General features: G+C 45.4%; 1 protein-coding gene across 8 annotated transcripts; it reads right to left on the bottom strand.

Annotated features, from left to right (window-relative positions):
• Window positions 1–21,254: 21,254 nt before the first annotated feature.
• Window positions 21,255–68,538, bottom strand: STARD8 (StAR related lipid transfer domain containing 8). 8 transcript variants are annotated; one of them, XM_053580004.1, is made up of 14 exons: window positions 68,366–68,538; window positions 41,348–41,419; window positions 32,184–32,265; window positions 31,166–31,229; window positions 28,587–29,995; window positions 27,805–27,978; window positions 26,845–27,004; window positions 26,171–26,369; window positions 25,541–25,751; window positions 25,177–25,291; window positions 24,713–24,937; window positions 23,203–23,420; window positions 22,925–23,101; window positions 21,255–22,750 (listed from the first exon to the last, which is right to left on the bottom strand). In XM_053580004.1, exons 1-14 carry the CDS (start codon window positions 68,472–68,474, stop codon window positions 22,633–22,635), a joined length of 3,333 nt encoding a protein of 1,110 aa, XP_053435979.1. In that variant the 5' UTR covers window positions 68,475–68,538; the 3' UTR covers window positions 21,255–22,632. The 8 variants fall into 8 exon arrangements, with proteins under 8 accessions (XP_053435979.1, XP_053435980.1, XP_053435988.1 ...); XM_053580005.1 differs by having other exon boundaries at window positions 41,348–41,416; XM_053580013.1 differs by lacking the exon at window positions 68,366–68,538 and adding an exon at window positions 61,667–61,701.
• Between the last annotated feature and the right edge of the window lie 3,551 nt (window positions 68,539–72,089).

The raw sequence follows: 72,089 nt of genomic DNA, 5'->3' as shown, positions 1-72,089 counted from the left end.
ACATAGCCTTTAGCGTGCCTGGCTTGGGAAATACTGGCTAAGCAACTCTCTAAGACTTGGCACCTGCACATACTTTTAGCCTCTTGTCTTCACTCATGCTCTCCCCTCAACTGGAATGCCTTCCTTGCTCCTCCCTATTTTCTGGCTAATTACCTTCCAAGACTTTTGAACTGCACTTCCCAGGAAGTCTATCCTGGCTTCCCCAACCACTACCCATCCCTCATTCTCCAAGTTTGGCTTAGGAATGTTCCTATCACATACCCTGTGCATGTCTCTGACTTTCTGTTACCAACATCTGTTTAAACTATTTCCATATTTTCCTCCTGTATGAGATTTTGAGCTCTTTGTAGGCAGGGTCTTGGGCCTTATCCAGCTCTGGGCCCAGAGTCCAGCATAGAGCCTGTCAGTTCTCAATGAATGCTGGATGGAGAGATGAGAAATACAGAGTAGGAAAGGCAGAAGGATACAAAGAGCTTGAAAAGGAGAGGGATAGCTGGGCATGGAGGCTCATGCCTGTAATCCTAGCACTCTGGTAGGCTGAGGCAGGTGGATTGCTTGAGATCACAAGTTCAAGACCACCCTGAGCAAGAGCAAGACCCCATCTGTAAAAAAAGAAAATAGCCAGGTGTTGTGGCAGGTGCCTGTCATCCCAGCTACTCAGGAATCTGAGGCAAGAAAATTGCTTGAGCCAGGAGTTTGAGGTTGCTGTGAGCTATGACACCACAATACTATACCCAGGGTGACAAAGTGAAACTATGTCTCAAAAAAATTAATTAATTAAAAATAAAAACAAATAAAAGGAGAGGGATAGAGCTAGACCTAGTGGCACATGCCCAGAGACTTTGAGGCTGAGGCGGGAGCATCACTTGGGTCCAGGAGTTCAAGGCTGTATTGCACTATGATTTGCCCTGTGAGTAGCCACTGCACTCCAGCCTGGGACTCCATCTGTAAAAATAAAGAAAGAGAGGGTAGAAAGAGAGAATGAGAGAGAGAGGAGGAAAAAGAAAGTATATGAAGGCTTATGTCAAGAATCCCTGGTCAGCAGATCAAGATGGCAGACCATAAAGATTATTCAGCTGAGCTCTCCTAGTATGACTGGGGAAAAACAGAAAACCCAGCATTGCCTGCCCTGGGGACCTTACCCAAAGTCATAGCTCAGGGAGCACAACGAGGAAGTGGTGAGCTGGATACAGTGTATGATCTGGAGTGGTGGAAATCTGATGAATTAGGCAAGTGATTGTGACCAGCTGGGATTAGCTGCCCCACACAGAGGTCTGGGATGGGAGGAAGCCTTTCCAGAGTTTTCAGTAACTGGGTGAAGCTGTGCATTGAGTGGAAAGCTTAGAAGAGTGGGTGGACTTAAACAGTAGATAGCAACCAGATTCCGATGCCAGTTGGAGTGGATTTGCCATAGGTTTGGGGGTTGGTTAGGCAGCCATACTGAGAAGGTGTCAATAGCCAGAGGGTTGCCATTGTGCGAAGGTCATGAGATGGTCATAGCAGGGGCTTAAAGTATGGCCATTTTAATTCCACCTGCCAAGATCAGAACTCCACTCTTGGGACAGGCTGAGGGACTCCTGCACCCTATGGGAACTGGAGTTAGGGGGCACTGTGAGATCTGCCCCTGTAGGATTCTTGTGAGCTTTGACATCCCAACTTGGCAGGGTCTGGATGCTGAGCAAACAATCAGACAATCACCAAAGGCAACTAAGTTTGGGATAAGAATCATGGATATTGCTGGCTGTGCTCTCTGACTCCTAAAAAACCAAAGCACCACCTGGTGCCCCAGCAACATATTGCAACATATTGTAATGAAAAGCAAGGACTTCTGTTTGAAACAAAGGAAGCAGAGAGAAGGAAAAAGGAGAACAGGGAGGTGAACGAGAAGAAAGAACACATGAGGAGGAACCAACAAAAAAAAATTTGGGCAATGCAAGAAACCAAACAGAGCAATTCCCACAAGGGACCATGAGGCAGCTACTGCAGAAGACTCCACTTAAAAAGAATTAATGGACTTTACAGAAAGGGAATTTAAATATGGATGATAAATACAATAAAAGGAATGGACAAGAAAATGAAAAGACAGAACCAAAAGTCAGACAAGAGATAAGTAGAATATACAAAGGATATGGAGGAGCTTAAGTAAATGAAGGAGACAATCATGGAATATAAAGAGGCAGTAGAAAGTATCAATAATAGGTTAGACCATGGAGAAGAAAGAACCTCAGAGCTATAAGATGAAATTTTCATGTTAACCCAGGTAGATAAAGAGGCAGAAAAGAAGAGAGAGACAACAGAACAGGAACATAGAGAACTATGAGATTCCATGAAGCATTCAAACATACAAATAATAGGGATTCCTGAAGGGGAGGAAAATTGTCCCAAAGGAATGGAAGCCCTACTGGAGACTATCATGAATGAAAACTTCCAAAGTTTTATTAAAGACCCTGACACACACCTTTCAGATGGATATTGAACCCCGGGTCACCTCAACTCAAACAGAGCCTCTCCAAGACACATTGTGATAAACCTATCCAAAGTCAAGATGAAAGAAAAAATTCTACAAGCAGCCAGGAGTAAGCACCAACAGACCTACAGAGGCAGAGCTATTAGGATGACAGCAGACTTTTCCACTGAAACCTTCCAAGCCAGAAGAGCATGGTCATCCACCTTCAACACTTTTTTCTTTTATTATTAAATCATAGCTGTGTACATCAATGTAATCATGGGGTACAATGTGCTGGTTTTACATACAATTTGAAATATTTTCATCAAACTGGTTAACATAGCCTTCACAGCATTTTCTTAGTTATTGTGTTAAGACATTTATATTCTATATTTTTTGGGGGGAGAGGGCGGATGCTGTCTGGAGCCAGCTTTCCACAGAGGCTGCTATCCAGAAGGAGAGTTAAAGGACAGAAGTTTAGCAAGTAAGCTGATGTTTTGGAGCTGAGCCAAGAAAGAAGGTGGAAGAAATCATATCAACCCTGTTGAGGCAAGCTGTGACCCCAAGGAAACAAAAAATAGGTACAAAATCCATTGCCAAGCAGACGGGGGTCCCCTCCCCCAAGATAATGGCTCACAGTATACTTTCTACATAAAAACAAGTGAGCAGGGTTCAGATCCCCTCCTATTTTAACCTACATGAGAGAACTCCTTCCCCAGAGAGCACTGGTGCACCAGTATGTCATTGCAATCTCCTGCCAGGCATAAAACTGTATAAAACTGTATATATTCTCTATCTGCAATTCTGAACTCCCAGCACTCCCCTCCACTCTCACCCTGAGGTCTGGAAGCCTGTCCCCCAGGGAGTCCAGATTCTTGGGCATTTTCTCCAGAGGTATGGACAAGGTGTTGTCTGTTGCTGGTCTATGCTGTTTCTGCAGCACAGGAATAAGGAGAGGACCACACCTTCAACATTCTTAAACAAAACAATTTCCAGCCCAGAATTCTGTATCTTGCTAAACTAAGCTTCAAAATTGATAGAGAAATCAAATCGTTTGTGGATATACAAGCACTGAGGAAATTTATCACAAGACCAGCTCTACAGGAAATATTAGAGTTATTCTCAGCACTGACCACCATAATGGACCACCAGCAAAGTAAACACCCAGAAGCTAAAGGTCAAAACTTAGCTTCCAAGTGGTGCAAAGGGTAAAACTACACAATGGACTCTGACAAAATAAGATGAATAGAACTCCACCACACTTATCAATTCCATTAATAAATGTCAATGGACTGAATTCACCACTGAAGAGGCACAGGCTGGCTGATTGGATAAAAAAGCACAAACCATCCATATGCTATCTCCAGGAGACACACCTAGTCTTGAAGGACATTTTAAGACTTGGGGCTAAGGGCTGGAAAACAGTACTTCAAGCAAATGGAAATCTGAAAAAAGGAGAGGTTGCAATCTTATTTTCAGATATGAGTGGATTTAAAGCAACTGAAATTAAGAAAGACAAAGATAGACACTTGGCAACCATGCGGCTCCGTGCCCCACATCCTCTGGGCCTCCATATGCCGGCCCCGGCAAGGGACTTGCTGACAGTGGGGCCCAATGACATGTGCCTGCCCCAGCAAAGGACTCCAACAGCAGCCATGCGGCCCAATGCCCCACACACGCGGGGCCTCTGCACACCAGCCCCAGCCAGGGACTCGCTGGCAACCACACGCCCCTGCGCCCGGCACCCACCAGACCTCCGCCCACACTGGCAAGGAACTCCAGGAGCTGCACAACCCATGTCCTCCCTCCTGTACCCTCACTGCCTACTCACCGGCCTGCCTGTCTGGCCAGAGACATTGGTAGCCGTGTGACCCCCACCCTCCCTCTGAAGCCCTCCCTGCCTCTGCGCGAAGCCCTCCTCCTGGCCAGAGACTGCTGGAGCCTTGGGCTCTCTGTGCTAAAGTTACCGGGCACCAGGCACTCCCAGAACCGTGTGCACCACCCCCCGCCCTGTTGCTGGATCCAGTGTGCCACACTCCGGAGCTGCTCCCACAGCCAGAACCCCCTGGCTGGGGAAGCCCCAGAGGAGCTACACAGGGTCACTCCCTAGAAAGATCCAGCAACAATAGAATGATCCTGCTGGGGTCTAATCTTGGAGAGACACTTCCCAATTCTGAAGGCGGCCAGAGGCAAAGGTGAAAAACAATGATGGGGTGGAATCAACAGAAAAATTCTGGCAATATGAATAATCAGAGTAGATCAACTCCACCAAGGAACAACAAGGCAGACACAACACAAGAGCCCAGGTATAAACAAATGGCTGAGATGTCAGAAATTGAATTCAGAATCTGGATAGCAAATAAGATCGAATTAGAATTCCAAGCAGTAACCCAAAAGATGTCTCAAGAATTCAACAAATTCAAAGACCAAATGACCAAAGATTTTGACACATTGAGACAAGAAGTTGCAGCCCTCAAAGATCTGAGAAATACAGTAGAATCCCAAAGTAACAGAATGCAACAAGCAGAAGAAAGAATTTCTGACATTGAAGACAAAGCTTTCGAACGCTCCCAAACTTTCAAAGAGCAAGAGAAATAGAGGGCAAAAACAGATCACTCTCTCAAAGAGCTCTGGGATAATTAGAAGAAAATCAATATTCAACTAATAGGGACCCCCTAAAGTGACGAAATGGCTTCACAAGGCACAGAGTCTCTTCTTCATAAGACTATGAAGGAGAACTTTCCAAACAAGCCAAGAGATTCTGAAATTCAGACAGCAGAGTTTCAGAACTCCAGCATGACTCAACCCAAATAAGACATCCCCCAGACACATCATAAGCAATTTCACTAAAGTTAATATGAAGGAGAAAATTCCGAAAGCAGCCAGATGTAAGAAAACCATAACTTACAAGAGGAAGAATATTAGAATAACTGCAGATCTCTCTGCTGAAATCTTTCAAGCTAGAAGAGGATGGTCATCGACTTTCAATCTCCTAAAACAAAATAACTTTCAACCCAGGATCCTGTATCCAGCTAAACTGAGTTTCATTTATGATGGAGAAATTAAATACTTTAATGACATTCACATGTTGAAGAAATTTGCCATAAGTAAACCAGCAAGGTAAACCAGTCAGGATATTCTCAGACCTATCCTCCATAAAGACCAGCATAAGCCTCCACAACAAAACTAAACCCACCCAGAAACTTTTGATAAAATTCTGACTTCCACACTCACAAAAGGATTAAAAATGTCCACCGGCCTTTTGAAAGGTTTATCAATATTCTCAATTAATGTGAATGGTTTAAATTGTCCTCTAAAGAGGCACAGGTTGGCTGACTGGATACAAAAACTGAGGCCAGATATCTGCTGCATACAAGAATCTCATTTACCTTAAAAGATAAATATAGACTCAAGGTGAAGGGATGGTCATCTATATTCCAGGAAAATAGAAAGCAGAAAAAACCAGGCATTGCAATCCTATTTGCAGATACAATAGGCTTTAAACCAACCAAAATAAGGAAGGATAAGGATGGACATTTTATATTTGTTAAAGGTAATACTCAATATGATGAGATTTCAATTATTAATATTTATTCACCCAACCAGAATGCACCTCAATTTATAAGAGAAACTCTAACAGACATGAGCAACTTGATTTCCTCCAGTTCCATAATAGTCAGAGATTTTAACACACTTTTAGCAGTGTTGGATACATCCTCCAAAAAGAAGCTAAGCAAAGAAATTTTAGATTTAAACTTAACCATTCAACATCTGGATCTAACAGACATCTACAAAACATTTCATCACAACAAAACTAAATACACATTTTTTTCATCAGTCCATGGAACATATTCCAAAATTGATCACATCCTAGGTCACAAGTCTAACCTCATCAAATTTTAGAAATAGAAATTATTCCTTGCATCTTCTCAGACCATCATGGAATACAAGTTGAACTCAAGAACAACAGGAATCTGCATATTTATACAAAAACATGAAAGCTAAATAGTCTTATGCTGAAAGATAGATGGGTCATAGATGAGATTAAGAAGGAAATTACCAAATTTTTGGAACAAAATGACAATGAAGACACGAATTATCAGAACCTCTGGGAAACTGCAAAGACAGTCCTAAGAGGGAAATTGATAGCACTGCAAGATTTCCTCAAGAAAATGGAAAGAGAGGAAGTTAATAACTTAATGGGACATCTCAAGCAACTGGAGAAGGAAGAACACTCCAACCCCAAACCCAGCAGAAGAAAACAAATAACCAAAATCAGAGCAGAACTAAATGAAATTGAAAACAAAAGAATTATACAACAGATCAATAAAGCAAAAAGTTGGTTTTTTGAAAAGATCAATAAAATAGATAAACCTTTTGGCCAACCTAACCAGGAAAAAAAGAGTAAAATTTCTAATTTCATCAATCAGAAATGGTAAAGATGAAATAACAACAGACCCCTCAGAAGTTCAAAAAATCCTTAATGAATATTACAAAAAACTTTACTCTCAGAAATATGAAAATCTGAAGAAAATTGATCAATACTTGGAAGCACACCACCTACCAAGACTTAGCCAGAACGAAGTGGAAATGTTGAACAGGCCTATATCAAGTTCTGAAATAGCATCAACTATACAAAAGTTCCCTAAAAAGAAAGGCTTGGGACCAGATGGCTTCACATCAGAATTCTACTAAACCTTTAAAGAAGAACTAGTGTCTATATTACTAAACCTCTTCCAAAATACAGAAGTAGGAATACTACCCAACACATTCTATGAAGCAAACATCACCTTGATTCCTAAACCAGGGAAAGACCCAAAAAGAAAAGAAAATTATAGACCAATATCACTATTGATGCAAAAATATTCAATAAGATCCTAACAAACAGAATCCAACAACACATCTCAAAAATTATACACCATGACCAAGTGGGATTTATCCCAGGGTCTCAAGGCTGGTTCAATATATGTAAATCTATACATGTAATTCAGCACATAAAACAAACTAAAAAATAAAGACCATATGATTCTCTCAATTGATGCAGAAAAAGCTTTTCATGTATCAAGCATACCTTCATGATCAGATCACTTAAGAAAATTGGTATAGAAGGGACATTTCTTAAACTAATAGAGTCCATCTACAGCAACCCACAGCCAATATCGTATTGAATGGAGTCAATTTGAAAACATTTCCACTTAGATCAGGAACCAGGCAAGGTTGCCCATTTTCTCCATTGCTCTTTAACATTGTAATGGAAGTTTTAGCCATTGCAATTAGGGAAGAAAAGGCGATCAAGGGTATCCACATAGGGTCAGAAGAGATCAAACTTTCACTCTTCACAGATGATATGATCGTGTATCTGGAAAACCCTAGGGATTCTACTACAAAACTTTTAGAAGTGATCCAGGAGTACAGCAATGTCTCAGGCTACAAAATCCACACCCATAAATCTGTAGCCTTTATATATACCAACAATAGCAAAGCTGAAAAAACAGTCAAGGACTCTGTTCCTTTCACAGTAGTGCCAAAGAAGATGAAATATTTGGGAGTATACCTAACCAAGGATGTGAAAGATCTCTACAAAGAGAACTATGAAACTTTAAGAAAAGAAATAGCTGAAGATGTTAACAAATGGAAAAACATACCATGCTTATGGCTGGGAAGAATCAACATTGTTAAATGTCTATACTACATAAAACAATATATAATTTTAATGCAATTCCCATTAAAGTTCCATTGTCATATTTTAAAGATCTTGAAAAAACAATACTTCATGTTATATGGAATCAGAAAATGACTCAAATATCCAAGACACTACTCAGAAATAAAAACAAAGCAGGAGGAATCATGCTACCAGACCTGAGACTATACTATAAATCGATACTGATCAAAACAGCATGGTACTGGCACAAAAACAGAGAGGTAGATGTCTGGAACAGAATAGAGAACCAAGAGATGAATCCATCCACCTACACTTATGTGATCTTTGACAAGCCAATTATAAACATTCAGTGGGGAAAAGATTCCCTATTTAACAAATGGGGCTGGGTGAACTGGCTGGTGACCTGTGGAAGACTGAAACTGGACCCTTACCTTTCACCATTAACTAATATAGACTCTCACTGGATAAAATATTTAAACTTAAGACATGAAACTATAAAAATACTAGAAGAAAGTACAGGGAAAACTCTTGAAGGACATGGCCTGATTGAATGTTTTATGAGGAGGACTCCCTAGGCAACTGAAGCAGTATCAAAAATACACTACTGGGACCTAATGAAACTAAAATACCTCTGCACAGCCAAGAACATAGTAAGTATAACAAGCAGACAGCCCTCAGAATGGGAGAAAATATTTGCAGGTTATACCTCTGACAAAGGTTTAATAACCAGAATCCACAGATTACTCAAACGTATTAGCATGAAAGGAACAAGTGATAGCATTTCAGGGTGGGCAAAAGACTTGAAGAGAAAATTCTCTAAAGAAGACAGGTGCACGGCCTACAGAAACATGAAAAAATGCTCATCATCCTTAATCATCAGAGAAATGCAAATCAAAACCACTTTGAGATATCACTTAACTCCAGTAAGATTAGCCCACATAACAAAATCTCAAAACCAGAGATGATGGCATGAATGTAGAAAAAAGGGGACATTTCTACACTGCTGCTGGGAATGCACACTAATTCATTCCTTTTGGAAGGATATTTGGAGAATACTTAGATATCTAAAAATAGACATGCCATTCAATCCTATAATTCCTTTACTAGGTATATGCCCAGAAGACCAAAAATCACAATATAACAAAGACATCTGTACCAGAATGTTTATTGCATCCCAATTCATAATTGCTAAGTCATGGAAGAAGCCCAAGTGCCCATTGACCCACGAATGGATTAACAAATTGTGGTACATGTATACCATGGAATATTATGCAGCCTTAAAGAAAGATGGAGACTTTACCTCTTTCATGTTTACATGGATGGAGCTGGAACATATTCTTCTTAGCGAAGTATCTCAAGAATGGAAGAAAAAGTATCCAATGTACTCAGCCCTACTATGAAGCTAATTTATAGCTTTCATATGAAGGCTATAACCCAACTATAGCACAAGAATATGGGGAAATGGCAAAGGGAGGGGAGGGGGGAGGTTAGGGTGGAGGGAGGGTAATTGGTGGGGTTATACCTACGGTGCATCTTAGAATGGGTACAGGCAAAACTTACTGAATGCAGGATACAAATGTCTATGTACAATAACTAAGAAAATGCCATGAAGCCTATATTAAACAGTTTGATGAAAATTTTTCAGTTTATATATGAAACCAGCACATTGTACCCCTTAATTGCACTGAGTACACAGCTATGATTTAATAAAAAAAGAAAAGAAGGAAAAAAATAATAATGGAAGCTGGCCATGCAATATGTAAAGATTTTCTGTATTATCTTTGCATTGTTTTCATAGATCTGCAATTGTTATAAAAAATAAAGTTTCTTTTCAAAACTTAACAAAAAAAGATGGACACTTTATATTGCTCAAAGGAACAATGCAACAAGAAGACATTTCAATTTTAAATATTTATGCACCCAACTTAAATGCTCGCAGATTTGTGAAACAGACCTTGACGGATCTGAGCAATATGATATTCCATAACATCATAATAGTGCCCTATGATAGAAGTGAGACCATCCTCTAAACCAATGGCTGTCAACCTTCCTAATGCAGTGAACCTTTAATACAGTTAAAAGTGGTCATGACCCCCAGGTTGAGAACCACTGCTCTAAACAGAAACTTAACAAAGATACAAAGGGCTTAAATGTGACCTTAGAACAAATGGGATTAATAGAAATATACAGAACACACCATCCCAAAGCTAAGGAATATACACTTTTCTTGTCAATCCATGGTATGTACTCTAAAATTGACCACATCCAAGGATACAAATCAAATCTCAGCAGAATTAAAAGAATAGAAATTATACCTTGTATCTTCTCAGACCATAAGGCAATAAAGGTGGAACTCAACTTCAACAAAAATATTCAACCCCACACAAAGACATGGAAATTAAACAACCTTATGATGAAGGATAGTTGGTTTCAGGAAGAGATGAAAGAGGATGTTTTTACATTCATCAAACATAACAACAATGAAGACACAAGTTACCAAAACTTATGGGATACAGAAAAAGCAGTCTTAAGAGGAAAATTTATTGCATTAGATGCCTACATTAAAAAAAACAAACAAACAAAAAAACAGAAATGCAGTGCATCAACAAACTCATGAACCATCTTATGGAATCGGAAAAAGAAGAACAATCTAATCCCAAATCCAGCAGAAGAAAATAAATAAAATCAAATCAGAGATTAATGAAATTGATAACAAAAGAATCATCCAGAAAAGTAGCAAAACAGAAAGTTGTTTTTTCAAAAAAATAAATAAAATTGAGAAACCTTTGGTCAAATTAACTACAAACAGAAAATTAAAATCTCTAATAACCTCAATCAGAAATGATAAAGGGGAAATAGCAACAGATGCCTCAGAGATATGAGAGATCATCTCTGAGTATTACAAGAAACTCCATGCCCAGAAATATGACAATGTGGAGGAAATGGATCAATAACTGGCATCACACTCTCTCCCTAGACTTAAATCAGAAGAAATAGATCTCTTGAACAAACCAATTTTAAGAAATGAAATCAAAGAAACAATAAAAATATCTTCCAACCAAAAAAAAAAGCCTTGGTCCAAATGGCTTCACACCAGAATTCTATCAAACCTTCAAAGAAGAGCATATACCCATACTGCAGAAATTATTCCAAAAAATTGAAAAGGAAGGAGAACACATTCTATGAAGCAAACATCACCCTGATACTAAAACCAGGAAAAGACCCAACTAAAAAGGAGAATTTCAGACCATTCTCACTAATGAATATAGATGTAAAAATTCTCAACAGAATCCTAGCCAATAGATTACAGCTACACTTTAAAAAAATCATTCATCACAATCAAGTAGGTTTCATCCCAGGGATGCAAGGATGATTTGACATAAGCAAGTCATAAACATAATTCATCATATAGACAGAAGAAAAAAAAAAAAAAGATGATATGATCCTCTCAATAGATGCAGAAAAAAAGCATTTTATAAAATTCAGCATCCTTTTCTAATTAGAACACTTGAGAATATAGGCATTGGCTTGCTGTCTGTAGCTCAGCAGCTAGGGTGGCTGGCACCGTAGCTGCTGAGCTATAGACTCCAAGCTGGAGCTGGCACCAGACACCACACTGGAGCTGGCAGGTTAAAATCCAGCCCGGGCCTACCAAACAATGACAACAACAACAACAACAAAAATAGTTTGGTATTGTGGCAGGCGCCTGTAGTCACAGCTACTTGGGAGGCTGAGGCAAGAAAATAGCTTAAGCCCAAGATTTGGAAGTTGCTATGAGCTGTGACATTGATGCCATGGCACTCTACCAAGGGTGACATAGTAAGACTCTATCTCAACAACAAAACAAAACAAAACAAAAAAAAAAAAGAAAGAAAAGAAAAAGAAAGAAAGAAAAAGAAAAAGAAAGAATATAGACATAGGTGGCACATTTCTTAAATTGATTGAAGCCATCTGCAACAAACCCAAACCCATAGCTAATATACTGAATGGAGTAAATCTGAAAACTTTTCCACTTAGAACTGGAACTAGACAAGGTTGTCCTATATTGCTACTACTACTCAACATAGTGCTGTACCTTCTAGCTAATACAATCAGGCAAGAGAAGGAAATAAAGGGCATCCAAATGGGGGCAAAGGAGGTGAAACTCTCGCTCTTTGCTGATGACATGATCTTATACTTAGAGAACCCCAAATACTCAACCACAAGACTCCTGGAAGTCATAAAAAAAAAAAACCAGTAATGTCTCAGGGTATAAAATCAATGTCCACAAATCAGTAGCCTTTGCATATGTCAATAACAGCCAAGATGAGCAGTTGATCAAGGACACAATTTCCTTCTCAGGAGCTTCAAAAAAAAAAACGAAAGACCTAGGAATATACCTAACAAAAGAGGTGAAGGACCTCTACAAAGAAAATTACAAAATCCTAAGAAAAGAAATAGCAGAATATATTAACAAATTAAAGAACATACCATGCTCATGGCTGGGAAGAACCCACATTGTGAAAAGGCCTATACTACCCAAACCAATCTACAGATTCAATGCAATCCCCATTATAATACCATCATCATACTTTTAAGAATTGGGAAAAAATATGGGTGGCGCCTGTGGCTCAGTGAGTAGGGCGCCGGCCCCATATACTGAGGGTGGCGGGTTCAAACCCAGCCCCAGCCAAACTGCAACAAAAAAATAGCTGGGCATTGTGGCGGGCGCCTGTAGGCCCAGCTGCTCGGGAGGCTGAGGCAAGAGAATCACGTAAGCCCAAGAGCTGGAGGTTGCTGTGAGCTGTGACATCATAGCTCTCTACTGAGGGCAGTAAAGTGAGACTCTGTCTCTACAAAAAAAATAATTGGGAAAAAATAATTCTTCATTTTGTATGGAATGAGAAGAAACCTGGTATAGCCAAGGCAATTCTTAGTAATAAAAACAAAGCTGGGGGTATCACTCTACTAGATTTTCTGCTATACTACAAGGCCATAGTGATCAAAACAGTATGGTATTGGCACAAAAATACATACATTGACATTTGGAACCAAATACAAAACTATGAGATGAAATTAACATCTTAACAGCCACCTGATTTTCAATGAACCAAACAAGCTGGGAGAGCTGGGTAACCACATGTAAAAGACTTAAACTGGACCTGTATCTCTCAGCACTTACAAAAATTGATACAAAATGGATAAAATATTTAAATCTAAGGCATGAAATAATAAAAAATCCTTGAAGAAGGTGTGAGGAAAACACTTGAAGATATCAGCCTAGGGAAAGATTTTATGAAACAGATTTCCATGGCAATTGCAACAACAAAAATAAACAAATGAGACTTAATTAAACTGAAAAGCTTCTGTACAACTAAGGAATATCAAAGCAAACAGACAACCTTCAGAATGGGAAAAGATATTTGCATATTATGAATCAGACAAAAACTTGGTAACTAGGATCTACAGAGTACTCAAATTAATCAACAACAACAAAAAAAGAACAAACAATCCCATATATCACTGGGAAAGAGACATGAATAAAAAAAGACAGACAAATGGCTAACAAACATATGAAAAAATGCTCATCATCCCTAATCATCAGAGAAATGCAAATCAAAACTACCTGAGATATCACCTAACCCCTGTGAGAATGGTCCACATCACAAAGTCTCAAAGTTGCAGATGCTGGCTGGCATGGACGTGGAGAGAAGGGAACCCTTTTCCACTGCTGGTGGGAATGCAAACTAATACAACCTTTTTGTAAGAAATTATGGAGAATCCTCAAAGAACTCAAATTAGACCTCCCATTTGACCCTACAATCCCATTACTAGGCATCTACCCAGAAGAAAAAAAAAATCATTTTATCGTAAGGATATTTGCACTAGACTGTTTATCGCGGCACAAAGTTCAATTGCAAAAATGTGGAAACAACCTAAATGCCTACCAAACCAGGAATGGATTAACAAGCTGTTGTATATGTATACCATGGAACACTATTCAGCCATTAAAAAAGATGTTGTCTTTATTAACCTGGATAGAGGTGGAAGACATTCTTCTTAGTAAAGCATCACAAGAATGAAGAAGCAAGAATCCAATGTACTCTATTCTAATATGAAGGCAGTAGATGAGCTAATACAAGGTGGGGTAAGGAATGAGCAAGTGGGGAGAGGGGAGGTGGGAGGAGGATGAGGGTTTATAGTGTATGGCACACCTCTTGGGGGCAGGACACAATTATAAGAGGGACTTCATCTAACAAGTGCAATCAGTGTAACCTAATTCTTTGTTCCCTCAGTGAATTCCAATAGAAAGAAAAAAAGGAAAGGAAAGGAAAGGAAAAAGGAAAGGAAAAAGGAAAGGAAAAAGGAAAGGAAAGGAAAGGAAAGGAAAGGCCTCAGAATGCCCCAGGTTATGTGTCATGCTAATGGACTTGTGTATACACACACACACACACAGAAGTCTGACAATTAAATTTGCAAACTCATCCTAGGAAAATTGCTACATATCTCATTGCTGAATATCAGTATGGTCACCTTTGAAGTGCTCCCCTTGGGAAGCTGTGCACTGATGCCAGCACCTAGTCTACTCTTCAAAGCATTTTTGGAATACTTTTTCTGGAATAGCCATTAGAGTTATTGTTGTATTACCCTTGACATCCTGAATGTCATCAAAATATCTTCTTTTCAACATTTCCTTTATCTTCAGGTAAAGGAAAATGATCAGGTGAGGAGGGAGAGGAATCCCAATAGGTATTTTCTTTCCCTCATAGACAGTGCTGTGTAGGCTGGTGCACTTTTGTGATGTAAAAGCCATGAGTTTTTAGCAAAAACTTCAGGTCATTTCATCCAACTTTATTAGGTAGCCTTTTCAGCACTTCCAAATAGTAAACTTGGTTAACTGTCCAGCTGGTATAAATTCATAACATACAATCCCTCTGATATCAAAAAAAGTTAGCAATGTCATTTTGACTCTAGATTTTGGACTGATGGAACTTTTTTTAGTTGTGAGAATTGGCTGGCTTCCACTGTGCTCCTTAACACTTTGTCTCAGGGTCGAAACACCCATGTTTCAACACCAGTGATAACATGCCCCCAAATATTTTCTTGCCTCTCCAAAAGGTATTGACAAACTTCGACTCTCCTTTGCTTTTTTTCATCAGTGAGCTCTTCAGAACCATTTTTGCATATCTTTTTTTATGCCAAGATTTTCAGTTAAGATTTTTCTAACTGTTTCACTATGGATGTTTACTTGGTCTGCTGTGCTTCAGCCAATGATTTAGATGAACAATTTAGTGAATTTTTGCAATGTTTTAATAAGTTCTTCTCATTAGTGATAACTCTCTTCATCAGAAAAAGTTTAATCCATTTGTACACTATGGTTTTCTTCATGGAATTTTCCCCATAAGCTTAGACTAACATGTCCCTGATTTCATTCATGTAGCCTTGAGTGTCTGGGTTAAAGTTCTAGTTCCTGTTTCTCAGACTCCCAAATCTCCATCCAGAAAAAGGGGTTGCTTTCCCCTCATAGGGAATATTTGAGGTTCAAAGGACATCCTATGTGGGAAAGTGCATGGCATGGTGCCTGGAATGGTAGTCACTCAGTATCCATGTCTTCTTCAGCCACCCTTCCCCAGGTTCCTTTTTAGCTCTGGTGTCCCCTTTCATCCCCACAACCCCTGCCTCATGTCCTCTCTGCTCTTATGCACAAATCTCTAACTTCATTTGGCACAAATTCCCTGAGCACCCTGAACACTGGCTTTTCTTGACCAGATCCTGTGCTGGACACAGGCCAAGGAGATTACTCTCACCTGACTCTGTTTTTGAAATCACAGCCTGGGCCAGGACACTGGCTTTTACGTTTCAGGTTAGTTTCATGTCACAAAAGTCCATTTGAAAAGTTCTTCACGAGCTTGGGGATGGATTAGTTAGGAAAGACTGGTTGAGACTTGCAGGTTGTAAGCCCTAGAGGGGTTGAAATAGGCATGCCAAGTGGGGCCTAGAGCACATGAGCAGATACAATGAACAGGGATTAAACTGGGCACTGCACTAGGTGCATCAACACACATTTTATGGGATCTTGTCAACTCTCTACCAAGGTAGGCACCTCTGTATCCACTTTACAAACGAAAAAAAAAAAAACTGAGGCTGTGAGAATAAGATGCTTCCTCAAGATCACACTGCTCAGAAGTGGCATAGACAGTATTTCAATCCACTTCTGTGTGGCTCTAGATGTTTTCCACCAGTCCTTCCTATCTCCCTGAGTTAAGCCTATGAAGGGTGTTAGGTAATTGCCCCAGAGAAAGCCCCTCCCCCAGAAAGCCCCTTCCTGACTGACTGACCAAGACTAGCTGTCTCACTCTTAAAGTTATAGCTACCTGCTGAAAATTTCAAACTTACGGCCTGCCCCTAACGGCTCTTCCTTCCAGAGCAGTAATTCCTTATTGGCTATTCTACCATCCCGTCATCATTCTAAGACTTCCCCTAACCAAACTTATATAAAGGGGCGTGCCCTCTCCCCGTCTCTCTTGGTCTCTTCTCTCTCTCTCCCTCCCCCTCTCCCTCCTCTCTTTCCTCTCTTTTTTCTCCCCTCTCTCTCTTTTCTCTCCTCCTTGGTGCTGCTCTGCAGCATCCCTCCATCACCAATAAAAACCTTTTGTACAAGCCTTGGTGGTCTGTGAGATCTCTGCCCGTTGAGTGCCACTCTTTCAAAGGGCACATAGATGAACCCTGTAAGGATCCTGACCCCAGGTTCCCCCAGGCTACCAGAAAGACTGGTGATGTCAATGGATCCCAAAGAACCTTAAGAGGAGGCATAAGCAAGATGGAAACCCTGAAAGAAATGCCGAGGACAATGACAACTCTGATGAGGGACAGATGAGATCTTTCAGAGATGACTTCATGGTCAAGACTTATTTGAGTTGAGTGTTGCCAGACCAATCACTACTACCTTGTCCTGCTTTGTCACCTTCATGGCCCTTGTCATAGCTGAAGGTAGTTTGTGTATGTGTTTATTCATTGTCTACCTCACTTCACTCAGCCATCTACAGGATGTGCACTAGGCTTGTCTATGTCACTCACTGCTGTACCCTCAACACCTCAACAGAACCTGGCATATAGCAGATATACAACAGCTACTTCTTGAATGGATGAAAGTTTGAATGGATGTGAATGAATGGATGAATGCATTGGTTGTGAGGGAAGGCAAGAGGAAGGTAGCAGTGCCACCAACAGAGACAGGACAGGAAGCTGATGAGCTTGGATTGGGCCTGTGGAGCTTGATATAGAGGTGGGGCCTCCTGGTGGAACTTTACACTCACTTGGTGGAAATACTGGCCTGAGTTCAAGGAAGAGTGATGTGAAAAGTGTCACACAGAAGCATAAAATCCCTAACAAGCAAGGTGAGGCATGGAAGAAAAAGAAGAAAGATCTTTGGGTAATGCCTGAGGTTGGGGTGGGGCCAAAGGAGAAGTGTTGGGTGACAAGGAAAGAAGGCCAAGGAACTGTGGTCAATGACTAAGGAGAGATCTCCAAGCATGGAGAAGAGCAAGGTTCAAGAAGGAAGATGTGGCCACAGAGCCATATTCTGAAGGAGGAAGTAGAAGGGAAACCAATCAGTAGTTAGGGTGCAAGGAGGTGACTGAGGCTGGGGAAGAGGCAGGTGTGTCTAGAATGGTAAAAGCTGAGGCAATGGGGGTATGGGGGTGTGTAAGAGGGTAGGCTGAGCCTTGGATGCCAAGAAGAAAATAATACACATGCCCACAGGCCCAGATGGAAATGACACCCAAGCCTTGCTTTTGTTCTGACACCTATTTTTCTGCTCCCAAATCTGCCTTGTGGCCTTCCAAGGCCCAACAGCCTCTGTTTTCATGTGCCTCAGATCTTTACGTACTTCATCTTTGTCAAATGTCACCTTTACCATAATCATGCTATGTGTATTAAAATGAAAGCTACCACTTCCCACCCCAACACTCCTGATCCCCCTTTCCTGCTTTAGTATTTTCCAAAGCACTTGTCATCTTCCAACATACTTCTCATATATCATTAACTTATTCTGTTTGTTGCCCCCCTAGAATGCCAGCTCCATGAGAGTAGAAATTCTTTTTTTTGTTGTTATTGAGAAAGCGTCTCACTATGTTGCCCTTGGTAGAGTGCTGTGGCATCTCAGCTCACAGCAACCTCAAACTACTGGACTCAAGAGATTCTCTTGCCTTAGCCTCTCAAGTAGCTGGGACTACAGGCGCCCTCCACAATGCCCTGCTAAGAGAGTAGGAATTCTTATGTTTCATTCACTGCCCTAACCCTAGTGCCTACGGCAGTACCTGGCACATAATAGACACTCAGTATTTGTTAAATCAGTATCTGGCCCACTGGAAAGGGCACCTTTGGATCTCAACAGACATGGGTTGCATCCCAGCAATGCCCCATACCTCCTAGTGATTTTGGGCAAGTCGTGTTAACTGTAAGTTCATCCATGTTTGAATTTGTGCAATCAGGACAGTGACTCTCAACTTGGAGAGACGTTCTTGCCTCCAAGGAATCAGTGGGAGGAGGGAAGGCAGCAGTAGTCTATGGGCTCTGAGATGGAAGAAGGCAGGGAAAGCTGAGGGGACAAGGGAAGAGACAAGGTCTGGGAGACCCTGTGGAAGGGAAGAAGCAGAGACAAGTGGACACTAAGACCTGGGGATGGGGCAGAGACTGGGGTCAAGTGTCCCAACAGCTTCCTAATGCCTGTGGGCCACGTGCCCACACAGACCAGTAGTGTGTCCTTGTGGCCCCTGCCAAGGCCTGGCTGTCTCAGGACAGGCACTCCCCCTTCACACTCCAGCGCCAGCTCCCACACCAGCTTTCTGCATCCCAACAGTTACTTCTAGTGTTTCCAATACCGTGCACAGCTACAAGCCCAACACAGACAGTATCTCCTCTGAGAACCTTCTGCTTAGCATCTGTGTCTGGGTTATCACCTGTACCATCTAACTGGGCAAACTTTCTGCAGTATGGATGCATGACTGCTTTGTGTCTGAGCCCAGCCTATGATCATCAAGTGCCTATGCTCTGAGTGTGGACCAGCACAGAGTGACCCCTGGATTACATGGGGTCCAGACCTAGGAGGAAATGCTTGGTCATAATCATGGAGGGAAAATTATCATTGTTTTGTAAATATAGCTCTAGAGTAGAGGGGGTAAGCCAATGGGCTACTCATGATTAAATGTTTGGATGCATGTGTAACTTTTAAATCCTTCTAATTTTCTAATTAATCATCAAAATTTTTAAAAGGGTAGATTCCACATAAATAACTTGATTTCTAGGTTGCCTGGAAAAATCAGAAGATGTGGCTATCTGGTACGAATCCATACTCCCACCTGTCCATAAATCCATGGGAATGGAATGGCTGCTGCCCCTTTAGATGGGGCATGTACTCCCCTTTATGCAACATGCTCTACTTATCTGTGCTACCTGGCTGGCTCCTGTAGAAATTTCAGTTTGAGACTCCTGTAGTGATCCATGAAAGGAATATGGGCAGCCTTATTAAAATCAAACACAAGCCATCCAAGTCTAAGCAATGGAACATTTTTGAAGGAGAACCACCAGAGCAGACAAGCCTTAAAGTCAGAGATGAAGGAGTGATACAGCATGAGGCCAGGGCAGGCACCTTTTCTGTCTTTTTCTCCTGCAGACCCTCCTTCCCCAGCTCATCTCTGCCTGAGCCTTACACTGGACTCTGTGCTGTGCAGTATTACTCATAAGGCACATAGCCGTAACATGTCCCCTTTCAACCTATCATATGCTTGAAACAATAATGAAGACAACTTATAATTACTTGTAAGGTGGAATAATTTCTATTTTAAAGATAAGAAAACTGAGGCTCAGAGAAGCCATGTAGCTGGAAAGGGATAATGGCCTTGGTCTGTTGTGTCTGTGCCTGGGACTCCAGGGGAGTTCAAATATCCTCTCATTTGAATTCAGTTGAATGAAACTTGTGTTATTACCATCAGCCTCCTTACTTTATAGATGAGTGGTTTTCCAAACATGGTGCCAAAACCTGGGCTCTTGTTAGAAATGCAAATTCTCAGGTTCTACCCCAAACCAAATCAATCAGAAACTCTGGGTGTGGGGCCCAGCAATCCATGATTTAATAGGCTTCCTGGGTGATGCTCACTGGATTTTGCAACTCATTGGAGGAGTTAGGAGCATACACTTTAGTATAAGGCAGCCTGAGTAACTAGCCATGTGGGCCACATGGGCTACTAGCCACATGACTTGAGACGATGACAAAGTCACAGAGATAGTAAGTGATAGTGCTGAGTTTGAATCCATACAATCTGGCTCTGGAGCTACAGAGTCAATCACCACTCATACTCTGCTGATGTGATTGATGGTCCTTACTCTGGGCTTCCTGATTCCTGGGAGGTGGTGTAGGAGCAGTCTGTGAGCTATTTTTTAATCTCTCAAAAGCCTAAAGTAAAACAGATTTTTCTTTCCAATGCGTTCAAATGCCCCAGATAACAAATTCTGGTTTCATGTATTGAATACAAACACCAAGGGCCCCTTTGAATTTCCCTTCTCCTCATGGACCCCATGTTTTAAACGATACATCAATAAAAAATATCATTAAGCAATTATATTTTTGCCAATTTTATAAATGCTGGAAAGATGTGGACCCAACCAATAGAACCGGTGTAGACCAAGTCCCTCCAGAAGTGAAGTGGCTTCCTTACAGTCACAGAACCCAGCTCAACCTCACTCCCAAGCCAACACTGTGTTACAACATGCTGCATCTGGGAGGCTGGGAAAGGGTGTGACAGCCTGGGCAGGTGTCAGCACTCAGATCTCTCTAGATTAGCTTATGAGTGGACAAGGCACCCAAGCCTCCTAAGTCTGGGTCTCCACTCTTTATCCTTTGTTTGCTCTGTGTTTAGAAGGGGAAGGAAGGAGAACTGAGCCAGGATCCCCTCTCCTGAGGATGCCTGAGATCCTATGCAGTTTGCAGCTTCCTGAGAACCCAAGCTCTGGCTTCTCCATTGTCTAACCTTCGCCCAAACAAATCATTCTTCAAAGAACTGAGCCCACCCCATTGTTCCTCAGATTCAAGAGAGGGTACGGCGAATGCTCACAATTTCTGAGCCCCAACACTGAGCCTTAGTTGTAACTGTCCTCAGTTCCTAGCCCATTTTCTCACCAAAAAGATAGCCACACAGACCAACAGTGTCTCTGATAATGCTTTATTGTTCTGCTGAAGGATCCAGCTGCCCTGGCTCCCCTGCCAGCTACCTGGCTCCCTATCTCTCCCCTACCACTCCTATATTTCAGAAATGTCTTGTGCTCTGAGGCATGCCAGACCCCTTCCCCTCCAAGAGAGTATAATACAGTCATGAGAGGCTGTATATGTGTGTACATATGTGAATATATACATATATGTATCTACATATAACACAAATACACATATATTCCAACTATACAGTATTTACAGTTACAAATAAAATAGACTTAAAAATTACAATGGTGGCTGAGACCTATCCCACGCCAGTATATTCAGCAGATAGAAAAATAAAGCACCAGTTGGCCTTTGAATTTCCATATGAACAAAGACAGCCTTGGGTGGGATTCATTAGGTTTTGCTCAAGCCCCAGCTGGCTGAGTAAGCCCAGTTCTTCTATCTACCTGTCCCAGGCTCCAGGAAAGGGCTATATGTTAGCCTACTACCATAGGCAAAAAGGGACAATAACATAGCTACCTGTTTCTTCACCACTCTCTGCTTTCGCTTGGCCTGGGTGGCAGAATCAATCCTGTTTGCTCTCCAGACATGGCAATGTGTAGCCAAAGGCTATATGAGACCCAGGGAGTGGCAGATCAAGTGGAAAGTCCAAGTTAGGGGAGACTGGTTCATTGGTTCCCCACACTCATATCCCAAGCTACCACAAATTATCATGTTGCCTATTAGGGGCCCATCAGTGCCCATTCTAAATCAGCCTCATAAATGTCAGCTTCATATTTACATATATAAAACAGCTCATAGTGTCTGGACTGTCCTGTGCTCTGCCCCTGTGTCCATCTGCTCCAGTCCAATTTCTCTGAAAAAGCCATTTCAGAGCTATCATTGGTTCCAAAGACATGTCCAGAACCTCCTGTCCAACCTCAAAAGGATCTTAGCACCAAACAGGATGGCTTGGCCTTTCAATGTATGGCACTGAGCTGGGACTACGTACTGCTCTTGACCTTTTCCCCACCAAGGAGGCTTTAGAGGCTACAGACTGAGTGGTGGCCTTGTAGGCAGGTAGAGGGTGGCAGCAGTCTGCTTACTATTGACACGATTCTCCTCCCTTGGGAGTAGGACATGTGTAGGGATGAAGGTGGAGTGGAGACAGGACACACAAATTCTTTCTCTCTCCTACATGTACAGTGGTGCTTTAGGAAATAAGGGGGCCAGGATAGGCAGCTGGAGCCATCTGGGACTGACTCAACCCTAGTAGCAGCATCTATTCTTAATTCCCCTCACTCCCTAGGTATCAGGAGTCTGGGTGGTTCCAACCTGGGGCCAGCCCAAGGCTCACAGCTTCGTCTCAGGGCCAGCTGCCTGCAGGGTGGGAAAGGAGTCCCGGATCTTTGCCACTTCCATGGCACACAGGTGCCCAAAGACTTTGTTGTACCAGTCAGGAGAACGGCCCCTAGGGAAATAGGAGAAGCCAGGCATGAGCAATGGGTTTTTTCCCAGAGCCCTCACCGGAGAGAAGGAAGAAAAGCCTTACTCTTAGCCCCAGTGATCATTGGCAAGGGACAGAAAAGTAGGGGCAGAGTCAGGTGAGGGGTCAAGGCCAAGAGGGTCACGACAGGGTGGGTACCTGAGGTCAGCGCGGCAGATGTGAGTGAGCCGGGAATGGCCCAGGCCACAAGGCTCCATGAGGTACTGAGAGGTGAGCATGAGAGCCCGCACCCCTGACTCTGGCACGGGTTGCTCAGGATCCAGGGACTGGGAGATGAGCAGGCAACCCCCTTGAGGCAGGTCAGAGCGCCACATCCTGTGGGACACACACACTCAGATTCCTAGTGCTGGTCCCTGCCCCACCTCCCTGGTCCCCGAAGCACAGTGGAGTGGAGTGGCAGCTGGAGAGCCCCTCACCGAAGCACCACAAAGTCGCGGCAGGGATGAGGTGCCATGCTGTCGGTGACATAGTGGTACAGCTCCACACCCGGCATTAGGGCTTCCAGCACCTGGGCCCGTAGCAGGTCCTCATCCCAAAGGGCCCGCTCCCGAAGAACGCGATGCAGCACCACAGCTGGAGGGGCAGCCACCTCTGTGGAAGCCTTCCAAATCCTCAGGGGATGCCCATCAGGTGCCTGCAAGCCATAGGGTGGGGACCAGGCAGCTGTCAGGAATGAAGAACTCCAACTCCACCCGCAAGTCCAGACTTCAAACTATAGGCCTGAGGTTCCTATCACTCTAGCCCCTGAGAAGGGAAAGCTGCAAAACTCTGCTAACCCTGGCCAGACCCAGGCAGGGCCATCCCTGTGCTCCCTGTCCTCTCTGTCCTTGCTGGATATTCACTTTTTAACCTGCTTGAGGGCACAAAGAAATGATGGGACACACATTCTGAGAGGCCTATTAGGCCTTACCATGAAATGGGCACAATGCTTAGAATTTTTGGAAATGAGCAGAAGAGATCATCCTCAAAAAATTCTCCATATAGCATGGAAAGTAACATGTGCACAACAGAAGCTGCCATTTACTGAGGCTTTCATATGTGCCAGGCAGCATGCAAGGTACTCTCACCCCAATACAGCAAGGGAGCTTGCATTATGACCATTTTATATACAGGACACATCAGGCTTACAATCTTACTCAGAATCATCCAAGAAAGAGCAAGGCCAGTGCCCAAAAGGGGACAGAGAGATATCACCTCTAGCCAGCTTCTGAATGAAAAAAGGCCCTGGAAGAGGGGCACATTTTTTTTGGAGCTGAAAGTGGCTCAGGAAACAGCATGCTTGTGGGCAGGGCAGTCCAGGCAGCAGGACAGCATGAGCAAAGCACAAAAGAGATTCAGCTGTATTGCTGCACAGGGACAGATGAAGCTATCAAAATAGTGCTAGATCTGGAATGGGGCTTTTGTTGATGGTCCCTGAGTAAGCTCCTTTGGTCTCTTTTCATTCTTGATTCTTTAAGGTACTTGCTTGCTAGGCTGGGTGTGGTGGCTCACACCTGTAATCCTAGCACTCTGGGAGGCTGAGGCAGATGGATTGCTGAGGCTCAGGAATTTGAGACCAGCCTGAACAAGAGTGAGATCCCATTTCTACTAAAAATAGAAAAATTAGCTGGGTGTCATAGCAGACACCTGTAGCCCCAGCTGCTGGGGAGGCTGAGGCAAGAGGATCACTCAAGCCCAGAAGTTTGAGGTTGCTGTGAACTATGTGCTGCCATGATACTCTACCCCAGGGTGACAGAGTGAGATTCAGTTTCAGAAAAAAAAAAAAAAAAGGAGGTATTTGTTCACTGGCTATCATTCTCCAAGAGACTGAGCAGGTCTGGCAGGGCAGCTCCATCCTGGCTCCTTCCTATAGGTGCCTCCACTCCTCTTGCCTGCACCATGTCCCATTCACAGTCCCATGGCAGACATGGATGGTGTAATGCTCACCTTCCTACAAGCCACGTCCGTATGCTGGGGCCCTGGCACATTCATCCAGCCCTTGAAGCGCTCAGCCGCATCGTGTAGCAGCTCCTGGATGCTCTCCTCCATGTACAGGCTCAGGCTCACCCCAGCGGCTTGGGCTTGTCGCAGCTCAACCAGGGCTGGGCCAGGAGGACTGAGCTCAGCTGCACTGTAGGAGCCACACAGTTGCAGCACCATGTCCTGGGGCACCTGAGAGGGCACACACACACAGGGCTGGGGACCTGTCTTGTCAGGTCTGTCAGGTTCACGTCAAGGGTGGTGGAGATGTGCGAGTACTACAGCAAAGTAGGTGAGAAACCTTGTGAGGGGGGAGTTGAAGTAGGAGCTTGAAGGCTTAAGTGTCAAATTGGGCCCTATCTCTGAGGTGAGGCATTAAGGTCAGCTTGATGGTCCCCTATAAGTAGGTACTATGACCTGGGGTTACTCACCTGGAAAAGTTTCTTGCAGTCACTAATCATGTGTGATAGGCCCTGGGTGGCAGCCATGTTCTCAGTGAGATCCCTGGGGCCTGGCCGGCTGACCAGGCTACACTTGCTCTTGATCCTGGATCAAGGGGGCATAAAGAAAATGGCACAAGAGCACAAGATAAGATGACTGACAGGCTGGCTCCCAGCTTCCCAAAAGCCACTATGCCTGCCCTCACCACAAGACAACCTGCTGCCTTTTGGAAGGGCCTGGTCTACAGCATCCAGCCAGCCCTAGTCTCCTGCAGGTTGGGCTGACCTCTTGAGGCCAAGACATGGGGCCCAAACCCTCCTTCCCTGGGCTCTGACATGTTCTGCCCCATTTCACCTGGGAGAAGGGCTATCCTTCTTGGAGATGTTGAGGTGGAAGATGGAGGGTGCCAGGCACACTGCCAAGTTGCCAGCTGTCATCTGGTTTTCCTCAGCAGAGGCAATGTCACTTAGGAAGTAGAGCAGGGTCTGTAGCACCTCTCGGTTCTCATCAGGGAGAAGTAAGGTGGCAGCTTGCGCTGCTGCCAACCACTGATCCTTGGGGAGGACTGTGAGGAAGCAATGGCAGAAGGGTCTTCCTTACTTCCCCAGGGGATCTGGCAACAAACCTCTTGCTTCCAAAAATTCAGAAGGCATAGCAGGCCCAAGGGAAGCCAGTGAGAGGGGAGAGAAAAAATTGCTCTAGGAGGTCTCTGGGGGCTAGACCTCGCTCTGCTATTAACATACAATGTAAACTTAGGTAAGTCCCTTCCTTTCCTTGGGGCCTCAGTCTACCCTTCCATATAATGGTTTTGGGGAGGCAGAATGTGGTTTCTCTCAGGGACCTTCTTACTTCAGATAATAAATTTTCCAACGAGCTTATGGGTCATGCTCCATTTGCCTCTACCAGGTTTATCTTCCACTAGCCCTAGGATCTAGGGAAACCAAGAATGGGGCAGGTTGCTGGGAAAAGATGCAGGTGACTCACGTTGGTAGATTTGTAGAAAAGTGGTGGTGAGCTTGCTGGTGAAGATGGGTTCAGGAAGGTCTCGGAAATACTGCTTTAGCAGGTCAGCCACATCATAGGCTGACTGGCCCTCATAGCAGACATTGTCAGGTGAGGTCTCATTCATTTGGCGTAAGTTCTGAATCCTGGACTTGACTCCAGACTTACGGAAGATGCCCACCTGGTCCATGGAGGGGAGAGAAGGAGACTGTGAGGTCAACTCTTGAGTGAGTGTCAGGCATATGGGCCACCCCACCCCTTTTGCCACTTGTATCCTACCCTGCCAGGTTTCCTTCTGGGCAGGGTAGGATACAAGTGGCAAAAGCAAAGAGAAGGATTTTTATACCCTCCGGGCCAAAGAGGAAGATAGAGATGAGTAGGAAAAAGTGGATCTAGGATAAGAGAGGCTCCTAGAAGACAGGTACAACAGAGATTTGGCCAGAAAGAAGCTGGCACAGATCTGGGCAGAAGACTTTGGACCTGAGGAATAGAAAGGAGCTTTGGCTCCATCCTTTCTGGGCCTGGTGAAGAGTAGGAAAGGTCCAACCCAGGGGTCAGGCCAGAGCAGTGCCCCTCCTCAGATTCTTAGCCTTGGGCTCCTCCACCCACACTACCTGCAGCACCATCTCTAGGAAGGCTACCCCAGGAAGGATCACCTGGTCCAGGCACTGGCTGCGCAAGTAGCGCATAGCTTGTTGAATGCTTTGTGGCAGGGGCTGGCCTGTGCGCTGCACATGGATGAGAAGTGGCACCCCAAACACATGCTGTCTCTGGTAGTCTGGTGTCTTGTTCCTCTTCATGAACTTGGGCACTGACCTGTTTGGGAGGAATGACAAGTGATTAGGTAGGGTAAGGAACACACCATATCTCTAGAGTCAACACTCACTGAGCACCTGCTTTGGGCCCAGCCCTAGGGAATCACAGAAGAACAGAGAGCTCTCTCTCCATCAAGGACACAACTGTGTCAACAAACAGCAATAATTAATGTGGCTAGGAGTAGGCCAAGAATTTTGGGGAAAGACTCATGAGGAAGGGGAACTATACTTAGTGCGTTAGGGAAGGCTTCAAAGAGGAGGAGATAATTCAGCAAGCTCTTAAGGGACAAAAAGTGTTGTCCCAGAGAAGAAATAGGAAAAAGGCATTCCAAGCAGAGAAGAAGAGGATGAACAAAGGCAAAGAGGCAAGAAAAAGAGCATGGCACATTCAGGGAAGGGCTACTACTCCCATTGGCCTATAAGGTGGCATTACTTGGAAGTGGCAGGCTAAAGAGCCAGAAGGAAGGAATGAGACCACAATAGGAAAGAATCACGGTGGGAAGTAATCTGGACAATGGGGAGCCACAGAAGGCTGTTTATTCATCTGAAGAGTGACAATCAAACTATATCTTAGGATAACCTCACTGGTGGCAGCATGGAGGCTGGACTGGAGAAGATACAGTTGGAGGACCCTAGGGTCCACCCCCACACTCCCATAGTTCCTCCAGCCTCCTAGCACATCACACTACTCCAATGGCCTGGGGTCTCTGCCTGCCTGCTCCCACCTCCTCAGGTGACTGGCCCTAGAGCCCTGGTCCTGAGTCAACAGTTCCCACCCACCATATCCCAGGAGCCATTTACCAGACCCAGCCCTGTTTGTGGGGCACAGTGTACTTCTCCATGAAGGCAGTGAGCCGCAGCAGTGAGCCCTTGTGCAGGACGTTGATCTGGCCTGCAAACTGCCGATTGATCTCCAGAGACTCCGAGTTAAGGCTGGGCCTATGAGAGTTCTGGAAACTATGCCAACGGAGCTTCCTGGTGGTGGGTGAAAGGGATGGAGAAGGTCGGAGAAGCAGGTTTTGCTAAACCATAGAAAAAGTTGTGTTCTTCTGGTCCCTTTTTCTCTCCCAAAAGAAAGAAAAGGCAGGGAGATGGGGCCACTTTCAACACTGCTACTAGGCCCCATGGTGAAAAAGCTTAGTCTTGGATACCAGGTCTGAGCAGGGGTCAAGAAGCTCTCAGGAGGTATCAGGGAGCTCAGGCCCACCTAGTGCCAATAGGCAGTAGCAGCCCCCACCCAGTCCAAGACTACTGTGGAGAGGCTGCCCCAAGAAACCATGGATGGCAAAGCTAGGTATCAGAGAGCCCTTCCTCTAATGCCCTCACTTGACAGATGAAGAAACCTAGGCCCAGAGAGAAGTTATAATTTCCTCAAGGCCATAGTAGAGGCAGGTTCTGAGCTTTAACATTCTGGTTTCCAGAGTTCTGTATTCTCTTCCTGAGGCTAGTTTTTGGAGGTGATCACCCAGCACCCAAGAACCTGCCCCTGGGCCTTGTGACTAAGCAATCAACTGGGCGTAGAGGGAAGAGAGACAGAGAGAGAAAGAAACAGGAGCCCCACCTGTACCCCCACGCACTCTCACCTGCAAGGTCTGGTAAGTGAGGCCCCAACACCTGAATCGCACCGTTCACAGGGCACTGATGCATGGAGTCCAGCCAGGGACCCTGCAGCCTCAGCCTCATTCATAGAGTTCCCACTACTATCAAGTTCACTAGAGGCCACAGTGTCAGAAATGAAGCGTCCTTCTTGCACAGACAGGTTGGAGGTAGAGGTGGGTTCCCCGCCTGAATGTGCTTCCTGTTCATTGTCCTGGACTGGGGCCTGGTGCTTGGCCTCTGCCGGTGCCAATGACTCAGCCTTGGCTGGGGCCTGAGCCTGATCCGGTACTACTGGCTGGACTTCAGCCTGGACCCAGGGTGGGGGCATCCCATGGGCTGAAGCCTCTTCTTGGGCCAGAGCCTCAGCCTGGCCTTCAACCTCAGCTGTGGCTATTTCTATTGAAGAAGTGGCTTCCTCCTCTTCCTCATCTTCCTCTTCCTTATCTATGGACCCCAGGTCTGGGTATAAGGCCTGAGACCAGAGTTCAACTCGTTGCTGCAGCCCCCACACATGCTGGAGAATGTCATCAACATGGGTGTAGCTGCCCCTACCCTCCCCCTCCTCCTCATCTTCGGCGTCAGCCCCAGCCAGTCCATGTTTAGCTGGGTACAGATCTGATAAGTTGTCATAGGTACTGGCATGGCTGCCCGTTGAGCCACAAGAGCCCCGGCGTCCCTCATAGCCCCAGTGCCTACCTGCCTGCCAATTCGCCAGGCGATGTCCATCCTCAGGACACAGGCTCTCAATGGACAGTGAGCGAGGGAAGGTGCCTGGTTTGTGGTCCCTGGGTACATATACCAGCCAGTCCCCTCTGTTTAATTGCTGATGCCTCTGGAACGTGGCCACAGGCCAAGCCTCCCAGGCCCTCTCAGTCCCAGCACTACTGCTACTGGCTGAGGTGGCTGCCCAGTTCCTGGCTTTGTAAAATCCAGCTGATAGGAAGCCACGGCAAGTACGGAAAGATGAGGCTTTGGTGGCCTTTTCTGAGGTGGTTGGCTTATGTTCAGGGTCTACTTGCCGGCTACTACCCTTTTCTTTCCACCTCAAAGATTCAAGGTGCTTGAGGAAGCTGCGGGAACAGTGTTTCTTGGCTTTGTCCAGAGGACCCTCTTGGCCCCGTGTGGGCCTAAGGAAGGACTGGTCACTAGGGCTGGGCAAAGAGTCTATTAAGGGCAGGTCTGCTGGCTCAGGTGGTAGATTCGCTGTGATGGCTGGCAGGGAGGTGGCGCTAAACTCAGTGAGGACACTCTCACAGCTTGAGGTCACTGGAAGGCCAGGGCTCAGTGGAGCCAGCAAGTCAGAGGACCTCACACGAGACCAGTGCTTACTTTCTTGCTGGAAGGCCCAGCGGCTGCTGATGGTACACTGCTCTTCCTCTTCTGACTCTTCATTCTGGAGAGAGTACCACAGGGTTGGGTCAGAGAAGCCCAGCCCTCAAGTCCTTGTTTGTGCTCCATACTCTGCTCCCAAACTCTTGGGGAACAAGGTAGAGGGCCCCATCTTCTGGTTGAGGGTATGGCCTAAGAAGGAAGAGCTAGCTCTGGGAGGGCTGGAGGAAGCAAGAGTTATTGACAGAGGCCAGATCAATGGCAACAGTCATCTATCACCTACCATTTTGCAGATAGGAAAAGGGAGACTTGAAAATGAGAAGCCACTTGACCAAGGCTATACAATTACATGAAAAATAAATCACTTACAGAGCCTTCCAAGTCACTAGCTATAGTCTTAGATTAGAATCACAGAACACCAGAGCTGAGAAGATTTTAGATTTTCTAATTCTTCTCTTCCTTTGCAAGGTTGGGAACCTGAGGCCCAGAAAGGGAAAGAGCCTTGCCCCATGTCACTCAGCAGTCATTGGCAGAGTGAGGACCAAGCCCCATGGGTCTCCTGTATGATAGTCCAGGGCTTTGGCAACTTGACTGCCCATACCTGACTTCAGGCCTCTTGAGAGAGCTACATACAGACAAAATGAGTAAAGCTTGTCCCTAGGAAAGGATGGGGTCATTAGGCCTGCATTCCAGAGCTAAACTAAGAGTCCTTCCCATTTACACAATCTCAGATTGGCAGAGTCAGAAAGGCCTATTAGAGGCTACTAAGCAAGCTCCCTCAAATCCTTATAGAGATAGGGAAAATGAGGCTCAAAAGGGAAAGACTTCATGGAGTGACTCAGGGATCCTAACCTTTAAGGCCACAGAGGCCATGATTGTTTTACCACAGTTTTCTGTCTCTGTCTCTTATTCAAGGAATTTTAGTCATCACAAAGTAAATAGTGGAGGCAGATGGATTTCTCTGATGAGAGGCCATTACCAGTAATCCCAGGAGGGAGAGGTGGACTGACAGGGGTGAAGGGAGGTCATCTTCCATTGCACTTGCTCTCAAACTCTAGCCTTCAGACCACACTCACCAAACTCAGCACCCTCACTGGGCCACTCCATTTGCACCCTCATGCTGGAGCAAGACTCTATTCTGAATATCCAGATTCCTGAAATACTGGAGCTAGCTTCACAAGTGTATATGCTGGGTTTTCTCATGGTACCTAAGACCACAGATATGATGACTCACCTGCTTGCACTGAAAATGAACCTCCAGTTTCATCGAGGCACAATTGTTCAAGGTCATCAGCCTCCTGCAACAAAACAGAAATGTTCACACAAGGTTCCCAATTCCCAAAGCCTTGCATGACCTACCAAGGCACTCCCAAGATGCCATCCACCACTTCTCATACGTAACCCATCAAAACATCTCCTAAGCCCTGGTGTTCATAAAAGTTTAAGCACCAGACATGATACTGGGAAGATTGATACTGTCTTCCAGGAGCTTATAGATTTGGAAATAAAGTACAGATATGGGATGTGTTCAAGATAAGAGCAGACAAGACACACAGCAGACACACAGAGGGTGAGACAAGAAATTTTGAAGCAATCAGAAAAGGCTTCCTGGAGGACAGAAACAAGATTCTGAGAGCAAAAGAAACAGGGATTCCTATCCCAGGCTTCCAAAGGACCCTGTGACAAGGTTAGAGATGAAAACAGACAGGAAGCAGATGAGTATAGGCAAGTGACAACGGGACCAAGGCTAATAAGGTAGCTCAAAAGCCAGATTGCAAAGAGAGCCTTGAGTGTCAAGCTAAAAAAGCTTTGCGCTTCCATCTGTAGGCACGTGACAAATTTTGATCAGAGAAGCACCCACCTGGAGCTTTAAAAGCTGACTCATAGCTGTCAAGAGGATGGATCCAGGGTGTGGGGGAACTATAAGACTAAAGCTAGTTAGGAGGCTACAGTAATGGACCCAAGGAGAAGCCATGGATTGGACTCAAATAAGAACTGAGTTGGTGTAAGCAGAGAAGGGCTGAATCAGAGGAATGTTTGAGGATGTGATAGAATCAAGGTCGATTTTGCTTTCTAGCTAGTATGACTGGATGGGTGAGAGTGTCACAGACACAAAACGGAATGAGCAATGTCACTGCAGAAGATAAGCTTGATTAATAATAAGCTGGGCTCCTGTTAGAGAGCACAAGGAATGGTTTTTACCATGAGGAATCCCCAAGCTGGGCCCTGGGCCTGGCTCTTAGCCCACCTACCTGCACAGAGCCCCCAAAGAGTCCTCGTCCAGAAAACCGTGGTCCTTCTTCACAGAGTCAATATCCAGGGGAAACAAACCTTCTGTGTGAAAAGAGGAGCAAATATGAGCTCAGCAGTAGATCAGAAACTCAGTCCCAGCAGCCCTCAAGCTGGAAGAGGTACAGCAGGGAGGAAGGGCAGTAGGAAGGTAAGAGTCAAGGCAAAAGGCAAAAAGCCAGGCAAGTATAAAGGGAGTCCAAGGAGCTCCCAGCTGGCAGTCAGGGGAAAGGGCTGGAAAAGGGCATAGGGGTTGAGCTGCAGAGATACCTGTCAGTCACTGAGGCAGGTCCATGCGCAATGGTAGATCTGAAACCCTAGGTAGCTACTAAAGCCAACTTGGACTCCCCCAGTTCCCTCTGAATACTGGGCTGCTCAAACAGGGAACCCTCTCCCTGGCCCAGGGAAAGCTGAAGGTAGTCATAGAGAAGGAGCAAGGATAGACGTGACAGCACAAAGCCAAACAATACCTCTACTTCCCCTACTGCCCAGAGAAGAGAAAGGAAGGAGCAGGGAGAAGGGGACAGAGAATCTAAAAAGCCCCACAGCTCTCTGCCTTGCTGGTAAATCAAGCCCATTCATTCATTTACTTATTCAACTAATACTAATTGAGCACCTACTTTGTGACAGGCACTGCACAAGACATTGGGCATACAATAGCGAATAAGAGAAATATAGTCCTTGCCTTCATGGAGCTTATACTCTCACAGGAAACAAACAATAAGGAATACATGAAACCAAGATAAAGCAGTTACAAATGCCATGAAAGACATCAGCCATGGTGACGGGGTAGAAAAAGGCTGGTAAGTATGGGGTTATTTATAAAGAGGTGGTCACCAGAGGCCTTTCTGAGCTGAGACCAGAAGCAGCCAGGTGTGTAAAAGAACAAGAAAGAGAGTTCTAAGCAGAAGTAACATCATTATCAAGGATCTGAGGAGGTAAAGAGCTTGGCATGAGCACACAGTAGAGAGGAGCCTTGGGAGGAAAGGGGAGAGTAATAAATGGCAGTTGAATAATGCAGTCTTGAGAGGCGGAGCAAGATGGCAGCCAAGTAACAGCTTCCTTGCATCTGGGCACCATGAGTCTGGGGAGATAGGACTCCAGGCATCTCTGGCTGGTGGGATCTGCCTATCATCACCCCTGAGAGAATACAGGGAGTCAGCGAGAGACTTCTGGACCCCAAGAGGAGGACTAAAACAGTGGAAAACCAGCAAGTGGTCACGTGTGTTCAATCCATCTAAACCCGCCCGCAACTGTAAGTTCAGTAGCAGCGAGACTGCAAACCAGAAAGGCCTTACCTGTGAACTGTTTTGGTGTCTTTGGACTTGGCACTCAGCTGAACTGCCTTGGGGAGAGCCTGAGCGGGAGTGGGGAGAACTCTGGCCTTTGTCTAGGGCCCCAGTCTGAGCCGCTGAGCCAGACGGAGCTAATAGTGTTTGGCTCTGGGTCACAGGCAGCCATTGTGAGCGATCTGCCCCGGCAAGCTCCGCCCTCAGGGTCGCAGAGCTAGAATCGGTGGGAGCTGGTAACCCAGTGACCAAGTAGCCTAAGGGCGGGGTCTGAGCCGCCTTGCAGCCCTAACCCTCGGGGGCAGAGGGAGACCAGTTTTGGCACACAGGGTAAGTGGATAGCCACTTCAGCAGTGATTCCAGTGACAAACACTTCCCTGGGAAAGCTTCTGCTCAGCAAGTGAACAAGTTCAAAGTGCCCTTTAAGTGGGCTGAAGAGAGATTTAGGGTGTCTACCTGCTGGGGTTTGAGAAACTAGCAGCCTCCAGTCGTATCAGAACTGTGATTAACATCTCATACCCTAGAAGACCACGTGTTGCCCAGACAATATTCAATAACATATACACACTGCTTTGTTTTTGGAAGTGTTTTCTTTTTTTTTTTGATTTGGTTGTTTTTTTTTTTGTTTATTTTGATATTGTTGATTGTTTTTTTTGTGTGTGTGTGTGTTTTTTGGCCGGGGCTAGGTTTGAACCCGCCACCTCCGGCATATGGGACCAGCACCCTACTCCTTGAGCAACAGGTGCCGCCCTGTTGTTTTGTTTTTTAAGTTCAACTTTTTCCATACAGATCCTTTTTCTTTCTACATTTTTCTAGTTTAATTATAATTTCCCATTGCTGCCTATTTCAACAATTAAAACTTCATTTTTGTTAGTGTTTCTACCGCTATTATTTGGTTTTCCACCCAATTTTATCCCGTAAAGTTTTCTGTTTGCTTGTTTTGGTTTGATTTATAGCAGTTTTGTCTTTCCTCTCTACTTGGTGGAGGTGGGGTACTGTGTCTGATCAGGTTAGCAAAGAGCTGCTGACATCAAGAGAACCACCCAACTGGGCACCTCCAGAAGGTGTTTTTTTTTTTTTTTTTTTCAGGTTGTATCAAAGTACCCTACTGTACACCTATATTGCTCTGTCTCCCTCTTTCTGTGCCTCTCTTCTTTTTGTCAATATTCCTTTTACCCACCCCCTCTCCTTTCTCTATTTTTCTTTTTTTTCTTATCACTCGGTCCTCCTTTCTTTCATCCCTTTTTGCTCTTCAACCTTCTCATCCTCTGGTCCTGTTACCCTTAGTCCACAGGCACAAGAACTTAAAGAGCAAGAGGAAGAGAAAGGAAAATTAGGGCAAGGAAACAGATAAAAGAAATCACTCATGAGGAAGAATCAGCAGAAAACTCCAGGCAACATGAAGAACCAGTCCAGAACAACCCCGCCAAGGGACCATGAGGTAGCTACTGCAGAGGATTCCACCTATAAAGAAATGTTAGGAATGACAGAAAGGGAATTTAGAATACACATGTTGAAAACAATGAAAGAAATGATGGAAACAATGAAGGAAACTGTTAATAAAGTGGAAAATAACCAAAAGGAAATTCAAAAACAGAATCAAATAAGAGATGAAGGATATGAAGAATATAAAAAGGATATAGCAGAGCTGAAGGAACTAAAACAGTCAATTAGGGAACTTAAAGATGCAATGGAAAGTATCAGCAACAGATTAGACCATGCAGAAGAAAGAATTTCAGAGATAGAAGACAAAGTTCTTGAGATAACTCAGATAGTAAAAGAGGCAGAAAAGAAGAGAGAGAAAGCACAACGTTCACTGTCAGAATTACGGGACTTTATGAAGCGTTCCAACATACGAGTTACAGGAATTCCAGAAGGGGAAGAAGAATGCCCCAGAGGAATGGAAGCCATATTAGAGAATATTATAAAACAAAATTTCCCAAATATCACCAAAGATTCTGACACACTGCTTTCAGAGGGCTATCGGACCCCAGGTTGCCTCAACTCTAACCGAGCTTCTCCAAGACACATTGTGATGAACCTGTCCAAAGTCAAGACAAAAGAAAAGATTCTGCAAGCTGCCAGGAGTAAGCGCCAGTTGACCTACAGGGGCAAATCCATCACAGTGACCACAGACTTCTCTAATGAAACTTTCCAAGCAAGAAGACAATGGTCATCTACCTTTAATCTACTTAAACAGAACAATTTCCAGCCCAGAATTCTGTACCCTGCTAAGCTAAGCTTCAAAATTTATGGAGAAATCAAATCATTTACGGATATACAAACATTGAGGAAATTCGTCACAACAAGACCAGCTCTACAGGAAATACTTCAACCTGTTCTGCACACTGACTCCCACAATGGATCAGCAGCAAAGTAAGAACTCAGAAATTAAAGGACAGAACCTAACCTCCACACTGATGCAAAAGATAAAACTAAGCAATGGACGCTCACAAAATAAGACGAATAGAATACTACCACACTTATCAATTATCTCAATAAATGTTAATGGCTTGAATTCCCCACTGAAGAGACATAGATTGGTTGACTGGATTAAAAAACACAAGCCATCCATTTGCTGTCTGCAAGAAACACACCTGGCTTCAAAAGACAAATTAAAGCTCCGAGTCAAGGGTTGGAAGACAATTTTTCAGGCAAATGGAATTCAGAAGAAAAGACGAGTTGCAATCTTATTTTCAGATTCATGTGGATTTAAAGCAACTAAAGTCAAAAAAGACAAAGATGGTCACTTTATATTGGTCAAGGGAAAAATACAACAAGAAGACATTTCAATTCTAAATATTTATGCACCCAATTTAAATGCTCTCAGATTCTTGACACAGACCTTACTCAGTCTGAGCAATATGATATCTGATAATACCATAATAACAGGGGACCTTAACACTCCTCTTACTGAGCAGGACAGATCCTCTAAACAGAAATTAAACAAGGATATAAGAGATTTAAATGAGACCCTAGAACAACTGTGCTGGATAGACGCATATAGAACACTCCATCCCAAAGATAAAGAATATACATTCTGCTCATCACCCCATGGAACATAATCCAAAATTGATCATATCCTGGGACACAAAACAAATATCAACAGAATCAAAAGAATTGAAATTTTACCTTGTATCTTCTCAGACCATAAGGCACTAAAGGTGGAACTCAACTCTAACAAAAATGCTCGACCCCACCCAAAGGCATGGAAATTAAACAATCTTCTGTTGAATAACAGATGGGTGCAGGAAGAAATAAAACAGGAAATCATTAACTTCCTTGAGCATAACAACAATGAAGACACAAGCTACCAAAACCTGTGGGATACTGCAAAAGCAGTTTTGAGAGGAAAATTCATCGCTTTAGATGCCTACATTCGAAAAACAGAAAGAGAGCACATCAATAATCTCACAAGAGATCTTATGGAATTGGAAAAAGAAGAACAATCTAAACCTAAACTCAGTAGAAGAAAAGAAATATCCAAAATCAAATCAGAGATCAATGAAATTGAAAACAAAAGAATCATTCAGAAAATTAATGAAACAAGGAGTTGGTTTTTTGAAAAAAATAAATAAAATAGATAAACCATTTGCCAGACTAACGAGGAATATAAAAGTAAAATCTCTAGTAACCTCAATCAGAAATGATAAAGAGGAAATAACAACTGATCCCACAGAGATACAAGAGAGCATCTCTGAATACTACCAGAAACTCTATACCCAGAAATTTGACAATGTGAAAGAAATGGATCAATATTTGGAATCACACCCTCTCCCTAGACTCAGCCAGGAAGAAATAGAGCTCCTGAACAGACCAATTTCAAGCACTGAGATCAAACAAACAATAAATAATCTTCCAACCAAAAAATGCCCTGGTCCAGATGGCTTCACTCCAGAATTCTATCAAACCTTCAAGGAAGAGCTTATTCCTGTACTGCAGAAATTATTCCAAAAAATTGATGAAGAAGGAATCTTCCCCAACACATTCTATGAAGCAAACATCACCCTGATACCAAAACCAGGAAAAGACCCAAACAAAAAGGAGAATTTCAGACCAATCTCACTCATGAACATAGACGCAAAAATTCTCAACAAAATCCTAGCCAATAGATTACAGCTTATCATCAAAAAAGTCATTCATCATGATCAAGTAGGCTTCATCCCAGGGATGCAAGGCTGGTTTAACATACGCAAGTCTATAAACGTTAGCCACCATATTAACAGAGGCAAAAATAAAGATCACATGATCCTCTCAATAGATGCAGAAAAAGCATTTGATAAAATCCAGCATCCTTTTCTAATTAGAACACTGAAGAGTATAGGCATAGGTGGCACATTTCTAAAACTGATTGAAGCTATCTATGACAAACCCACAGCCAATATTTTACTGAATGGAGTAAAACTGAAAGCTTTTCCTCTTAGAACTGGAACCAGACAAGGTTGTCCTCTGTCACCTTTACTATTCAACGTAGTGCTGGAAGTTCTAGCCAATACAATTAGGCAAGACAAGGAAATAAAGGGAATCCAAATGGGAGCAGAGGAGGTCAAACTCTCCCTCTTTGCTGACGACATGATCTTATACTTAGAGAACCCCAAAGACTCAACCAAAAGACTCCTAGAAGTCATCAAAAAATACAGTAATGTTTCAGGATATAAAATCAATGTCCACAAGTCAGTAGCCTTTGTGTACACCAATAACAGTCAAGATGAGAAGCTAATTAAGGACACAACTCCCTTCACCATAGTTTCAAAGAAAATGAAATACCTAGGAGTATACCTAACGAAGGAGGTGAAGGACGTCTATAAAGAAAACTATGAAATCCTCAGAAAGGAAATAGCAGAGGATATTAACAAATGGAAGAACATACCATGCTCATGGATGGGAAGAATCAACATTGTTAAAATGTCTATACTTCCCAAAGCAATCTACCTATTCAACGCCATTCCTATCAAAATACCAACATTGTACTTTCAAGATTTGGAAAAAATGATTCTGCGTTTTGTATGGAACCGGAAAAAACCCCGTATAGCTAAGGCTGTTCTCTGTAACAAAAATAAAGCTGGGGGCATCAGCATACCAGATTTTAGTCTGTACTACAAAGCCATAGTGCTCAAGACAGCATGGTACTGGCACAAAGAAAGAGACATAGACACTTGGAATCAAATTGAAAACCAAGAAATGAAACTAACATCTTACAACCACCTAATCTTTGATAAACCAAACAAGAACATACCTTGGGGGAAAGACTCCCTGTTCAATAAATGGTGTTGGGAGAACTGGATGTCTACATGTAAAAGACTGAAACTGGACCCACACCTTTCCCCACTCACAAAAATTGATTCAAGATGGATAAAGGACTTACATTTAAGGCATGAAACAATAAAAATGCTCAAAGAAAGCATAGGAAAAACACTGGAAGATATTGGTCTGGGGAAAGACTTCATGAAGAAGACTGCCATGGCAATTGCAACAACAAAAATAAACAAATGGGACTTCATTAAACTGAAAAGCTTCTGTACAGCTAAGGAGACAATAACCAAAGCAAAGAGACAACCTACACAATGGGAAAGGATATTTGCATATTTTCAATCAGACAAAAGCTTGATAACTAGGATCTATAGAGAACTCAAATTAATCCCCATGAAAAAAGCCAACAATCCCATATATCAATGGGCAAGAGACATGAATAGAACTTTCTCTAAAGACGACAGACGAATGGCTAACAAACACATGAAAAAATGTTCATCATCTCTATGTATTAGAGAAATGCAAATCAAAACAACCCTGAGATATCATCTAACCCCAATGAGAATAGCCCACATCGCAAAATCTCAAAACTGCAGATGCTGGCGTGGATGTGGAGAGAAGGGAACACTTACACTGCTGGTGGGACTGCAAACTAGTACAACCTTTCTGGAAGGAAGTATGGAGAAACCTCAAAGCACTCAAGCTATACCTCCCATTTGATCCTGCAATCCCATTACTGGGCATCTACCCAGAAGGAAAAAAAATCCTTTTATCATAAGGACACTTGTACTAGACTGTTTATTGCAGCTCAATTTACAATCGCCAAAATGTGGAAACAGCCTCAATGCCCACCAACCCAGGAATGGATTAACAAGCTGTGGTATATGTATACCATGGAATACTATTCAGCCATTAAAAAAAATGGAGACTTTACATCCTTCGTATTAACCTGGATGGACGTGGAAGACATTATTCTTAGTAAAGCATCACAAGAATGGAGAAGCATGAATCCTATGTACTCAATTTTGATATGAGGACAATTAATGACAATTATGATTATGGGGGGGAAACAGAAAGAGGGAAGGAGGGAGGGAGGTGGGGCCTTGGAGTGTGTCACACTTTATGGGGGAAGACATGATTGCAAGAGGGACTTTACCTAACAATTGCAATCAGTGTAACCTGGCTTATTGTACCCTCAATGAATCCCCAACAATAAAAAAAATAATAATAATAAAATAAAATAAAATAAAATAAAATAAAATAAAATAAAATAAAATAAATAAAAGAATAATGCAGTCTTGCTGGCCAGAGTGGAGCGTTTGAGCTTATTTCACTCTGAGTGTGTTGGGAAGCCAGCAGAGGGTTTGGAGCCGAGGAGGAACATAGTCAGACCTATGGCCAACAGGAGCCCTCTAACTGCAGCATGGATATGGGAGCACAGGACAGCAAAAGCAGAAGCGGGGAAGGCAGGAAGGAGGCTGGGTCACTCCCTAGTCTAGGCAAGCAGTGATAATGGGTCATCCTGGGCTATGGCAGAGGTGGTAGAGGTGGATGGCTCTAAGATACATTCCAGAGGGAAAAAAGGACTTGAAGGGTTAGAGATGGGGGAATAAGGGACAGGAGGAATTATGGATGATTTGTGGATATGTGGCTTGAGCAAGTGGGGGCATAGTGATGCCTTCAGAAGTTGGAATTTAGAACTTTTAAATATGATACATCTGTCAGACTTCTGAGTAGAGATAGTGAATCTGGAGCTTTGAAATGAGGTCTGGACAGAGACATTTGGAAGTCATCAGAATATAGATGATACTTGGACAAAGAACTCAGGGGAAAGAAATGTTGAGAGAGAAAAGAGAGCAGGATTTACTTAGTCCTGGGACATGCTAACATTTAGATACCACATAGAAGACACAGAGCCAGCTAAAGAGACTTTACAGCAGCAGGAAAAGAGGTAGCCAGAAAGGGAGTTATTCTAGAAGCCAAAGGAGTGGCCAGCTGCACTGAATGCTGCTGAGAGATACAATAAGATGAGGACTAGGAAGTGGTCGTTGAATGGGACCATGTACATGGAGGTTATATGGTGAGCTAGATGAGGTGAGGTAGGGGTGAAGTCAGGGTGCACTGGGGGTCAGGGTGTAGCGGGGGCATGAGAAGAAGAGGAGAAATAGAAACAGAGTGTAAAGAACTTTAGAAAAAAGGAGAGAAATAGAAATGAGGCCATTGCTGTGGAGAATGTGAGGTTAAGGCTGGGCTGCCAGGGTACACCCTTGACATTATATTCATGTAAATGGTGTCCTCAGGAGTGGTACAACATGGTGACCCCGATCAGGACAGGATACTATAAAACATGGGCAACACCAGAGCTTGTGGAGGCTTACCAGAGCAATCCAGAAGTGAGATGCTGCTATAGGAGACAAAGGTGACTCTATAGGAGCGAAGTCAATAAAAATTTTTTGAGCAAGGCCAAGAGACATAGCTTCTTGTGTGTGATTGGAGAGAGGCTCAGATTTGCCCCCATTTTATAGATGAAAAACTGAGGGATAAGGAAAGTCTTACATGGGGTACAGCAAGCAATCAAGTGGTCTTACCTTCAAAAAGCTGAGCATACTGAGGGAATCCTGTCGCTTGGAGCCACTCACATGCTTTTTTGGCCTCAGCTTCTGAAAGAGAACAGAGGGAAATAAAACAGGAAGAGAAACGGGGTTAGGAGGGTGCTGGCACCAAGGCCCTGGGTGTACAATGCCTCACCTCCAGCAGGCAGGCACGTCTAGTTCTGGTGATCCAGAAATATCTAGAGAAGCACAGAGGGGCTGGCACATTGGCACCTGGTCATAACCAGATGGGAGGCCTGCTGCTCCCTTAGCCTCACTCTCTGGATGTCTTGGCCAAGTCTTTCTTGAGCTTCAGTCCTTGTCAGTGCCAAACTCCTTCCCCTTTCCTGTCCCCTGCCCAAACACAGAGGACCCCCCCCCAGCTCTGTCAGCAACTCCTATGTTTATCTGGGGTCAAGGAGCCTACTGGGATAAGGAGCCAAAGCTGTGTCTTCCACCCCTGGCCTTCCTCAGGGAGCCATCATCTTCCAAGGCCCCAAGTAGACTATCCTAGTCCAGGCAGTAGACAAGAAATAACAATAATTACCATTTTCTTTCTCATCATCATACCTAATATTCTCCAGCACTTTGATAGCTAAATTTCATTTGTGCATACAATAACCTGTGACAGTTTCCCTATCATCATTTTACAGATAAGCAAAGGGGCTCAGCCTATAGTTTCACAGTGGACACAGCAGCAGTGCTGGGGTAAGGAGTACCAGCTTAGCTCGACCCTAGTTCAGGGTCCCTACCTTCTGACAGAAGTTCCCCAGTGCTCCTTCCAGGCCTCAGGGGGCCACCCAGCACTGGCTCAGCTCTCCTTAGTGGCTCAGTCTATTTGTGACGTAGCCCAGTGTTGAATATGGTGCTGACGTAGTGCTGGCATATGGGTGTCTTAGAGGACCATGACTGGGTCAGCCTCTCCCCTTTGCTCTGGGAGTTCTGGCACAGAGCTGATCACATGAAGCTGTGCTACAGCCCCAGCAGAGGCCCTTCTGCTCAGAGTGGACTGAGTGTCAACAGCAAAGCCCTGGAACCACATAGGCAGTTATTTGCTTCTCACCCAGGTGGTGGCAAGGACCAGTGGGGCTGGGACCATGGAACTTGCATCACATGGTTGGTGGAGGAAGGCTTTTGGCATCAGCAGAGCTGCACTGGTTTTTGAGTTTTACCTCTAACATGTCCATTTTTTTCGCACCTGTGCTCAGAGTCTCGCCTGATCCCACTGACCAGAAGACTCCAAGGAGACCAGTGGCGTTTTTCCAAGACAGGAAGAGCTATCTCTTCCCAGTGCTCACCCACAAGGAAATCCAGAATGAGATTATGGAAGCTGGGACTGATAAGATAAAAGGACAAAACAGTATTCTAGAGATGCTGGGTAAGTAGGCAAGGGAGGGGCCGGGAAGGACATAGAAATCAGTCAGAAAGAAAATAATAGGGTCCACAAGGGCCACACCCTGATGAGGATTTGAGGGAAAGAAAAGGCTATGCAGTCTGCCCCTGAAGGCTTTTGGAGCAAACAGGGGTAGAACAGGAATGAACATCTGTGCATCTCCTTGAGTGCATATACCAGGTCAGTGCCCACCCCAGCAAGTCTTTGCATACAGTACACCCAAGTTTGCTTATGTCCACGATGCCTGTGCACCTGTACATACCCACGGGCACCTCTGCAAGTGCATGTACCAGTGTCTGTGTGCGAACATGTGTCTATGTTACTGCAGTTTCCCCACCCTGAGACGGAGATCTAGGAATTGCAAGGACCTCTGCAGGGGGGCTATAAAGTGTCAGACCAAGCCCTGCTAGCAGTACTTCTGCTTGTCTGGCAGGGGGCAATGCAGGCCTGAGAAAGGATCCAGCTCTCTACGCCAGTGGTGGCCTGGGTGCCACAGTAAGACCAGCCAGAAGAAGGACTGCACACCAGCCCAAGGAGCATTTGAAGGACATGGTTTTGCTGTTAGGACAACTGAGCTGGCTGCCACAGATATTTCCCTGTTCCCTGTTCCTTCTACAGCTCCAGGAGAGGACCCTTCCCCATCTCAGTGCCAGTTCTGCTTTTCCTCTCTTTAGGACAAAAAGGAGGTGCCAGGTCAGAATTTCCAAAAAGCTGTGCAGAGGAAGAGACAGGGTCATAGGTATAGCCAATCCTGGAAGGGATAGGCCTGCATGCCAGGAACAAACCCATGAAATCCCCCCTGCAGCCCCCAGTCACTAATGGCTAGTAGAAAGGGAAGGAGAGAGGTACTTCCCTCCCTTAGTCCTGTTCTCTTTCCTCAGCCTGAAGAAGGTAGCAATGAAGCCCTGAAGGTTATGCATCCGCACCATCTGCCAAAGCCACAAAGACCTTAAGAGAGTGAGGAACTGCCTACTCCCCTGAGGCTAGGCAGCAGCCCTAGCTAGGGTTTGGCAGGAAGGGACCAGTTCACTCAACATGGGTGCCAAGTTTTTTCATTCATACTAGCCCTCGAGCCCATTACTACTTGAGCATAGTCCCACGCCAGCAGCATCAACATCACCTGGGAGCTTGTTAGAAATGCAGAATCCTGGGTCCACCCCAGAACCACTGAATCAGAATCTACATTTAACAAGATCCTTGGGCATTTGCATGCACATTAAAGTTTGAGAAGTGGTGGTGTAAATCACGTTGCTCAGTGATTGCCATTCCTAGAATGAGCTGGGAAGCTTTTTTTTTTTATTGTTGGGGATTCATTGAGGGTACAATAAGCCAGGTTACACTGATTGCAACTGTTAGGCAAAGACCCTCTTGCAATCATGTCTTGCCCCCATAAAGTGTGACACACACCAAGGCCCCACCCCCTCCCTCCATCCCTCTTTCTGCTTTTCCTCCCCACCCCATAACCTTGTTATTAATTGTCCTCATATCAAAATTGAGTACATAGGATTCATGCTTCTTCATTCTTGTGATGCTTTACTAAAAAATGTCTTCCACTTCCATCCAGGTTAATACGAAGGATGTAAAGTCTCCATTTTTTTAAATAGCTGAATAGTATTCCATGGTATATATATACCACAGCTTGTTAATCCATTCCTGGGTTGGTGGGCATTTAGGCTGTTTCCACATTTTGGCGATTGTACATTGAGCTGCAATAAACAGTCTAGTACAAGTGTCCTTATGACAAAAGAATTTTTTTCCTTCTGGGTAGATGCCCAGTAATGGGATTGCAGGATCAAATGGGAGGTATAGCTTGAGTGCTTTGAGGTTTCTCCATACTTCCTTCCAGAAAGGTTGTACTAGTTTGCAGTCCCACCAGCAGTGTAAGTGTTCCCTTCTCTCCACATCCACGCCAGCATCTGCAGTTTTGAGATTTTGAGATGTGGGCCATTCTCCCTGGGGTTAGATGATATCTCAGGGTTGTTTTGATTTGCATTTCTCTAATATATAGAGATCATGAACATTTTTTCATATGTTTGTTAGCCATTCGTCTGTCATCTTTAGAGAAGGTTCTATTCATGTCTCTTGCCCATTGATATATGAGATTGTTGGCTTTTTTCATGTGGATTAATTTGAGTTCTCTATAGATCCTAGTTATCAAGCTTTTGTTTGATTGAAAATATGCAAATATCCTTTCCCATTGTGTAGGTTGTCTCTTTGCTTTGGTTATTGTCTCCTTAGCTGTACAGAAGCTTTTCAGTTTAATGAAGTCCCATTTGTTTATTTTTGTTGTTGTTGCAATTGCCATGGCAGTCTTCTTCATGAAGTCTTTCCCCAGGCCAATATCTTCCAGTGTTTTTCCTATGCTTTCTTGGAGGATTTTTATTGTTTCATGCCTTAAATTTAAGTCCTTTATCCATCTTGAATCAATTTTTGTGAGTGGGGAAAGGTGTGGGTCCAGTTTCAGTCTTTTACATGTAGACATCCAGTTCTCCCAACACCATTTATTGAACAGGGAGTCTTTCCCCCAGGGTATGTTCTTGTTTGGTTTATTGAAGATTAGGTTGTTGTAAGATGTTAGTTTCATTTCTTGGTTTTCAATTCGATTCCAAGTGTCTATGTCTCTATTTTTGTGCCAGTACCATGCTGTCTTGACCACTATGGCTTTGTACTATAGACTAAAATCTGGTATGTTGATGCCCCCGAGCTGGGAAGCTTTTTAAAAATAACACCAGGGCCCCATCCATAGAAAGCTGACTTAATAAGTCTGTAGTGGGATTCCTCACATTAGTACTTTTTAAAAGCTACAACACGAGCATACTGAGTCCCAAGGGACCTGTCCAAATCTTATAGAGTTAAGCGTTACAGCTTAAGACTATAACCCTGATCTTTGAACACCATGTCCCATGCTTCTTTCCATTGCATTATGCCACTTGCCCTCAGATACCAAACAAGCAAGGGGCTTAGACTCAAAGAAACCCATTCCAGGCCCCCAAACTTTTTCCTGTTCCTTCTGGTCTAGTGGAGCCACAAGCCTGGGTTCAAATTCTAATGCACTCATCACTAGCTCTTTGACTTTGAGCAAGTTGTACCACCTCTCTCTATGTGTCAGTTGCCTTCTCTGTAAGGGAGGGGGACATAGAATGCACTCCTTAGAGCTACAAAGAGCATTAAATCACACACTGAAGAAAATTAAAGCCCATGGTATGCAGTACCAAGCATTCAACAAATGTGTTCCTTCCTAGCTCTGACTCTGAAGGGTCCCCCCCCAAAAAACAGAAAACTATACAAAGAGATTGGCTAGTGTACACTTCTGGGTTTGGATGATGGCTGTGTGCAGACTGTCAGAATAGGAGCCAAATGGCTCAGAGAAGTGAGATTAGGAGGCAGTAATTTCAAAGAGGTTGCAATTGCTCCAAAAGACAAAGGAGCAAAGGAGTTTGGAGCAGGGCTACAGACTAAATTCTCCAGCAGTCTTCCCTAACAGGAATCTGGAGAATGTAATCGGTTATTACCAAACAGGATGTCAGGGACATTGGCCCTGGAAAATACACCATCTCCTGTAGAGCTGAGAGGGCCTGAGGCTCCCTCCCAGATGGAGCAGTCAGGGACATAAGTCTTCCTGATAAAGAGCTGAAATAGGTGCTTTGCCTTTGTCCTTCCCACCCATCCCAGCCTGCCCAGGCTGAGGCTAGAAGTGACCCCGCCCCCGCCCCATCCCCAGAAGAATCAATTCACCAGGGGCTGGAGCCCAGGTGGCCCATACTGAGGATTGACTTATGTGTCCAATGGGAGGAGTGACACTGACGGGAAAGAGTGACACCAGGCAGGCTGAAGTAAATGAGGTAGAAATGTCTGGGGCCCCTGGCCCCTAGCTCTACGTTCAGATGTGCAGATTCCAGTGAATGGCTGCCAGCAGCTTTAACTGCTATATTCTATAGGTCATGCATGTTCTGGCCAAAGCTAAGGTGATGTGCCAGGACAGGTCAGTAACAGCACCCAGTTGGCACAAAGTAGATTCCACTGAGATGACATGCTCTCTCCATGGGGTGGGGGCCAGCCGACCCAAGCTAGAAGAGTGAGGGAGAGGGCAAACTAAAAAGTTCCAGAGCCAAATCAGGCCTCATAGCCAGGCCCAGATGTCTCTCAGAGAGAGTATCGAAGAAGGAATAGCTGAGCGGCAGCACATGGGTTTCAGAGGTCAGTGACAATATCTGCAGCTGCATTTAAAAGGCCATCTATTAGAGATCCTCATGGCATGGAACATTGTTCTATGCCAATGGAAATGGATGAACAAGGAAAAAAGCAAGGCTTCTGTTCTTGAGAAATGGTCTATTAGTGAAGATAAAGTTTATGCCCCCAGAAAAAAAGCAGCAGCATTCTCCACTGAGGAAATGCAATAATGCCCAAAGATTATAACTAAATTGGAACCAGCCTCTTCCAATGGACTCAGCTTCCCTGCTTGCTTCCTAAGTCATCTGTGGCAACTTGTTTCATTCTCCAAGCTTTGGTGTCCAAATATATACAGTGGAGACTAACAACTTTCTTTCTATCTCCTCTTTCCCACGGCCAGCCTCTGTAGTTATCATGTGGATTTGAAATATATACAATGGAGACTAACAACTTTCTTTCTATCTCCTCTTTCCCACAGCCAGCCTCTATAGTTATCATGTGGATTTGAACAGGCTTTTGCTGGTTTTGAAAGTGGCTGTATGAAACTTAACAAAAACAGCCTTCTCTAATGAGAAGACTACTTTAACTTTGTACTCACAGTCTAGGCACAGTTCAGACTGGGTCCTAGTTATAAAGAGGGGAGAGAACAGAGAGCTAGAAGGAAGAGAAAGTGATTGGTAACTAGACTGCAGGAAGTAAGGACTCAGTCAGGCATTGTCACCTACCCTACTCTCCCACTGAGGGAGGCTGAGTACCTCCCTCTTCGTACCACTACCAGGCAACTGGAGTACTTGTGCCTTGTGGTCACTCAGTGGGCTATGAGACAGTTGCCCAGACTCCAGGTTCGGTCTACTCCTTCCTGACAAAAAGACCAGCTCAGGCCTGGGGATCAGGCAAGACACAGGATCCAAGATGAGCAATGAGTGGATGTAATGGGGACCTAGATGAAAGTGTCCTTTGTTATGGCTGGAGTTCCTGGGTGTCTCATCCCTCTTCTCCCTTACCTCTCAACTCTAGCTACACATTAGATTCTCATGGGGAGCTTTTATAAATGCCAGTGCGTAGGCCTACCCATGATGAATTAAATTAGAATCCCTGGAGGAAGGCTTCGTTTTTTGTTTGCTTGTTTTTGAGGGCTCTCTAGGTGATTCTGAAGTGCAGGTAAGATAGAAAACCACTGCCATAAAGAGACATAGCCAGCTAAAGCCATAGGGATGGGTCCCTAGAAAGATTCTAGCCAGATCAGCAGCAGGCCTACTCTAACCTGCAGTCCACATCCTCTCTGGGCTGGACTTCAGGAGCTGGAGGAGAGAGCTTGCAGCAGACAGCAGTAAGCATTAACATGAATGCATATGGTGGGGCCAAGGGAAGGCAGGCCTGTGGGTGTTTGTGAAGGTAATTCATTCAAATAGTTGGCTCAGCTCCCTAAGGCAAACTTTCAACAAATGTCTTGTTTTCTTCTACTTAACTTCCCTTCCTATTTGGAAAGCCATCTCCTCCACTGCCCTCACTACAGGATGTGGATCTCCAAAACGGTCTGGAATCAGTGTTGTTCTTTCCCACCTTCAGTAAACACAAGAAGAAAAGTCAGAAACATAAGTTCCCAGGCTAGGATCTGTGAGGTCAAGCTTGGTCCTCTGAGGCAGGGCTGGGAGACAAGTAGAGGGATCACCTACCATTGTAGGCTGCTTCAGCAGCTAGGAAATGCAAGGCCCTGATTGCTGCAAGGCCCAAGCCCATTTTTTTTTTGCTTGCTCTCTACCTCTAGAGAGATAGCCCTCTGGATGGGGGATGTGCTGGCCTTTTGGCAGAGGCCTTGTATCTCAGAAGGTACCACCTTCAGCCCTCAGCCCCTACCATTATGAACAGCTCCTTTTATCCTCCCATTAAGAGCCTAAGCTAAAAGTAGCTTGCCCATCCAGCCTTGAGACCAGGCACAGGACTGCTGCATCCCTCACAGGTGGTATATCACCTGAATTTGCACCAAGGCAGCCTTCTAGGTTGGCAGTGACTGGCAGAGATGCTGCAGCAGGTGAAAAACTGGCTATGCCAACTTTCTCTCTCTGAGCCAGAGGAGGAAGAACCTTCATAAAGACCTGTACTAAGAGATGTCAGGTATTCCAGGGCCACCCAGACTTCCCCTCCAGACCTTGGAGTGGATGCTCCAAGGGTCCACAATACCCTGTCCACCATGAGGGCTAATATACTGGTTCCTCTCTCTGCTCCTGCTGCTCTTAGCTGGAATTGCAACTCTAACTCAATTCTTGTAGGAGGGAAGCACAAGGAGGAAGGGAAACAAGACCAAAATAGCTCTCATCCTACATTCCAATCCTCACAGGAGGAGCAACCACAGAGAGGGCTGCTGTATTTCAACGAGTCTAGTTTGGCACAGTTAGACCCTGGCTGGTCTCCGACTCATTAGTTTGCCAGGCAGAACTCAGGGCCTTGCTGCACCTGCTCAGATGCCAGCCTCAGCCTCGGCTGCAGCTACAGCTGATGCCAAGTTCCTAGGCCAATGCAAGCAACAATTTTGGAGCCTGGGGCAGAAACCATAAGGCCAGTAACCAAGGCCTTATGGTTATATATAGGATATAAGGCCCAGAGATATAAGAACAGAAAGTGAACTCAATACTTGAGGATGGAGGCATTCTGACCTGAGGGAGTGCTTGGCTCTGCCACCTCAAGCCTCACATAAGGGCATCCCAGTTCATCTCAGAAAAAGGGAGTGTACTACCTCCTGCTTCTCTCTCTTGGCCTGCAAAGTCTTGATGTTCTCCTGTTTGGATCCTGTGCCACCATTTCTGCATCCCATCCTCCCTTGCCTACCTCCCTTTCCTTGTGCTGAGGCCAAATATAAACTCCTGGGCAGGAAATGCATTGAAGGAGCCTGGCCCCACCCTGAGATCCTGAGAATATTGTCCTGACAGAAAGGAAATGGGCCTAAGAGAAGGGACCTCCTCTCCCATGAGCCTTAGAGCAAGCCAGAGGGAGGGCTGTGATGCTGAGCACATAGAAGGTAGCAGGAGCCTAGGGCTTTGAGGGCAGAGATAACAATGTAAATATTCAAGCCATGGGAAGGCCAAGGGAAGGGGAACCCAAAATGGCAGCCTAATAGCTGTGTAAGACCTGTGGGCATAGGGTATAGTGGGAAGAGTAAGAGGCTAAGAACCTGGAGATGCGGCTTTTGGTCCTGACTCAGCTACTTCTTAACTGTGGTTGTGCTCCTTAATGACAACAATATTAATGATACTGAATATAATGATTAATAATTAATAACAAACTGGACATGGTAGCTCATGCCTGTAATCCTAGCATTCTGAAAGGCAAAGGTGTGTGGATTCCTTGAACTCAGGAGTTCCAGACCAGCTTGACCAAGAGCAAGACCCTGTCTCTACTAAAAATAGAAAAACCTAGCTAGGATGGGTGGCTATAGTTCCAGCTACCCGGGAGGCTGAGGCAGGAAGATTGCTTGGGCCCAATAGTTTCAAGTTGCTGTGAGTTATGACACCATGGCACTCTACCCAGGGCACAGAGTGAAACTCTGTCTCAAAAAAAATTAATAACAAACACTAATAGTTATTGAGTACTTACTGTGGGCCAGGCCTGGGGCCAAGGACTTTTATGCAGCTCATATTGGGCAATTCACTTACCTTCTCTAGGCCTCAGTGTCCTTATCTGTAAAATAGTGATAGAATCAGAACAACGTGAGGTTTTTGTAAGGATAAAATGAGATAAGAATAGCTCAAGTGAACCAAGACATTATTATGTCCCAGGTATTCCTTTAATTTCTTTTGATATAGATTCAATCATTGAATCTTCATAATAACCCTGTGAGATAAGTACTCTAATAATACCTCTATTTTACAGATGAGGATACTGTAGCCCAGAGATAATGGACTTACCCAAGTCCACAGCTTGGAGCACTTACCCAAGAAGTGGTAGGCCAAGATGGAAATCCAGGAAGTCTGGCTCCAGAGTTAGAGCTATCAAGTTAGACTCTTTCCCTTCCTCATTAAAAATGAGAAATTGTCAAGTTAGGCTCTTTCCCTTCTGCGTTAAATATGAGAAACTGTCAGACACACAAAAAAAATCTATCAGGGTTTTTGCAGTATGAACCCTTAGCCTGAAATAACTTTCATCAACCAAGAGAATACCTAATCATCTCACATCTCCCTTGGTCCCCACAATAGCCTTTGTCCAAAGCAGGTAATGCCTATTGCACAAATGGGGAAACTGAGGCTACAAAAGGTAAAGTGGCTTCTATTGGACTCCAGAGGGGGCCAGGAGCCTGCCTAAACATCCACAGCCCTCTTGCTGATCTGTTAACCATTTCAGCTTCCCCTCCGCTCTCCCCTCTGAATCCACTCCCGACTGGCTATGGTTTTATTCAACTAATAGTACCAGAGTACTTACTTGGTGTCAGGCCAAAACAGAACAAAAGCTGAACATTCCTGCAGTTCTTGGCCAGAGTTTATTTTGGAAGCAAAAATATCAGAGAATGAGCTCCAAAGCAATGGCAATGGCAGCTGGTACAGCCTGGGAGAAGGAAGCTTGCAGCCCCAAGGATCTTTAGATAGAAACATTTAGGGGAAGGCCAGATCCCTGGACAACACCTCCCACCCACACATACCCAATTCTAGCATAGGCCACACCAGCTAGAGGGATCACTAGAGTTAATCCTGACAGCCTCCTGCCTATCCCGAACTACCCACACCTTTTAAATAATGAAACCTGGTTTTCAAAACAGCACAATAAAATGTCTCTTCTTCCCTGATGCCACCCAGCACCCTGCTCTCCACCTCCAGTGCTGGAAGGTGCTAATCAGGCAGGCCTAGTGTTGATGTAAGAATCACCCTCCTAACTCCCTCTTGTATGCCTTCCCCACCCCAAATGCAACTCTGTCTTAGAATATCAATACATGCTCTAAGAAATATGAAGAGCATCCTTCATGTTTTCCCTCTTGTGGGGACAGGTGAGCAAGGACCTGGGACTGTCTGTCCAGAAGTGACTAATCACTGATGAGTGTGATGAGCAGTCTGGGGGAGAGAGAGACCCACATCCCAGCTCTGGCCTTCTGGCCAGGCATCTGGACAGGGAGGCACGGCCCCAGTCGCTAAGGATGCTAGCCAGTGGAGTTGGACTGCTTGGGTCCTTTTTCCAGCTCCACCACTGCCTGGCTATGTAATCTTGGGCCAAGTTCTTCATTTAACTTCTGTTTACCTCACTTTCTTCATATGTAAAATATGGACAATGACAGCAGCTTATACCTTACAGAACTGCCAAGGGTGCTAAGTTAAAATGTAGAAGAATTTAGAAGAGTTCACTATTATTGGTGTTCCCATCATTATTATAGCCTGTTGCAGTGTCATAAATGCCACTAACAGTGGGCAGAGGAAGGGAGCCCTATAGGTGGGCAAGGCCAGGGAGAGCTTTTCTGGATGAGGTGAACTCTGAACTGACAGAAGAGTCCAGCCCTAATGCCCAGGAAGCAGCAGGTTTGAGCACTGCACATCCCCAAGCCAGTGAAAAACAGCAAAGGGAAAATGTTGCAGAAAATGTCAAGCAACAATACTGACAAGAATTTTACCTTTGTTACTGGACTGATTAGTCAACAACCCTATGAGGTAGATACATATTTCCATTTTATAGCTGACAAAATGAAGGTTCAGAGAAGCATTTTGTTCAAAGTCACCCAGGGCCACGTATACCAGAGCTCCTGCCCCTCCCCATGACACCCTGCTGTCATAGGAACCCAGTGTACAGCTCAGGACATGTTTTACTTCTGCTCCACTCTGGCACTTTTCCCACATTCCCCTCCTTGTTGTTCCATTTAGAAGGCCCTGCTGGGTGGGGGCTGCCTGGGTCAGATGTTTGAGGCCAAGGACTTCCTACAAGCTCCCTGCCTCTGCCCCAGCCTGAGTTGGCCTCAGCCTGGAACAGAAAAGCTGGCTACAGGTACCTATCTCACACCTCAGACAGGAAACTCCAGGTCACCTCCCCTGGAGATTGACCTTTCTACCAGGGGAACAGAGTTGCAGCCAGGCCAGAGGTTCCTCTGTGGTGGGAAGCTGCCAAGTCAGCTCCAGCTGCCTGGGCTGCAGGGCGTGGTTTAGTTAAAACAGGGAGATCTGAGGGTTGGGAGACCTGGGATCCAAATCCTCCCTCACTGGAGTCTTCCCTTCCCTTCCCCAGGATCACTGGAAGCCATACCATCTACTTTACTGAGTTGTTCTGAGAACAGAATGGGATCATGGAAGTGAAAGTGCCTTAGAAACTAAAGAAATGAGGAGGACTCACTGCCATTGGCTTCAGCTGCTGGGGGAAGGAATAGCTGAGCTGGTGTTTTTCCCTGTGTGATTCATTCTTCTAGGCTCCACTGTGGGCATGGCTCATACTTATTTCCGGCTTCAGTACTCCCTAAAATATTCCTTTCCCTCCACTTGCCACCAGCTCCAGAGATGAAACCAAGTGGCAGGAAAGCAGAATACGCTGTAAGCCCCCACATATTACATTGCATTCAGCTCATCAAGGGAGTATACACTCCCACCAGGCTTGTCCTATGCTAGGAAAGCACCAGTAAGAAGGACCTTCTAAGGGCTCCCCAGTCATGAGAACTGGCTGGACCCGAACAACCAACACATCAGAGAGAGTTGTATGAGCTGTGTAGACCTGAGACTATGAGGATTCAGAGTGTCTATCTATTAGGGTCACCAGAAAAGGATTCTGGAGAAGTCATCTGGAAAAGGTCAGATCAGAACTAAATAGAGGAAAATGAGGGGCTTCCAGGATCCCATTTCCTGCCCCTACATGTTAAGGGTGGCATGCAGGGAAGACAGTGATGAGGCTGGGAAGGGGATTGTTCCCAGTACTGAGGAGAACACTTGAAGGACCTGGGGCTGTTTGGCCTGGCAAAGTTGCAGAGGGACTTGGGTTCTGTCCTCAGGGTCTAGGTGGTCCCAAGAGGCCAAGCTGCGACCTAGGGTTAGAAGGCTCAGCAGGGCACAGTTAAGTTCAACAAGAGAAAAATCTTGCAGACATTCCACAGATGAAAGCAACTGCTTTAAACATATTGTTTAAATATGTTTAACAAATAGTAAAGATGGGTGAGCAGGAACTAAACAAGTACATGCCAGAAAGTCCCAAGCTTTAGAAGGAGAGTTAGACCTAGTGTCCTCTAAGGGTGCTTCTCCCCTGAGTTCTGTCTGTACACCTACTTCTAGGTGGATTGTGCAAGAAAGCATAAAGGTGACTGGAGCTGGCTAGGCTTTCAGCTGCTTCACACAGAAATCTGGGATACCAGGAGCCCCATGGGCTGGTACCACCCAGGGGGAGTAGGTCACTCATTAACTTGTGGCTGAATGGGTCAGAGGGTGGCCAACTTAATGGGACAGACACAAGTATGGGGAGGGCCTAGCGAGAAAACTGCACAGAATCCCATGCCCAAGGAGAATCTAAGCTGTGGCAATTCAGGGTCCAGCAAGCTCAGACTGACCCAGCCAGTTGAGTGTATCCAGTGACTGGGCCTGCCTAAATTTGAAGCCAGATCTTTACTGCCCTATAGATAAGAAAAAGTCTTGAGTGGGACAGTATACTTGAATAGCTAAAAGGGAGCCTGACAGACCACCTGAGTCCATGCTCCCTGTGCTGCCCAAATTATAGATGTGTAAACTGAGACCCAGAGAAAGCAAACATCTTCTCTGAAGTCACTTAGGGAGAGGCAACTATGGAAAGGCAGAATCAGAAGCCAAGCTTCCTGCTTCTGTAATAGGCCCACAGGGTTCAATAAATAATAGCTTCCTCTCTTCCCACTAAAACTGCAGAAAACTGCTTGTGGTCTGGAGCTTTCTAAATTGGGTCTGGGTCCTATCCAACCCCTTTCCAAGCCCTATTGCTTGTCTAGATACAGGCTCTCTGATGGCCTGTCTAGTGGAAATTCCTCTAGTAGAGAGGCCCTCAGCAGCAGAGGAGTGGCTGGCAGTCCCTACCCCCCAGCCTGTTGTGGAGAGACCCACAGCTATAATGAAAATGGACACACACTCACACAGCCTTACTCCAGCCCCAGGAAAAGCAGACCCGTTGGGTGGGCGTTTCTTGCTCTTTTAGACTTTCTAATTGAGATCAGGGAAGACAGTGCTCCTAGAAGCACCTTCCCCCTTCCTGACTCTGATGCCTAAAGAAGCCTCTGATCTCACTGCCCATCCATATCTCTATCATCTCAATCACAGTGCCCTTCCCAATACCATCCAGACTGAACCTGTGTCCTTCAAACTGTGAATACCTTTTCTTCCATTCTTGAGACACTCTACTAAGTAGAATATGTTCCAGCTCCATCCATGTAAACATGAAAGAGGTAAAGTCTCCATCTTTCTTTAAGGCTGCATAGTATTCCATGGTGTACATATACTACAATTTATTGATCCATTCGTGGATCGATGGGCATTTGGGCTTATTCCATGACTTAGCAATTATGAATAGGGCTGCAATAAACATTTTGGTACAAATATCTTCATTATGATTTGATTTTTGGTCTTCTGGGTATATGCCCAGTAGAGGAATTACAGGATTGAATGGCAGGTCTATTTTTAGATCTCTAAGTGTTCTCCATATATCTTTCCAAAAGGAATGTATTAATTTGCAATTCCACCAGCAGTGCAAAAGTGTTCCCTTTTCTCCACATCCACACCAACATCTCTGGTCTTGGGATTTTGTGGTATAGGCTAGTCTCACTGGAGTTAGATGATATCTCAAAGTAGTTTTGATTTGCATTTCTCTGATGATTAAAGATGATGAGCATTTTTTCATATGTCTGAAGGCCGCAAAGTACCCAATGTACTCACCCTTATTATGAAACTAATCTAGGACTTCCACATGAAAGCTATAACCCAGTTACAACCTAAGAATAGGGAGAAGGGGGAAAGGAAGGGGAGGGAGGGGAGATGTAGGTGGAGGGAGGGGGATTAATGGGATTACACCTGCGGTGCATCTTACAAGGGTATATGTGAATCTTAGTAAATGTGGAATGTAAAGGTCTTAGCAAAATAACTAAGAAAATGCCAGGAAGGCTATGTTAACTAGTGTGTTGAAAATGTGTCAAACGGTCTATGAACCAAGTGTATGGTGCCCCATGATCATACTAATGTACACAGCTATGATTTAATAAAAAAAATAAAAAACAAAATAAAAACAAACAAACAACAAAAAAAAAAAAACTGTGAATACCTACTTCTGTTTGCCCAAATAAAGGACAGAAGGACAGAATTTTAATTGGCTCCAGAAGTTTCCGTCACTGAATGTTCGTCAATGTCCCCTTGGGAAAAGGTGAGGGCTCAAGATAGGGTCCCTTTAAAGCCTGGGTGGACAAGGAGTTAGTTAATCACTATCCCCTAAAGGTGACTTTCCAAGGTAGTTATTATGTGGCTCAATTATTAGCCAAGCAGTGGCAGGACCCCAGGCTTGTTGGAAAGGGGCCACTCCTTTCCCAAGGACAGCTCAAGAGCAAGAGGCTCCGGCCAGGGAGAGCATTCCTGGGGTCCTTCCCTCCCTCTTCACCAGGCTACTGTGGGGCAGGTGGGGGCAGAGGCCTACATTGAGGGAAGCTCTCCCTCAGCCTCACATGGGGATGGAGGAGGGGTGGCACGGATGTGAAGGAAGTCAGCACACCCTTACTGGGGTGGGAGGGAAAAGAGAGACAGTGAGGTTATTTGTCATTAATGAGAGAGGAAACTCCAAGCTGGGCCTTGCTGATTAGATGACAAGCTGGGAAAGGCTCTCATCCTGAATGCATCCTGTTTTGCTCTAAACTGGCCTTACGGCCAGGGGTGGAGGAGGGGTCTATGTGGAAAACAGCCTCCCCCAAATTCTCTGGAGCTTGTAGACCTCAAGCTCCTGGGTGGCCCTGGAACTGGGGAGGCAAGAGGAGAGTAAGAACTCTCATTTACCATTAGAGAAGCAAAGGCACAGAGTCTCCACAAGAAGCCTTCACAAGTCAGCCTTGGGTATGGAAGCCCAGAGGCAGTTAACATATGGGCTTGGACATTTCATGGGCCTCTCTTCTAAGGGTCAGCTCAGTCAGTCACCTTCCCTTAAGTCAAAAGCAATCGCTTCTTAGACTGCCAGCACAGAACTTCCCCATCAATTGGAAATATGAGCACTAATCAGATATTTCACATTAAGAAACTATTTTAAGGTGTGATAATGGTAGTGTCGTTATTTTTTAATGAATCCCCATTTTTAAAAAGAGATATATTGAAATCTTTATAGATAAATAGATAATTTGTCCCAGATTTATTTCAAAATAACAAGAAAGAAAGTGAAGTAGATAAAGGCATGGAGATAGGGCAGGAATGGCCCAGGGCTAATGGCTATTGAAGTTCGGTAATGGGTATATGGAGCCTTATTATACTTATTATCTCTATTTTTCTATATGTTTAAAATTCTTTTTTTTTTAGGAGACTGAGTCTCACTCTGTTGCCCTGGGTAGAGTGCCATGGGGTCATAGCTCACAGCAACCTCCAACTCGTGGGCTCAAGTAATCCTCTTGTCTCAGTTTTTCTATTTTTAGTAGACACAGGGTCTCACTCTTGCTCCAACTCCTGAGCTCAAGAAATCCACCTATCTTGGCCTCCCAGAGTGCTAGGATTACAGGCATGAGCCACCACTCCTGGCCTTAAAATTCTTTATAGTAAGTTTTTAAAAGCCCTCACCAAGGTCTTAGTGGGTCATGTATTATTTGTGCCACTAACCCTCAAACCAGATGATAGATATCCCTGAAGTAGGGGTTAGAACTCTGTGTCCTCCACAAGCCTTAGCACCAAGCCTGAACTTAATGACTAATAATTTGTATAGCATGTGGTAGTTTACAAAGTGCTTAGCCACAGATCCCTCATTTAATACAGTGAAGTGGAAAAAGTGAGGAGAGACTGAAGAGTCTGGGAGTCAGAGGTGAGCAGCAGAGCCTAGATTTAAATGTCCAAGTTTCCACCTCCCAATCCACTGTTCTTTGCTCCATGCCACCCTGGACTCCTAAGTAACTTAACATTCAATTCTAAAATTCTAAAGTTCAGTTCATTCAGTTCTAAAATTCTAAAACACCTGTGGTCGAGGTAAACAGGAACAGCAAGTGTTTAGCATGCAATTTTCCAATGTGGAGGGCTGGGCATGAGGAAATTCCATACAAAAACACAGCACATCACAAGTCTGAACCTTTGACAAAGGCTCAGACTATGGTCTCCAGCCCACTGATCTTAGTCCACCAATACCTTCCCCCAACACATGCACATTCACACATGTATACACACCCAAATCAAGACCCCCAAGTCACAGATGAATAAACACTTGACCCCAAGAACTATGTGCCCAGCCCAGAGCTAAACTACTGTGCTTAGAGTTGCAGGGTAGGGGAGAATATTAAACTCACCTTGACTTCATGCAGCTCACACTTCCCATCCTAAAGGCCTTGCATCTTTGAAATCCCTTATCTGGATCTATTTATCTGCTGAACAGCCTCCACAAGGCTCAGGGCCATGACACTTGATCCTATCTAAACTGGAACTCTCCCCCACCAAAAAAAGTTCTCTTTTCAAGCCAGAGGCACCTCCTTCTAACCAGAGAAGAGGTGAGGGCACACACTGCCTTTTTTAAACCTGCCATGTGAGCTGAGTGTCAGGAGTAATCATAACACTCTGGGAGGCCAAGGCTGGAGGATCCCTTAAGGTCAAGAGTTTGAGACCTAAGTGAGCAGGTCCCAGTCTCAGCTGAGTGTGATGGTAGCTACTTGGGAGACTGAGCAGGAGAATCACTTGAGCCCAGGAATTTGAGATTGCTGTGAGCTATGATATGATGATGCCACTGCACTCTAGCCTAGATGACAGAGTAAGAAACAGAAAAAAGAAAAAAGAAAAAAAAAAACCCTGCCAGGTGTTAAATAACAAACTATTTGAGTCTCCTAGCAGAAAAGCACCAGTACCTGTGACCCCATCCCAGTTAGGAACTTCATCCCCCTCTCCTTTTAGGACTTTCTTGCTTTTTTTGTTTCTGCTACTATCCCTATTCGGAGTCCTTTGCTCCTTTTCCAATCTATAGTCCCAACAATGGAATTTTAAAACTTTAAGAAGACAGAGAAAGACAAAGTTCAGACCTTCTTGGTGCCACATTTTTGTTACTCTGCTGGAATTCGGGAGGCATTGTGTTTGAATAAGGAAGGGCTTTCCATCTTCCTGGAAAGACTCACTGCCCTCCACACAGTACACACAGGATACACAGCCGTTTTGCATTGGCACTCCTTCAGCCTCTCTTCTTGCTCTGAACACCCCCAGAAATCATGTCCCACCACAACTTCCTCTTCAGAGGAGGCAAGGGTTGCAGAAGCAGAGAAATTTAAAATACTTCCAAGAGTTTCTTAAGGTGTGGAAAGAAGGCAAGATAATTCTGTCCAGGGTGGTGTTTCCTAGCCCTAACTATACTAGTCGAGGGATCAGAAATGCCAAATCCAAAATTCGGAAACAGACAAAAGGCCACATCCCTAAATGAGGAACAACCCAGACTGTCCAGCTAGACGCCAGCTGTACCTTTAAGGTAAAAGAGTTCTACAGCCACCTCCAACTCCAGCCCCCTATTGCCAAAAACCACCTTTCCCATCACACTATTCCCACTCAGACAGCCACCCCCAAACCACCAGCAGCCTCCTTTGTCTCTACACCTTTAGGCCACTCAACTTCCCACCCCCAGAGGATATTTATCCCTCTTTCATTCCAGGAGAATGAAAATGAGGGGAGATCTCAGCAAGGATACAGATGGGGGGGAACACCAAACCCTAGAGTGGGGACTGGAGAAGATAATACAGGAGGAGTCAAGGTTTGAAAATAGCCCTGGGTGTGATTCATTACCCTCTTCTCCACATGACTTGGGGTTAACATAGGTTCCAAGCCAGCACAATCTCTGAAGTCCCCAACCTCTGGGATACCAGGCTCTGAAAGAAAACTCCCATCCCTCCCCACCTACAGTCTGGCTGCTGTTCTCCCTCTCCCCCCCACACCACCCCCGCTCAGGTTTTCCAGCTGGCTTAGCTGCATAATCACAAAGCTCTCCATGTGCATAGCTCCTGTTTCCCCAAGCATCTCAGAGACAACCTTTTACCTGTGTTAAGAGCCTGGCCTTAGACATCAAGAAACCAAATGTCAGAGTGAGACTGGGACTTTTAAATACTGAAATCAGGCAGCAAGCTGAGGTGTGGCTGAAAACATGTGAAAACACTTGACCACAGTAGTGTGACTTGCCTAAGGTCGGATGAACTGGCTAAACCCCAGCTTCCTGAGTCGTAATTCAGTGCTCAATTTTAACAAATGTTGGGAGAGGAGATATGGAGAGAACCCAAGACTACCTAATTTGGAAATCCCCAAAAGTTTTCTAATGGAAACCAACTTTGGACCTCATGGGGAAAGCAAGCCCTAGAAAGATGAGACTTTCCCAAAGCCTTTCCCTTGGTCCCCCAAGCTTCCTTAATACCCACAAGTCCTAAATGTTTCTCAGAAGGGATGACAGTGGCTGACGGGAAAGCCCATACAGTCGGACCAGGGCTTTATGGAGATGCCCTCAAAAGCAGAGAAAAGTGAGCAGGAGAAGCGGCGGCGTGACCCAGCCGCAGAGCCTGAAGCCCTGCCGCCCCACCCAGCCACAAGCCCTCTCCAAAGCCCCAAAACAACGGCCCTGGGATCTGGCCAGACCCGAGGATAACAGGCAGACAGCTGCCTTCTACCGCCCTACTCGAGGGGCTTCGCTGCTCCGGACACGTGAAGCTGTCACGCTCCGGGGTCCTGCAATCGGTGATTCCAACCCAAATGCCAAGGGCAGATGTAGTTTGTCTGGGTTCCTCCCGGATTCCCGCGCATGCCGCCAGCGGAACCAGTAAGAGAGCAGCCAAGTGCGCCAGGGAGGCTAGGCTGGGCGAGAAGGCCGAGAAGCCCCTGTTTGTCTGGATCTCTTCCCGCTGTCACCCTAACTCCTACCTTGAGGTCACCCCAACTCCTACCTTGAGGCCACGTCCAACAGAGCAGGCGGGAGGTGAGAGTGGGAGGGACTGCTCCGTCTGGGGCACGCGCAGAGCCCGGGGTCGAGCAGGGATAACTGTGCCAGCCAGAGGCGCAGCCGCCACTGCTACTTAGCTGTTGTCAACTCGATTCCCCTCGGCTCACAGGTAGGGAGGGAGTGCCCGCAAGTCGGGCTGTAGGACGTCCCGCCCACCTGCCCTCGACCAATAGGGGCACAGTCCGCCCACTGGACTCCATAGAAAGTCGCCAAATCGGGGTGGGCGGGGCTGTCCCTGCTAGCTCCCTCAACCCTCGCGCTGCTGCCTTTCCCTTGGGTCGCACCGCGAGAGAGCGGGTGGTAGCCCAGAGCCAACAACTGAGGGTGAAGGAGTTGGCCGGGCACACAGTATATTTCTTGAGTTTTGCATGTGCCGGACACCGTGTAGGGGGGTTAAATATATACAGGCAGGGTTCAGTGACTTGCTCAGGATAATTAAGGGGGTGTCCAGGAAACATAACTTCGGCGAGATCTCAGAGCAATAGGAACAATCAAGAGAGAATCGGATAATTCAGCATTCCAGCAGGAAGTTGCCATCGTGGCTGAGGCTCCAGCGTTCTGCAACATCCCCAATAATCCCAGCCTTCCCCACAAGTCTGAAATCTACGTCCTCAGAGAAATTCATGGAAAACGCAGGGCACCGGCATTAATCTTAGCAGAAGTGGCCTTACGGGAGTTCTGACAGGAAGTACCACCGGAAAGTCCATTTAAACTCAGTAAGAAACAGAGTGCTAAGGCGGTGCCTGTGGCTCAAAGGAGGATGGCGCCGGCCCCATATGCCGGAGGTGACGGGTTCAAATCCAGCCCCAGCCAAAAAAAGGAAAGGGAAAGGGAAGGAAGAAAGTGCTACTAGGATTTGATTTTTCTCCGGCCTTTCCTCACAGGGATCCAACCCAAGTTTACAACTTTGATTTCATTGTTGAATTGAAGGTTCCTATTAGCCAGGGCTAAGGAGTACCCAAGACTTCATGCAGTCCAACCACTATCCCCAACATTTACAAATACAGAAACTGAAGAGAAGGAATTCATTCAAAACTACCCAGCAAATCCATGGCAGGGACAATAACTGTACACTGGTTATTTTCTCCATACCATTCCTAGAAGGCAGGAACTATGTCTCACTTGTCAGAATATCTAACACAGATGAGAGCAAAAATATCTGTTTCTTAGGACAGCAGCTTGCACAAGGTCACCTGAAGCAAAAACAGGCCAGACCTAGCCTAGCTCTGGTGCCCCTCTCCTGTCTGGCCTTCAGTCTACGGTACTAGGCCAAATGGAAATTCTCCCACCTTCCTTCCTGCTGGCCCTGATAAGAATCTAAGGAGCAGAGCTACCTCTTTTGCTCTCAATGGCAGGGCTGCAGCTGGTATCATCTGGCAATTTGTTCAAGGTGAGCCTTGTCCCTATAAGTCTTGGATGTAGATTGAGACCTACACACCAGAACTCACTCCCAGAAACAAACTCAGAGTTAGGAATCCTTATGATAGGTAGGAAGGGATACGACCTGCTTCCTGAGGCTGGGCTGTAACAATTATAAGCATCCCTAAGGCTCTGACTTGAAGCCATAGGCATCTTGCTTACATACAGTGCTAGAAGAGACCTAGAAGTGGGGGTCATGTAATGATCCTGTCACTTACCAAAGGGCAAGAAACAATGTCAGAGCCAATTCTGTCCACCCCAGAGCACCAAGCACAGTGCCAACAGTTTCTCAATATCGTTTGCTCATAGTTGAATGAATGTTGAAAGATACTCAAGGGACAACTCTGAATAAATTACAATCATATGAATAATGAACAAACTAACCTTTTAATAAATAGGTTTAACTGAATCAGATATGATAGGTTCTGAGACACTAGGGGTTTTTTTTAAGGAAAAAAACAATCAAATCAGGAAACTATAAAAAGAAGAAGGAAGTGCAAAAACTACAAAAAGAAAAGACAACTGCTATAAATAACTAGAATGAAAGCTTCACAGTGCCTGGCACAAAGTAGGTGCTTATTAAAAACTTTTTTTGTGAAATGACAGACTGAAGGCAATAGTTAAGGAAAGCTGTAATCATAGTATTTGCCACAAACATTGGGACATTTTGAAATGGCCCAGGCAATGTCAGGACTTTTTTTTTTAGACTTTTTTGATCTCCTTCCCTTATCCCCTGAGTTTCAGAAAAGCAAAGAAAGCTCAGCCTGCTCAGAAGGGCAAAAGTAGCTCATACCCTTTAATACCACTGCCAGCCCCTCCCTGCTACCCACACTCAGCCTAAGCCATGGTATTGCATGGACCAGGTATTAACAGTGCCTGGAATGGATGATAAATTGGTACCTTTTACAAATTCCTTTCTGGGTCCTTGGCTTCCTTCTTTCCACAAGTACCACCCCCACTCTTGCCTGTGTGCCCTATAGTGCCTGCCCTGTCATATCCTGGATGCCAGCTCAGTCATCTGGCAGAGAAATGTAGTGTGTATAAAGCAGGCTAAGGATTAGTGAAAAGGCCTAGATGTGTGTATGTGCACAGATGTGTTTCTGTGCCTGGGGTATGGGGCTCCTTCATTCTATTACCACCATAGACCAGCTGGATCATGCAAAAGCAGTACAATGGATTCTGGAATCATTACAAGCTGTGTGACTGCCTCATTTTCCTCGTCTGCAAAGCGTGGATGATAATCATAGTACTGACCTTACATGGCTGTAAAGAAGATCCACTGTGAGAAATAGACACTTGGAATGTTGGGTGGCACATAGTAGATGCTCTCAAGTGTCAGAGGCACTGGGAAGTGGTAGAAGAGCCCTGGATGAGGAAGTAGGAGCTGAATGCTGATCTCAGTTCTACTATTTTCTGATTATGTCACTCAGGACAAGTCATCCTGGCACTTCAATCATCAGTTTTTTACCTATAAAACAAGACTAGAGCATAATATCCAGTGGGCAAAGTGGATACAATGGACATGAGAGGCTGTAAAGGCTGGTGACAGGTAATAAGATGGCACTGAAGGGGCTGTGAAGCTAAGCTTTTTTTCACGGTTGACCAGCCCTTTTCCTAGACTGTGGCAAAGAGCAACAACATACACAATTACCTCAAGCCTCATTTTGAGACCCTTGGGTCCCAATAAGGGCCTATCCGAACACTCCCAAGAATCCCTACTCCCCTTCTTCCCTGGGAATGAGACTTCCTCAAGCAGTTGCAGGCAGATCTCCTGAGGTAACATTAGGAAGGAATGAAACAAACTATTCCACTATACTTTTCCACCAGAGCTAAAAGGACAGAAGCAAATCATTCCAAGAAACCCAGCTGGGAAGTTGTAAAAAGGGGAGTAGGAGTGGTGAGGGGGAAATGAACTACACTTAGAGCAGCAGCACTCAGCACCCAGCACACGGTGGCTGCCCTCATATATGGGCTTTCACACTTGTACACATTCCTGCATGCCTCATCCAAACCTACCAGGCAGGCCTGGGAAAGGAAAGTCCTGATCCTGGGTCCTTTGGGGCCCCCACCCAGCTTCATGAAAGGGGGCTACTAATCAGGTTCCCACTACATGGGATAATCATGGTTCATAAAAATTAATTAATCCTGGCTGGCCGCAGTGGCTCAGACCTGTAATCCTAGCAATCTGGGAGGCTAAGGTGGGAGGATCACTTGAGCTCAGGAGTTCAAAACCAGGCTGAGCAAGAGCCAGACCCCGTCTCTGCTAAAAATATAAAAATTAGCTGATGTTGTGCTGAATGCTGATAGTCCCAGCTACTCAAGAGGCTGAAGCATTAGGATTGCTTAACTCAGGAATTTGAGGTCACTGTGAGCTAGGTTGATATCGTGGCACTCTAGCCTGGAAAAGAGAGTGAGATGCCTGCTCAAAAAAAAAAAAATTCCTGAGGAGCCCAGACCGTGGCAGGATTTGCACCAAAGGGACAGCCCAAGCAGAGGCAGATAGGGGCAGAGGAGACACGGTGGTGGTTGGGGCTGGCAAAGGTGACAGCCGCATAGGCACCTCACTATATGTCTATATATTGTCAAGTGTGCAGGTGGGGGACAGAGAGCTATATCCTTAGAGAAGCACAAAGAGCCCCTCTCAGCCTCAGCCAAGAAAACCACCTTTTCCCTCCCCCACTCTAGCACCCTGGAAGGAGGAGCTCTATGTTGGGCTGAGAGCCCTGGGCTGGCTGGTAGTGAGGATCGCTGGAACTCGGACCAGGGAGGTTCAGGGGTCACTTAACCTCTCTGCATCCTCCTCCCTAAGCCAGAGAGACATAGGTCCAGGGCAGCTCAGAATACACCCAGGTGCTTGGAATAGAGCACACCCAGACACCCAGCATCCTGTCATCCCCCTCAACAAACACTGAGCAATGTGTCAGCCTGATGGAAGGAAGGCCCCCACATGCACATAGCAGACCCCCAGGCCATGACAGGGCTCACACCCAGGATGGACATCTGGCCTGCCTAAATGGCAGTCTCAAAGGGGCCAGAGGTTTTCTGCTACAGGCAGATGGAGCACCCCCCACATTTCCTCAAGGAGGTCTGCCTCTCCCAGCCCTGACATGAGGTCATCCTGGACAGAGAACTTACTGACCTAGGCACAGACTCCCAAAGCAGGATGTCCACCTCAGCCACCCCACCCCATTCCTGCCCTTCAGAGGAAGGTCACAGTGGTGCTGAGGGGAGATGAGCAGAGGCAGGCCCACCTCTACAGCAGCCCCCTGGCCTGCCCCACACCCTCACTACACACAACAGCTGGGACCAGAGGAGTCCTTTCTGTGTCCCCCCCCCAACCCTCCCCTTGACCTGAATTAGTCTCAGGCCTTCGGTCTTCTCTTTTCTGGTTGAGCCCAGTTTCCTCATCTGGAGAAACAGATGCTGGCCTCTGGTTCTAGGGCTCCTTCTTTCCAGAATCTTCTGTTTCTGTGAGCTTCCTTGCATGTCTAGAATCCCAACATCCATGGGGCTTCTGTGGAGGAAGTGGGTGGGATGGCGTGAGAGTCCTCTGGGAATGAGGAGTGTCTGGGGGTGGGCCAGAAAGGGGAGAAAAGTGAAAAACACAAGGGTGGAGTTGGGACAGGAGGCTGAGGCCAAGCAGGCCCAGAAGCCTGGACCCCTGGTCTCTTCCCCCAGCCCTGCTCTCAGCTCAGCCTGCGGCTGTGGACACCCACAGTCCCTAACAGACCTCAGGATTCTGTCTCCTTGCTTGGGATCCCTCCAGGTGTCCCTGCCAGGCTGCAGCCCCCAAGACAAAACCCAGGAGGGTGAGAAGGGGATGGAGAAGGCGGAAGGAGGGGATCTTCCTGCCCATCCACAGGCTCCCACATCAGCCCACCATGCCTGATCTCATACTGAAACTGGACCTGGTGCCTAGGAAATTGCAGGGTTGCAATCATGCACCATACACAGTAGAAGATCTGTGTGGCTTTTATGGAACCTGCCCTGAGCACTGAGCCCTGTTAGGCCAGCCAAGTCCTGTGATTAGGTTTCTCTAGGGCTTGGCAATCTCCATTCAGGCTGGCTGAGTCTATGCCCTGGCCAACCATTCCCCTGTCTCCTGACCTTGAAGGGCAGGGCTCAGAAGCCCCACATGGCAGCAGGACAGCATGGGGTGTGCTGAGGGTCAAAGACCACTTAGCAAAGGGTTCTGGCTTGGCTTGGGAACCCCTATTCCCCGGAACCCCTTCTTAGTGGGCCCTTTCCCAGCATAGTACTCCCATATCCCTCCACACACACACATGTTTCTGCAAAATAAGAGTTCTGCTCTGACCCTCAGCCAGGGCTGGGGCTTCTGCACACATGTGCACTGACCGGTCACATATCACAGGTACAAGACCTTGCCTGTGCCAGGCACTGGCAAGTGGTAATGTCAGGGAATTGAGAAGACAGATTCACAGCCAAGTCCCTGCCTTCCTAAAGTTCCCACACCAGTGGGGGAGGCGATGGTGGCCCCAGACATAGAGTACCCATCACAAGCAGGTGGGTGGGCAGCTCAGATTGGGCAGGACAGGAAGGGTGACCAGGCTCCCCAGGTGGGCAGGACTTAATGACCCTGGATCAAGAGATTCTCAGAAAAGTGGCTCCTGGGTCAGGGACCAGACTACTGAGTTCCACCCTGCTTCTGTCACAGAGGTGCTGTGTGACTTGGCCCAGAGTCTTGCCCTCTCAGTTCCTTAACAAATCTATAGTGAGAAACCCAACCTGGTTTGCTATTTGTCCCCTGCCATTTGAGTGGAATCAAGGGAGAATTACTGTGGGAAAGTTAGGGGCAAATCCTGGATGTTTTTTTAAGTGCCCCAAAACATAGATATTATTTTTCTTTTCTTTCTTTCTTTCTTTTTTTTTTTTTCTGAGACAGAGTCCCAACTCTGTTTCTCAGGCTAGAGTCCTTTGGCATCACCCTAGCGTACAGCAATCTAAAACTCCTGGGTTCAAGCAATCCTCCTACCTCAGCCTCCCAAGTAGCTGGGACTACAGGTGCACCACCATGCCAGGATAATTTTTCCAATTTTGATAAAGGCAGGGTCTCGCTATTTGCTAGGGTTGGTCTCAAACTCTAACTCATTAGCTCAAGCAATCCACTGGCATCGGCCTCCCAGAGTGCTAAGATTACAGGCATAAGCCACTTACATATTTTTTCAATATTAAAAACGAAAGTGTCAAATACTTTGAGAGATCCCTTAGAATCCAAAGAAGCCTTGGATTGGCGCTCCCAGGGCCAGGGAATGTGAGCAGAGTGCAAAGATGCTGCTACTGCAGCTGGGCTGTATTCTGCAACTGGGGTACAGAATGAGAAGATATAGGGCCCTTGGGAATGATAGGGGGTGTAAAGAGCTACTTCATAGGTGAAAAGACCCAAGGACATGGGAACCAAAAGAAAAAAAGGAACGTAAGGATAGAGACATAAAGAGGGAAAAATATAGCCTGAGTGTCAGACTTACAGTGAGACAGGAAGACACGCATAAGACAGAGGCAGAGACAAAATGCTGGAGGGATGGGGGTAAGGGGCATACCGTTTACTAAAAGCCTCCAATGTGTTAGTAATCAAAGTGCCGTTCTTTTTGAGAGAAGGATGAAAGCATAGGCGGGTGGGGACGAAACCTGATAGACATCTGGAATAAGAGGATGGGGCACTTACAGGGCAAGCCAAGAACTGACTAAGAACTAGAAGCATGCAGGCATGCGGTCTGTAAGGTATGAAAAAGAGGACTGCACGCCATAGACAGGGTTTTAGACAAATGGACTTAAGACCAAAAAGTGATGGCAACGAAAGATGGAGGCAGGGAGACCGTGAGCTTCAGGGAGCTTCGATGAGCCGGCTCAAGGAAGACAGGCGCGGGAAGCTAGCAGCGAAGCGCGGCCCAGCTCTGACGTCCCGACCTGGGTCAGCCCGGCTCTCGGATCACCTGATTTCCAGCGCTGCGTGTCCCACCGGCTGCCCTTCATACCCCATGGCGTCCACGTCCGGGACTTCGGGAGCCTCATGGCTGAACCCCAGCCCCGCTCCTCGGCCATGTGTCTGTGGGCACCGCGCTGTGCCGGTGGACTCCAGAGCCTGCGAGTGAGCTAGGGAGCCGGAGCACTGGCGCCTCAGGTAGTCTCACTGGGATAGAGCGGACCCGCCAGAAAAAACGCGGAGGAAGGGAGGGAGGGGCTGAGGGGACGCCTACTGGGGTTGCCCCGCCCCTTCAGTATCAACTAGAAAGTTCCACGCCCCAACCTTGGGCGGGATTTCTCTCCTCTCCAGCTACACTGGCCCTAAGTCTTTGACTCTGCCACTCTGCTTCTGCATCACCATTGGGTCCCTTCTCTTAGATTGGAGTCATCCTCTGGCCTTTTCCATCCTGGTGCTATAGTGGCGTCGTTGGGAGTCTTCTAGTTACCAAGGACAGCCCCTCTCCCTCTTGTCCGCCCCCAAATCTCGCCAACTGTGTGAGATTGAGGAAGCCGCTGTGCAACAGCCGGATGGGGAGAGGAACAATGGCTCCAGCTATCATAGCAGAATGACTCACTCCTCAGCCTCCTCCACCCCACTGCTTTTCACACACCCCAGACCCATTTCTGACTGGCCAGCTGGGTTCCATCAATGACACCTTGAAATCAACCTGACACCAAGAATTACCTGGAATGGAAGCAGTCATTATAAGGACTTCTTTAATATTACAGATGGAAAACTGAGGCCCAAGAATGAAAATGACTTGGCCATTATCTAAACCGGCACAGTTATCTTTATGTTGCAGCACTGTTGTAAGGATCTGAAGGGCTGGGCATGATACCTAGCACAAAGTATAGGGTCCATAAAGAAAGATTAGCTTTTAATCCCAAGGAATTCAGCCCTGAGGATCTACCACAGAAAGGCCCTGGACTCAGGACTCTAAGGTGCATAACCCTTTCTCTTACCCCTAAGCAAACTAACTTGTATTACTTGATTTGGCGATGGTGGTAGGTGATGACTAGATTTGTTTACAATGGAGGTAAGGGCTTAAAGTTGCTGCCAGCTCTCCGATAGGGTAATTTCCAGTCCACTTCTGCTGGTTGCCAGTAACTGTGCCGAGATCTTAACAGTAGTTCTGCATTAACTCTGGCATAACCTGGGCAGTTTCACTTAACTGAACCTCAGTTTCCTCATCTGTAAAATGAGGATAATAATTCTGTGACACACTGGGACTAATGAAGATGTTTTGTATACCATAAGGAGATACAGACATAAAGATCACAGCAGCTTCCCTGTGCAAGTTTCCACAACTTCTGCCTGGAATCTAGGGCTAAGTAAACCCATTTGTGAGGGATAGGCTAGGAGAAAGAAGAGGAGTTTTTACTTGATGGGTGCTTAATTTGCATGATACAGGCACCCACTTTTCATAGACTCAGTGTCAGAGCTGAAAGAAAATATGTTGATCTCCACTTTTCTTCCCTGGAGCAGTGCTGGCACATAGTAGGTGTTGACAGAATATTACCTGAATGAACAAATAAATTCCTTCTTTGTATGGGGAAAAGGACTTACTCAAGGTCTTGTACTGAGTCCCTTTCAAAACCAAGAGGATCTGACTCTGCCTCTCCTGCCAATAGGTCATTCTAGTTCATGAAGTCACTTTTGCTTTTCCCCCAAGTGATCATAAAAGTCAGGCCTATCAGCAATCCCTCTGGCCTATCAGCAATCCCCATTCTGAACTAGCCTAGCCAGGACAGCCACTAGGATGTCCCTCTCTGTGCCCAGCTTGATGCTGCCAACCCCCTGACTTCTGAGATTTCATCAGGCCCTACACTGCCTGCCCCTGCCACAGGGACCAGTTCCCCTCTGAGGAAAAGAAGGCCTACTCAGCTTCCTCTGAGCAGAGTAGTTTCCCTTTTGCTCTCTGATTGGACAGGAGTGAAGGACACAGCCCCCAGCAGCAGGTGCGGCTGTGGGGGTGGCTGCCTAGAAGGAAGGGCAGCAGCAGCAATTTCCTACCATACTAAGGTATCTCCCTCCCTGGCTAGTTCCCCACACCCCATTTCCCGAGCTCCTCTGCTTCCATCCCAGACAGAACTGTGATGTAAAAGGGCTCCAAAGATTAACTTGAACCACAGACTCTTGGAGCTGGGAAGAACCTCTGAGTTCATTTATTCCCACCTCCTCTCTACTACAGGAACTCTCACTGTTAACAAAGAAGGGGACACCTTACAGAACTCCTTACAGCTTCAAGTTCCTCCTCCATAAAATGAACAATATGACACTTGATGATATTGCTGTGGGAGAAAATGCAAGAATGGATTTCATAAAAGCACATGTGTACTGAGTGCTAACTATATGCTCAGCAATGTTCTAAGTGCTTTTCAGGTATTAATTTATTTCTTACCACAATCCTCTAGAGTAAGTATATTATTATCACCATCCCTGCCACCCCCCCATTTTACAAATGGAGAAATTGGGCCAGGCATGGTGGTTCACACCTGTAATCCTAGCACTCTGGGAGGCCAAGGTGGGTGGATTGCTTGAGCTCAGGAGTTTGAGACCAGCCAGAGCCAGAACAAGACCTTGTTTCTCAAAATAGCCAGGCATTGTGGCAGGAGCCTGTAGTCCCAGCTACTTGGGAGGCTGAGGCAAGAGAATCACTTGAGCCCAAGAGTTTGAGGTTGCTGTGAGCTGTGACGCCATGATGGCACTCTATGTGGGCGACAAAAAGAGACTCTGTCTCAAAAACTAAAAACAATAACAATGAAAACAAATGGAGAAACTCAGGGACAATAAAGGTAATGTAACTTGCTAAATTCCCACAGCCCATTGGTGGCCATGGAGGAACTGGGAGCTTGTACCTCCATTTTCACCTATACAATAGAGATGATCATCCCTACCACAGAGAATGATTGACCACCCTGAGGGTTACAAGAACTAACAAGTGTCTGTGTTGCTGTAACTTTCCTACTGAAATACACTCATAAGCGCTGAGGGAGGAAATGTGAAGAATCCTTGGGGGGCTGACCATGTAACCTGAAGCTTTAGCTGAGCAGAAAACATCTGTGAAGTCCCTGCTCTTACCTTAAACATTCTCTTGAATTTTCCAGTTAACTTTGGTGTTGGTCTCTGGTGTTTTCATATTAAAATTGGTGTTTTCTTCTTTAAGTCTGGGAGGAAAGTTGACACTCCAGAAAGACTGCCACTTTGGGCTGGTGTATTTATATGCCTCCAGGCCACCGCCTTGCACCTCAGGGGTACCAGACACCTGTCAGGTGGTAGGCTGGCTAAGTCACTGAGACTAGCTAAATTTAATGGAGAATATTTGTGAACAACTATTCTAAGCACTTTCTACATATGATTTAATCATCACACCAACTCTATACAGAGGTCAAATTATCATCATTTTCCCCATTATGGGAAAACTGCAGTACAGAGAAGTTAAGTAATTTTCCCAAGGTCACACAGTTTGGACTGTCAGCCTGGGCTATTAACTGTCGTACATACTGCATCTCTCAGGCCACAGAAGAGCTTCTCTTACCTATTTATGTCCACCACTTCCCATAAAGAGGACTGATTTGATTCTTGACAAAAGCATGCTTTATTCCAATTAGATGAGTATCTCTTTGAGAGCAGAGGTGTGTCTCTCCCCCAATTCCATCATTCCAGATGGATGATAAGCCTGGAGCTGGGTC

The sequence above is a fragment of the Nycticebus coucang genome, chromosome X (assembly GCF_027406575.1).
Source record: "Nycticebus coucang isolate mNycCou1 chromosome X, mNycCou1.pri, whole genome shotgun sequence".
NCBI classification, from domain to species: Eukaryota; Metazoa; Chordata; class Mammalia; order Primates; family Lorisidae; genus Nycticebus; species Nycticebus coucang.
The sequence above is the reverse complement of the archived record's forward strand: the minus strand, read 5'-3'. Positions and strand labels throughout refer to the sequence as shown.

Excerpts from the sequence above, each read along its gene's own strand:
- STARD8 (XM_053580004.1), bottom strand. The coding sequence starts at position 68,474 with ATGGCCGAGGAGCGGGGCTGGGGTTCAGCCATGAGGCTCCCGAAGTCC. Across the intron at positions 32,266-41,347 it reads GTATGCTCAGCTTTTTGAAG|AAGGTTTGTTTCCCCTGGAT; the intron begins GTAAGACCACTT and ends CTTTTCACACAG. Across the intron at positions 25,752-26,170 it reads TTTTCTACAAATCTACCAAC|TCCTCCCCAAGGATCAGTGG; the intron begins GTGAGTCACCTG and ends GCTTCCTCACAG.